Below are 72,089 nucleotides of genomic sequence, written 5' to 3'. Positions count from 1 at the left end.
CATGTAGGTCCTGGCATTTGTTGAATTCCATAATTATGTGAACCATTTGTTTTTATAATAAATCTCTACTTCTCTCCATACATCTTCTTGGCTCCTTTTCTCTAGAGAGTCTTTAATACAGATAAAGACATCATAATTTTATTCTTTCTTGTTTTATTTTGATGTAATTTCCAAAGTACTTGGAAAAGTAGGGTACTAGAAGCCCTATTTTTTGTTTATTATTTTTAAAGCTGTTGTTTTTATTCTGTGTATGAATGTTTTGTCTGTGTATATGGCTATATATCACATGCATGCAGTACCTGTAGAGACCAGAGGAGGGTATCATATCTCCCTGGAACTGGACTTACAGACAGTTGTGAGCCTCTTTGTAGGTGCTGGGAATCAAACCCAGGTCCTCTGTAAGAGCAGTTAGTGCTCTTAATCATGGACTCATCTCTCCAGCTCCTAGAGGTCCCGTTTAGATCATGTTTCTGCCTCAGGCATTCCTTGTTTGTCAGACCACACACAGAGCACAGGAATGAGATGCATTTTGGACAAGTTGACTTCAGCTCGGTGCAAGTCTGAGTCCAGAGTGTGTGTCTTAGAACACCTTCCCTGAGAGGCATCGTCCCCCCATTCAGGAATGGCTGTTTATATCATAGTCCTTTCATCTAGGCATGAGCAAGACAAGACAGGGCAGAGGATGGATGGATACCTGGTGGTAGATTCTCCTTAGCAACACCATAGGCTGTCTATTAATTGTAGTATTTTATGACTCGAAAAGTCTTCCGGAACCTTCTTTAGAACCAGGCCACATAGTTTCTGTAAATTATGTCAGTCTTATTAGCCATCATGCACCGCCTTGAAAGTCACGATGTCCTGGTATGACTTCATTTTGATCTTTGTAAAAAGAGAATTGGTTTAAAAAAAGAAAAAGAAAGACAAGCCTTCATCACCAGTCTGAACACATGTATTTACACAGAATCTTGTACAGAGAACACATGGAAAAAATTATAATTCTCCCTCTTCTAAAAATATTGACTTCATTAGTAAAATGGAGACTTTTTTTTGGTTGCAAGAAAAAAATAATCCTTTCAGCTGAAAAATGGGAAAGAATTTACTAAGTTTGAATAGCTAAAAATAACTCCTGGGTCTTATTCCTGTCCCCCATCTTTGGAGGAGTTTACCTGATAGTGCAATTACAGGACATTCCAAAAGCATGAACATTCCTGAAATTTTCATAAAATTAGGAGTTTGTGTCTTGTTTGAGACATGGGGGAACACAGTTTTGCTTTGTGTGCATGATCGTTCCTAGTAGGAACCATGACATCGGGGTCTTATGTGAAAGCTGGAGAAAGCAAGCATGTAAGAATTCATAGGAGAGTGATAGAATATACTGCCCTGCACTGCCTCTCCAGCCTGGTTAGAGCCCACTGTAAACAGCAGCTGCAGACATGAGCAATGCCTGCCTACAGTCCATGTTGTTATTCTAGGGCATCATGCTGTCCTTCATTCCAGAATGATCCATGGCTAATAGCTGTGAACTTTTATAATTGTGCGATGCCCAGACACTTTCAAACAGCTAAGTAAACATAAAGATGGGTAGGTGATACACTACTCAGGTGTCTTGGGACATCCAGGCTAAAGCTTGGCTAAGAGCACTTGGTCTCTGTTCCTCATGCATGTTGTTTATTAACTTTCATATATGGATACACTGTCCTTTGGCATGTAAGCACCACACCTATGCGGAACAAGGACCCTGAAGCCATGCCCTCGGTGTAGAGCGTTTTCAGACCACAAGTCTGAATTTCCAAGTTGACCTGCCCTTCAAGGACCCATAAAAATTCCATCTTGGTTTATAGCAAACGTTTCGACTACACAGTAAGTGAGTTTCTGGAAAGGTGAATTAGGCAGTGAAGCAAACCCTTTGCATGCCCTTTGCACACCCACAGACTCAGTTCTTAGGAGTTTTACACCATCAGCACCAAGGGTCATGCTAACCCGAAAGACACCCTGTTCATGGGAGAAGCCTGGGCCGTGTTCTTGAATGTTATTAAGCTCTGTTTCTAGGAGTGGATTGGCCACGTGAACTCATAAGGCCTGTGATATGATGGGTATCAGCTTCTTATCCCATAGCTGTGGCTCAGTGCACACTGAACAATGGCTTTGGGTTGTTGGACTGCGTGAATCATTTTGCACCAAATGAAAGCCCTTATTGAGAAATTCAGGATTGCTTTGCTAAAGTGGGTATCTACTGAATATCCCAATGCCACCCTTCCATCTGATATAGTAATCTGTTATCTGGATTTAATTATGGAAGGTGAAAGTTGCTGGGCAGCCCGATGGAAATTTTTAAGTCCTTTCACGCTGGGCTGGCTGTCTTTTCAGATCAATCTTCCTGCTAATGACAGCCAATACTTTCATATGTGATTACAGGCCCGCTCCATCTTTTCATAAGCAGAGACTCTTTGGAATCATATGTATTGATCTTTTTAATAGAAGTCAGGAAAAATAAAATTACTCTGGCTTCTTGCGGCAAAACGATGATAAATGAGAACTTAGAAACTTATGGGAGAAATTTTTTTCCTGCCCCGGATTATTTTAATCACTAAAAATGATGGTCTTTTTAATAATATTTGCTTTCCATTATGCTCATTTGCAGCCTAGCCAAAAGTGGTTTCTGTATTGCTTGTGTGACCGCACTGAGGCAGAGGCCACTGGTGTTCCCGTACCTGCTGGTGACTCAGGTACAACGGCCCCTAAAAGGAGGCAAGGAGCCAAGTTCACGGTCTCTGCCGTAATTGCAAGATGGGTTTCTGTAGAAGACCTTTGGTGCCCAGGAACGTGCTGCGCACTTCTTTCTCCATTTGCCTGAATGACCCCTGATCGCATGCTGTCTTTGAACCTGTGTTTCTTCAGCATCTCCCCTTTATTTCTCATTTGACCAAGTCTAATGACTTCCTGGTGTTTTTTTTTTTTTTTCTGCTTTACTTTAGATAAAGCATAGGTGATTCCTTCTCTGTGGCCTTGGTTACTCACTGTGTGTTCCTGGAAGCAGTAAATGGTACCTTGCTGAAAATGAGATATCAAGCATGTTGGGTTGGGTCATTGTTCTATCATCTTTCCCCCTAAAGCTATGACCCTCTTAGGTTGTCTCTTATGTTGGATGATGGGGTTCCTATTTTACATTGGATCAAGTTCCCTGTTCCCAACTGAAGGCAGTTTGTTTTTGTCTTAGGGTGGAGGCATAGAGTTCAAAAAGCACCAACGCCAGGACATAAAGTAGATCACAGAAGAAATGGAGGAGGACCAGAGCATCACAGATGTCAGGCCAAAGTGTGCTTTGCTCTGTTGGAGAATATTATTTCAAGGCTGGTGAAAGAGAGGAAATAAAGGCAAAAGCTAGATGGGATAATTTAAGTTAATAAAGCTGGCTAACAACAAGGCAAGCTAAGGCCAGACATTAATAATTAAGAATTAGCCTCTGTATGTGATTTTTGGGGGGAGCTGAGTGGTGGGCCCCCAAAAGAGCAAAAACAAACAACATTGCTCTGCCTGATCAAGGACAGTTGTCTGTGTGTAGAAAACTTGGTCCTGTAGAGATGCCATGTGAGTAGCCTCCACGGGCCAGTGGTCTTGCCTCACTGATGGAGAAAGAATCCCTCTCATGTGCTTATTCATCCTTTATTTCCTCTCTTTCACCAGCCTTTCCAAAAGGAAGAGATTGACCCATTAAGAAACAGGTCATGTTCACAAGCTCACCTTTCATCTTTGTTTAATCTGCCTCCATCCAGACTTGATGGAGGCAGTGTTAACTTAGAGGCGGTGTGAACCTAGGCTGTGTGCAGACAGTTTTCCAAACAGCATCTGTGGAAATGTCATCAAGCCAGCTACCAAACTGCATCCTAAGACTGGGGGAGGGGGACTTTTGAGCGACGCTGCTCTGGATGTTCATGGAAGGCAACAGGCAGGGTGAGGATTGAAGAGCAGGCGCAAGCCGGATGAAGATTAAAGAGGAGAGTGAGGGAAGTGCTTGTGTGGGAGCTGGAGTGTGGCACCCCAACATGTCTGACACACAGAAAGGGCCCAGAGACCAGAGTGATCACTTCATATCGTCACCCAGAGGTACAGAAAGTCTACATTTCCTTGCACTTGGGAGAATCTGGGGATTTGAAGTCATGCTTGGTGTGTCAGCTGCTGGGGGAACCTTGTGAGTGGTGCTGTCTTTGTGTTCAACTCAAGGCCCATGGGCCACATGCAGTGCAGGGTAGCTCTGGACACCTCCAGCATCACCCCATAGACTTCCTTCAAACACTGTGAGATTTCCATGCCATTTTAGCTGTGCATGGTTTTGCCGACAGGAGTGTGTCATGATATCAAAAGGTTGAACTATGCTCTTCAGCTTTGGCCACATTGTTAGATCCCAGTAAAAGTTAGTGCTTGGACAATTGTTTGACTGTTTCTAGGAAATTGACCTCAATATATCATAAGGTCGGAAGAATGCTAATACCTGAATGTTGATACCTGTATGGAAAGTGCAGGTTTTGAAAAGAACCATGGGGCTGGGGAGATGGTTCAGTGGGTAAAACATTTGCTGTGCCCAATGTGAGGGCTCAAGTTCAAGCCCCAGAACTCAGGTAAAGATGGTTGTAGTAGCACAGGTCTACAGTCCCTGGCTTCTGAAGAAGATGTGAGGAGGAGATGAGAGTCCCAGGAAGCTGCCAGACTAGCCAGCCTTGTGTGTACAGCTGTAGACAATGGGTCATGTCTCAAACTGAGTGAGAATGAGGGCGGCCACTCAGGGTTCTCCTCTGCCCTCCATACACGTACACACACACACACACACACACACACACACACACACACACACACACACACTCATTCCATCTGATGAGAGGAAAGACTGGATAGCCCTGTGGTGAACTAGACATAGACATGAATTACCTTAAAGTTGGCCAGTTGTGTGCTCATGTGTAAAAAGCAAAACATTAAGGGGAAGTGACTGACACTAAGAAGCAAATCTTTGGGCCGGGCGTTGGTGGCGCACGCCTTTAATCCCAGCACTCGGGAGGCAGAGCCAGGCGGATCTCTGTGAGTTCGAGGCCAGCCTGGGCTACCAAGTGAGCTCCAGGAAAGGTGCAAAGCTACACAGAGAAACCCTGTCTCGAAAAACCAAAAAAAAAAAAAAAGAAGCAAATCTTTGGCAAATGTGTCTAAAGTTGAGGTGAAATACACTTTTAATATGTATTTCTTTGGTTGTCCTTTCAGCATGAAGAACTTATTACAGCGTTCTCAACTCTATTTGCTGTTACAGCTCCCTCCCCGCCCCCCACTCCACACCAGAAAGATGCTTGTTTCACAGGAAAATGAAGATGTGTATTGATTTTCACTCTTTGGAAGTTTGATAATAAGAAGAGTTAGAAATTACAGATCCAACACCTGCAATATCTGTTCTGAGTTTGGGGCATTGGACGGGACAGTAGACACCGAGCAGTCAGCAGAGTCATCTGAGCTCTGTGCTGCCCTGTGAGCGTTTTTGTGGATGCCAGCAGCTCTGTGGACTTTCTCAGCCTTGGTCTAAAATTAGGAAGTGACAACAGCCTTGGTCATAGTGAACATCGCAGGCCTTTATAACAGTTTGGATAACGGGAAACAGATGGATAACACAGGACTGGCTAGAGGTGGATAGTGAGAGGAAGAAGAACAGAAGCTCTAATTCAACAGAATCAGGAATTCTGGAGATAAATTAGAGGGATGTTGTGTTTTAATTGACAAGCCAGTCTGTGGCTGCATCCTTTGCAGCTACAATAGCTGCATTAAGCTCTAGAACCTTGGATAATGTGTAAGCCTGTTTGTAGACTGAAGAACAGTAGAGTGTAGGGCTTAGTGTCTCAAGTCCCCATGTCCATAATTAATGGACAAAAATATGCACAAGGAAATGTACCTTCCCCGTTTAACACACGTTAGAGGGTTCCCCGTTTCTCAGTCTGTGTGAAATCTGATGTCAAGCTTTCTCTTTTTACCACCTGTGGGAAGAGGCTCCTATGATCATGCTGAGTGCAATTCTGTCAATGGTGTGAAGTGGTCTTTAGTGTGGAGACTCGAGCCTGCAGCAAGGCACTGTGGGTCATTTTCTTTTGTTGCCTTTGCTCACTGTTTTGGGTTCATGCTTCTGCATCTGCTTTTGCTACTCCGATCTTCTTGGGCTCCCCGAGGGCTGTGGGGCTGAACACGCTGACATAGTCCTAGTGGTGTTCACTCTCACCCCCTTCTCAGGGACTCTCATATCCAGGATGATCCCAGCCACCTATCTGGATAGCTTTCTGAAGACCTTGAGTAGAGGAAGCCTCCCCATGTGACCATGTGATGTGGGCACTGCTGGCCTGTTTATGAGGGTGTGGGCCCTGGACAATGCGCTACTTATGGAGTTGGGATGTTGTTGTACATCCCTCTAGTGGGCTACTTTGTCCTTTCTTCAGGTCCAGAGCTGCTGACACTCTACGGACTAGGGGTCCATCTAAGGGCACTATTAATTACCTGTGGGGAGCAGTTTCAAAGGCTTACCTACTAAGATGTCATCAGGCAGGCTGCCCTGGCCCTGCCCTCAAGTCAGTCACCTGTTGGGCACCAGGGCCTGGAAAGTGTCTGAGTCCTCCTTTCTGAAGCCAGAGAGCCCAGAGCTAATTATTTAGAACAACCAAACTAAAACGATCCCATGTGAGGATGTGAGGATGTACAGAACTTGCCAATTGAAGATGCTTCTGGATAAACTGAGTGTTGTCTGTGATAACACTCCTTAAGAATCCGAACTACCATGATAAAATCTTTATTCCTTCATTTATTTATCTCAGAAACATTTGCTTAGTACCGATGAGGTGCCAGGCACTAATCTGGATACTGAATCCCTTATCAGGGATCACAGGGCCCACTGGAGGACATGGGTTGCTGGCTGTGATGTGGCAGCCTGCCCTATCCTCAGGCCTGTGAAGAAGCGATGCTCCAGGGCAGGAGACAGAGGAGGTGTGCTAGTTCTGCCCGGGACTCATGAGCGGTGTGGACCGCCCCCCGCCCCCGGGGTGGGGGGACCACAGAGCCACTCTGAGAGAGGAATGAATGCTTGTGCTGAGTTGAGATGGAATTTTCCAGAGGATACAACTTTATGGAGAAAGGTGGTCAGCCCAATTCATATTTATAGAGAGCAGGATCACTCTTTTCCTTATGGTTGTTTGATATTTACTGTTTACGTTGTTGCTTAAATTCTGCATTTTAAAATTTTGACCCCCCCCCCTAAAATATCTATTAGTGGAAAATTAAGAAGGACAGTCAATTTTCATCAAAGACATTTTTTTTTTTTTAGAGAATTCATTTAATTTATATTTGGAATGGGCTGTTGAATCCACTTATGCACATAAAAGTAACTTACTTTCTATGGAGCATCCTAGATAATTTCGTATATGAACCTTATTTTAAAGTGATTCACTTTTTCCCTACTGGGTGACAGGTGTGTGCCTGCAGATGGTTGTATTTGATGATGTTGGGCACAGACGTACGAAGTACCTAGTCCTCTCACTCCTGAACCCAGGGAAAGAGGCAGAATTTGAAAGTGCAAATTGGATGCGTGGCAGCTGGCAAGAGAGGAACGAAGATCATTTGTTTGCCTTTGGAACTTGATAACTGTTAATTCTTCATGAACTTGGCCCTTGCCAAACATACATTGTACTTCTCTCTGATAGGAAATTCATATTGTTAAACTCTCTGTGAACTCAAGGTATTAATGTAGAGTGCTTACTAGCAAAAATGACTTTCAAATGTCAGATAAAATTAAATAACATGGCTTAATAAAATAAGCTTGTTTCCGAAAATATGTTTTTCATATTTGTGAAGGAGTTATCTGTCCAGTTATTCAAACCAAGATATTGCCAGCACAGGGAAAAGAGACACTCTTTTATCAATTATCAAGGGGGCCATTGATTTTACAAAGCCAATTAGAACAGATCGGGAAGGACAAATAAATATTAGTTTTAGAAGCATTTCTTTTTAAAAAGCAATTCAGTTAACTAGAGTTACTAAATGAAAATAAGACATCCTGTTCGTAACCAGAGGCACACTTTGCTATGGGGCATGCTTGGAGGAAGCTTGCTTTCAAACATTGTCAGTTAAATGACTTCACATAGACACCCTGCACATAGACACCCTGCACATAGACACCCTGCACATAGACACCCTGCACATAGACACCCTGCACATAGACACCCTGCACATAGACACCCTGCACATAGACACCCTTCACGTGATTTGCTCATAAGCTATAGGTTCAGATTTCATGGTTACTGAGACATAATTTGAAACAGGCAAACATCCCATTGTTGACTGGATATTTTGTTGACAAAGAACAAGTGACCAAAACTGCAGGTCTGAACACTAGGAGCCGCTCATGGCCCCCGTGGCTCACGTTGTTGGCGTCAAATGGGGACCATCATTTACCACAACTTCTTGCCCAACATTAAAGCCATCTGGGAGGAAGAGTTGAGAAGCCTTTCCTGATGGTCTCCAGAAGGGCAGCTTCTCCAGCAGGGAAACTCACAACAGGCTAGGAACAGGAACTGTAGGATCTGGGAACTACAGGATGGGGTGGTGGCTTCCAGAACCAGTTTGCTCCTGCTTAGAAGGTGTTTTAGGGAAAGTGTGTGAGTCTGCTTTCCGTTATTTGTAACAAAGTGCCTGAGATAATTAACAAAGGAAGAAGAAAAGTTTCCTTTGGCTCTGAGTTTTGGAGCTTCAGTTGATGGTCAGTCTGTCCTGTTGCTTTGGGCCTGTGGTGAGGCTGTCCAGCATGGTGTAAACATGCTGTGGAGCTGAGTTGCTCCCCTTCTGACTGCTGGGAAGCAAAAGAGAGGGAAGAGACCAGAGTCCCAGAACCACACTTCAGGGAACTCCCTAGTGATCTAAGACCTCTCACTAGGCCCTACTTCCTGAAGGTTCTGCCACTCTTAATAGTAACAAGCTGAGGACTGAATCTCAACACATGGGACCTTTGGGGGGAATTCCAGATCCAATCTAAAGCAGGATTCTGGATTGCTTGGTGATGGGAGGCTTGTGATTTGCTGGGGCCCTATTCCTCTTAATCAGTGCTCACTTGCCCTGTGTCACCGCAGAGGTGGTTGTTTTGGTAGGGTGGCCCTAGGGTGAATCTAACTAGGATAGAATGACAGTCCATCTATAGTGAGGAGCTGACCTAGTGTTCTGTCTTTATTTGGAACAGACACCCTCAGAACTAGGCACACTTAGACTGCTGTTGTGGGTGAAGGCCAGGGTCTGTTCTCTCGAAGGCTGTGATACCAGCTCCAGGACAAAGACCCGACTGACAAAGATCTCTCTTATCAGTGTCCCGACTGTCACCTCTGACTGACTTCCTGCCTCCCTCCCTGCCTCAGCACTGCAAATGCCATAACCTCACTCACCAGATGCACAAGACTGATGCGAGTTTTACTGATTTTCATGTTAAGATCACTGGTTTTCTTTTGCCTCATTTACAGGTATGCGAACAGAGGTATCATTCACTGGAATTTGGTAAAGAGCCAACAACAGTTGGGAAGGCAAGAGCAAACATGGATGAAACTTGATTTTCCAGTGATTTTCCCTTTCAGCAGACACTCGTCACTCGCATATATTTTCATACCCTGGTGGCATGATCACGTAAAATACGATGGTAGCGTGTCAAGCAGGGTAGCGGAGGAAAGCGTCTCTTTGAGTTCTAACTGATCTCTGTCTCCCTCCTTCTCCCCATCTCCTTCCAGAGCCCTGGCCGCTCTTATACTCCCTTGTGTAGCCGAGGAGAACCTTGAACTTTTGGGGACCCTTCCCTCCAGTGCTAGTGTTATTGGCCTACGCTGCCATGCCCAGGCTGTGTGATACTGGGGACTGAAACCAGGCCTTCAGGCCTGATAGGCAAACATATCCCTGGCCTCTGGTATTTATTTTAGGATGTTATTATCTATTCAACCTGGCATTCAAGTTTCAATGACAGGTTTGATTTTTAATTAAAAAAAATCTAATTGAACACACTTTTAAGAATAATACTTGTATATATCAATCAGAGTGTTGCATGTTGAATTTTTTAAGTGGGAAGTGGTAAAACAGAAAACCTTCCATAAGAAGCAATCCTTTGTGTTGAGACTCTGCCGTCCCGCCTTGGCTGCCACATGGAATACAGAGCGCTAAGCGCTGGAGTTCCTTTGCGTCTTACTCTTGAGGTCCTGACAGAGAACTTGGAAATGCACTTCCTGCCTCAGTGGCCTCGGTGACAGGACACGGAGGATGACCACGGACATGTCTCCACCCTAGAGCTGTCATCAGTGGACAAGAAGCTTTAGGCTTCCGTGATGGCCCCTTGCATGTGCCGTGTTTACTGGCACATTACAGGGCAGCTGGGAGCATGGGTTGGGACATGGGTGATTGATGGACACTCTGGTGACCAATCCTTTTCTCTTCTTTGGTTTTCTTCTTCTTCTCTGTGCAGTGCAGAGCTGCTCTGCCTCACTGGGGCTGGGCCACCTCCCCCCGCTCGTTAGTCATTTCTCCTCATCGTAACAAACACGGAAAGAAAGCACCAGGCTTTATTTTGGCTCACGGTTTTGGAGGTTGGACACGTGGCCAGCTGGCTCCAGTGCTGTGGGCCTGAGCCTGAGGCTGAGCACTAGGGGGCCAGAGCAGAGTGGAGGGGAACAGCCCAGTTCATAGTGGACAGGAGAGAGAGCAGGGCGGGCCGAGGAGCAAGGCCTCAGCAACTCTCTCACAGTGACCGCGTTCCTCCAATAGGCTCCTTTCTGAGAGTGCCCCTTATGTCTCTTCACCAGATTCTAAACCTGTCAGTCTATGGACATGGTAGATGGCTGAGGGTCTAATTGTCCCTCAATGGTTGGGTCACCAGCTGGGTCCCAAGCCTTTGACATGAGAGTCTTTGAGGGGCACTTCATATCCCAACCATAACAGCGATACCTCATGTTTTCACAATCTCCTCATGATTTTATAATCTTTATGCCCTAAGCTGTGTGTGCATGCCTATGTGTGTGTATGAGTGTGTATACATGAAAATGTGTGTATGTATATGTGTTGTGTATGGATATGTCTTTATATATATATATGTGCGTGTGTGTGTGTGTATTTCTATGTGTATATATGTGTGCTTGTATGTATGTCTATGTATGTATGTGGGAGTATGTGTATATATGTGTGAGTGTATAGATATATGTGTGTATATGTATGCATGTATGTGTATATGAGTGCACAAATATATTTGTGTATGTATGCACACAACATAGGTATCTACATGACAATGTAAATAAATAATTTACTATTATTAATAAGAACAAAACAGTTGCTATAACTAATTGGACACGTGTCAAGGCCATGAATATTTCATGGGATCCAACATGTGTGTTGTGAGGAGTAGACTGGACTGGAGACTTGAGGGGATGGTGTGGGACTAGGGATCAAGGAGAGAAGACAGTGAGAGAGTGGTTTGTGTGCTCCATCACCCATGCTGGTAACGTGGACGACTGACTTGATTTTCTGCCCGTAATCCACAGACACACATCAGCCAGCTTGCTTTCCTAAAGAGTTTAGGATAAGTGTGTGTCCCAAGGGCTCCTGTGTTAGGGGCTTAGCCCCCGAGTGTCACTGTCAGAGGTGTGGGCCCCCGAGTGTCACTGTCAGAGAGATGGGCCCCCGAGTGTCACTGTCAGAGAGATGGACCCCAGAGTGTCACTGTCAGAGACATGGGAATTGGCCAGGCCAATTTGGAAGAGATTAAGATAATTCTTGTGAACTTTGACTTACTTATATTTTAGCTATTTCTTAAGAGTTGTATTTTCATTTGGTGTGTGTGTGTGTCTGAGTCTGTGCAATGAGTCTGCATGCATGTGCCACTGTGCACCGGTGATGTCCACAGGACAGTCCACGGGCGCTGGATTCGGTTCCTTACTTTCATCTTGGAGGTCCCAGGGGTGGGACTTGGGATGCCAGCCTTGGTGGCAAGCATCTTTCCAAGCTGAACCATCTTGCCTGCCCTCTGACTTATTTCTTGAGAGAGACCTAGTATTACAAAAGAAACGGAGCAGCATGCCAGCCGCTTGCTTCCCTCCGGCCTCTTCTCTGGCTGTGTGATCTTTCTCAGGGTTCCTAACCGGAACAATGCCAGCTCCCTGTAAACCCCAACCAGACAGTTGTTATATCCGGATTCTCTGATTTCTGCCGAGTCTGAGACATTGCTACTTGCCTGTATCTGGTCAGAGGGAAGTCTCAATTTCATTCCTTAATGTTGTGATGTTTCCCTCCTGTCTCCCTCTCTGTAAGACTTCCAGGGACTTTCTTTGATTCTTATTCTACATTTCCTTCTAGGCTACATATATATACACACATATATATACATATATATACATATACACACACACACATATATATATATATATATATATATCTGTGTGTGTATTATACATCTATACACATATATGTGTATGTGTGTATATATTGATTGATTTAGTGTGTGAGTACTTGTGTGTGTGTGCCACGGTACACATGTGGAGGTCAGGGAACAACCTGTGGGATTTGGTTCTCTCCTACCATGTGGTATGGAGGGCTTGAATTCAGGCCTTCAGGCTTGGCAGCGCCTTTACCTGCTGAGCCAGCTCACTGCACCCAGACTACATTGCTGTTCTGTAGGACGAGAACTGGAACATGGACTCATGCTGCCTTTGCCGGTGCAGCTATTTTAATAAAATGCTGTTACTGGCATGCCAGAAATTCCTTCTGCCCCGCTGTGTCTCCCTGCCCAGCACAGCTCCCTCTTTTGCCCAGTCCTGAGCATAGTTCCATATCCCATCCATCCCCGCTCTCCATCCTGCTCTGTGAGCGTCCAGCCATGCCCCTGCCCCACTGCATCAAGCCATCCCACTCTTTGTCCGTGAACACTCTGACCCAATGTCATCTCCCTCAACCTAATGTCAGTGAGGTTTTAAAACCCAGCGCTGGATTCCTCCGCTCCCCACCACTATTCTATTTCTATTGCCTCCATAATAGGCAAAGGACGAGGCTGACTTACAGGTCCTGGATGCCTCCTTTGGCCTTGGCTGCCTCTTATCCCATCATCCTCTCCCAGGCACCTCCTCTCATCCATGCCCCATTCCTCCTCAGAGTTCCTTGTACACCACTCTCTCTCCTGGACCTGGTTGCTTTCTGTCTCAGCCAGATTCCAGGGACCACTTCGCCCCCTCATCACACACACCTGTGGCATCCTAAATGTCTACTTTGTACATATTTTCAAGTATTTCCCATCACATTGCTCACACTGCTTCCCCAGTCACAGGTTCTCGGTGGAGGGAATGGCCAGGGCTGTGCTGCTCCAGCTCTGTACTGCACAATACATGGAAGGCAGAATGTATTATTAGTTATTCACTGCCTGGATGAATTTCCTAAGCTGCTTAATTGCCCATCTCAAGTTTAATGTTCTTGGAGAATGCTGAGGAAAGTCACCTTTGAGACATAACTGTGGCGTGTCCACATTTCCTCATTCCTCGCCATGCCTGTAAATATGACTTTTGGGTCAACTTCAGCATTTCCTAAGACAGGCCGGCCTGATGTTTGTACTCCAATGATTTCCTTATGTCTCGAGTGGTTCCTTCGAGCCAAGTCTGCGCCTCCATCCTGCAGGAGCGATTTCTCATCTGCTTCTTGTCCTAGATAACACCGTATTAGTCTTGAATGAATGTGATGGATTTCTAGCCAAATCCATCATCTGAGTGGAAGGCAATGCTAAGGATTTCAATCAAATGGGGAAGAGATAAAGAGGCCACACTGGCTTTATTTATGAGTTGTGTGCTCCCTGTACAATAGCGTACAAGGGCTCAAATAAAATAATGAGGCTATCATCTCTCTCTATGTCGGAATAGATCCAGGCCTGTCTTCTCTAGACAATGGAGACAGGAAATCCAATAAGCAAAAAGGCCTTTCTTATCGGATACATCAGGAGGGAGGAATGTTCTCGTTAATGGCACCACCGGCCACTTTGGCTTGAGCCAAAAGTAGAAGTCACTCTTGATCCCCCTACCTTTTCCTCAAAATCTGTATTCAAACAATGGCCTGAACGTCTCAGCCCTGTGGAGCTGGATGAGCTTGTCTGACTCCACCTCTCGGAACACATAGCTTCCTTGGTTTCCCTCCACAGCTCTCTCGCCTCCTGAAAATGCACTAACTTCTTAAGAGCCAGAGATCTTTCAAAACTTAATCAGATCGTACCACCCTGAAACTTAAAAACTTCTAAAGTTTCCAATGACTCATAAAAAAAAGTCAGAATTTATTTTCTGGCTTGTAAGGCAAATGGTCCCTCTTGAGGGAGATCGCCACATGGTGCTCTTTGGGAAGTGATGGCCCCCACAGGGACCTCTTCCCCTGTCTCACCTCATCTCCCTTCAGAGCACTCTTTGCCACCGGACATTGTGCTAGGCACATGCTTGGTTTGTTGTTTTTCTGTTCTGCTCATTAGAACAGTAACTCCAAGTGTGGGAACTTGGCAGATCTTGCTGATGTGAGGACCGGTCCCCACAGGGTCATATGCTGGTTGCTTGGTCCCCAGATAATGGTGCTGTTTTAACAGGGGCTGGGATTTAGTAACTGGGACCTAGTTGGAGGAAATAAGACACTCAAGGCCTGTTTATGGATTTATTTTACTTTTAATTATGAGTAGATTTATGTGTGAAAGTAAGCTTGTAAGTGTAGTGCCCACAGAGGCCAGAAGAGGGCATCAAATACCCCTGGGACTGGAGTTTCAGGCAGTTGTGAGTCATCCACATGGGTGCTGGGATCTCAGGTCCTCTGCAGGAACAGTGCTTACTCTAAACCACCAAGCCATCTCTCCAGCAGCTCCCTGGGGCATGCCTTTGAAGTCTATATCTGGCCCCTGGTTAATTCTTTGTTCTCTATTTCCTGTCCACCACAGAGTGAAGAATTTCCTTCACCTGCTGCCATAATGTTCTACCCAAGTGCATGGGCCAAGCAGACGTGGACTACACCCTGTGAAACCTGGACCCAAAATAAATGTTTCTGTAAGCAACAGATTCATCATTCACTGCTGAAGATAGGACACCTGTAAGTATCTTCTATGGAGTCAGGACTTGGAAAATTGTTCATTAGATGAATGAATGCATTGAGACTATGAATGAAACCCAGCCCTCCTCATGTCCCTTCCTGGCAATTTCACTGAAAATCTCCCTAAACCAAAGGGATGTGGGATGCAACCACTGCATTCATGCGGATGCTGCATTCTTGTTGCTGCCATTGGCATTTGGAGGACCCTGAGATGAGGCTTCCCGTGTCCCGTGCTGCAAGTGTGGAAGGAGGCTGACCCCTGACCTCCACGCTAGTGTAGCTGTCATGAGAGCAGACCGGAGCTCAGGCTGCCTCCTGCTTGCCTCGACTGGAATGTTTGTCTGTCAGAGGACGCTCACTAGCACCTTGTAAACATTTCCCTGCTCCTCAGGACTGCCTCTTCAGTAAATAGTGGGGGACATTGACTCAGACCTTTGGGGACATGAGCCAAGTTTTTGCAAGTGTGCCCATTGAAAGGGTCTGCAAGAAAGGTTTTACTTTTAGTGATGAAAAATAGTGGATTTCTTTGTAGACCAAGTTACCGGGCTTCAAATGGGTGTTTGTGGGGTCTCATTTGTCTTTCTTTTTTCTTCTCATGAATTATCTTGGTGATCTAACATCAGCTTTTCCCTCCTAGTGTGCCAGCGAGGACTCTCTATTTCAGCACTCTCTAGTATATGCACAGCAAAACAGATGCAGGCCAGGCCGAGGGCACAGTTAGATGAAGCTTCCCATCTCCCCGCTAATGCGCATTTCAAGAGTTAGTTCTGCTTTTCATCCGCCTCCCACTCTCCTTCCCCCTCCCTCCTCCCCCACTCTCTTCCTTTCTCTGCTCTCCCTCTCTCCTTCTCTCTCTCCCTCCTTCCCTCCCTCCTCCCTCTCTTCTTTCTTTTTTCTCCTCTCCCTCTGTGGTGTCTCCTTTTTCTCCCCACCCTCATGTGACCCCCTTCCTTTTCCTCCTTTTCTTAGGAACGAGGCAGTCTACGAGAACAGAGCCACACAGGTGGGCAGGACAGACATGCTCCCACTCTGGCTCTGTCCCAGAGGACCTCCACTCAACACTTCTATAACTGCTGCTTCTTTGGGACCAATTTCTGCCTTCCCCTGGCACACCCGAGCATCCTGGGGTACACCCAAACTTCCTGGAGTGCACCCAAATGTCCTTTCGTTGCCTCTTCTTCTCATCAACAAAGACTTGAAGGAACTCCTGGAGCCAGAGGCATAGTAAGGGGTGGCCAGGTGGGCAATGGCCCTGGGCTTTGGGCTATGAAGTGGGTTTCAATATTTCTGTCATCAATTCAAATTTCTCTATACTGCAGACCGGTCTAGCACGTTTTAATGGAAATAGAAAATTGTACATGCCCTGTGCCCTGGTCCTATCTTGAAGCTCATTGCCAGAGGAACATGAAATTAAAGATACTGAAATTTTGAATTCAAACTGAGTTCTGCAGTGCCCACCACCAGCAGTGTTGGAGTTAATTAGTTCTGCTGTGGGATGTCTATATATATGCTGTGAATATGTGTTATTCTGATTGGTTGATAAATAAAATGCTGATTGGCCAGTAGCCAGGCAGGAAGTATAGGCAGGATGAGCAGACAAGGAGAATTCTGGGGAGAGGAAGGCTGAGTCAGGAGTCACCAGCTAGATACAGAGGAGGCAAGATATCAAGGCAGAACTGAGAAAAGTTACCAAGCCACATGGCTAAACATAGATGAGAATTATGGGTTAATTTAAATGTAAGAGCTAGTCAGTAATAAGTCTGAGCTAATGGCCGTGCAGTTATAATTAATTTAAGCTTCTGAGTGATTATTTTGTAAGCAGGCCACGGGACTGCAGGGGGTTGGCAGGACCTGGAGAAAACTTCCAGTTACGTAGTTCTTCACACCTATTTCCATCTTATGCCTTCCTGTGGGGTGTGTGCTCGGCTAGAAAGCTAAACAATGTCAGCCATCGTTTCTCTTATGTGGATACCACTCTTGACGGGGAAAGTGAGTTTTCTGTGTTCGCTTAAAAATTATAAATAAATCTTGTTGCTAATTGAAAAACCGAGCAAATATGGAAAGAATATTCTTGAGAGGAGTCAGATTACTGCCCTATCTAAAGCAGCCACGTGCCTAACAAGCCATGTCCGCTGAGGCAGCTCCACAGTGTCAGGTAAGGTGGATGGTCCCATCAGGGGAGACTGTTTTGACTTCAGATGTCTCCAGTAGCAGGGATGCTATGGTTTGGATCCTAGGTGTCTCTCAAGGGCTGGGCATCCAAGGTTGGCACTCAGCGTATGGCACTCTTCAGAAGCAGTAGAACCTGCAGGGGGTGAGGTCTAGTAGAGTTATGTCACTGACAGTAGTATGCCTTGAAGGAGATGTGGGGACCATGGTCTCTTCCTCTTGGCTTCTTGGACGCGTTTTCCACCATGTCCCCAAAGCAGCAGCGTCAGTGTCCTTGTACTGAACACTGAAACTGTGAGCCAGGGCCTTCATAGATGGTTTGTCATGGAACTGGAAAGCTGACTCAGCATCCAGTGATGGCAAGGTTAAGCTGCGCTAGTGTGAAGTTTCTGAAAGCCTTTGGCACCTGACAAGCAGACAATGGTGTGAACCACTGCGGATTACCCTCCCCAGGGCTTTGCTCTCTGGGGTTTCACTTACCCATGCTCCATGGTGATCTGAAAACATTAAATGGAAAAATAGGCAATTCATAAGTTTCAAGTAACTTTATTATGCTATATTGCCATGGTTATTCTGCCTTACCCTCGTCATTTATCATACACAGTGCTTAATATAGAGATTAAACTAATTTATAGGCATGTTAATCTAGGAACATTTAAAGCTTACAAAGGGTTTGGTACTGTCCATAGCCTCAGGTATCTCCTGAAGATTTTGTAATATGTCTGGGTGAATTTGGACTATGACTTCAGGCTAGTACATTTTTCTGTATGAAGAAAAGCCATTATAAAGACCCTCCATGTACTCAAGGGACTGGGTTTCAGTGGACAGATCATGGCAACTTGATTGATCTTCAAGTTTCTCTTATGATATATCAAAATTCGTCCTTGTGCTGAACAAGAAGATGGTGTAGAGGGGACTGGCGAATAACCCTTAGTGATCCTTCTCTGGCTCTCAGGGCATGGTGTGCTTTACCAGCTTAGATGCACAGTATTACCAGGAGAATTACAGGTTATCCCCAAACTCATAAATCCTTGTGCTTCACTGTCCGGGATGGATTTTTGTTATCTTGTCACAAGCTAGAGTTATCCAGGAAGAGGAACCTCAACTGAGAAAATTCCTGCATCCGATTGTTCCATAGGCATGCCTGTAGGGCATTGTCTTGATTGATGATGGATGTAGGGGGCCCAGCTCACTGTAGGTGGTGCCACCCCTGGGTAGGTGGTCCTGGGTGGAATAAAAAAGCAGCTGAGCAAGTCATGAGGGGAAAGCCAGTAATCAGGGTTCCGCCCTGGCTTCTGCTCCAGTTCCTGCCTCCAGGTTCTTGCCTTGACTTCCCTTCCCGACTTCCCTCAATGATGGGCTGTAAACTGTAACCTGAGATAGACCCATTCCTTGCTTTTGGTCATGGTGTTCATCCCAGCAATAGAAAACAAACTAAGATATCCACACCTTGCAGAAGGTGGAGTTGCCCAGGGGAAATCACACCCACCAGTCACATGCCTGCCTTTGTGTGTGACGTTGGTGTCCTGCCCATTTGTGAGTCTTGCTCTTCTCAACCCCTTCTGTGCAGCGTGAGTCCACGTGACCCATGTCTCTTGATCATCGGCATGAAAGCTCCCAGGAAGCATCATGGCTCCCAGTCTTGGAGGTGGTCCAGACTGAGCCTCCTCCTTCTGTGGATTTTACACATATCAGTTATGTATATTGCGGTGGTAGCAAATTTCACAAGCGTAGTGGTTTAAAACAACACAATTTAATATCCATTTAAAAAATGTGCACATGGGTGTGTATGTTCTTGTGTATTTGTGTGTGTGCATCTGCATATGCATCTGTGCACATGTATGTGGAGGTTAGAGGTCAACCTCAGATGTCGTTCTTCAGGACACATCCATCCTGTATTTGAGACAGGCTCTCTTACTGGGGTCTGGGTCATGGCTGTTGCCCTGGGATCCTCTTGTCTCCATCTCTAAGGTGCTGAGATTGTAATTATACATCATCATATGGCCTTTAATCTTAATTTACTTATTTAATTTTGAGACAGGGTCTCACAGTGTAGCTCTGGCTGTCCTGAAACTTATCATCATGTAGACAGGCTGGCCTCTAATTCACAGAAGTCTGCCTGCCTCAGCTTCCTCACACTTGACTTGAGGTCCAGGAACTGACCTCAGATCCCCATTTTTGTTTGGCAAGTACTTTTCTGCCTGAGCTCTCTCCTTTACCCCCATATTTTATATCTTAACCGTTCTATAGGTTATAAGTTCCTTATTAGTCTCATTGGAATAAAACCAAGACATCCTCAGAGCTATAGAGAGGATGTCTTGCTGGAGGCTGCAGAGAAGAGAGCACTTCCATGCCTCTTCCAGCTTCTAAGGGACAGCTACACTCCTGGGCTCGTGTTCCCTTCCTTTAGCTTCAGGCCAACCATGTTGCTGTCTGTGTTCTTCCACATTTCCCCACACTGTGAATACTAGGAAGGAGTCTCTGCTTTTAATGAAACCTACTAGTAACTCAGACAATCTGTGATAACAGTCTATCTCCTTCAAGGTCCTTAGCGGAATCATATCTGTAAAGTTGCTTTCATCATAAAGCGTCACATGGTTTGAAGTTCTGTGGTCTAGGACAGGGGAATCTGGGGGATGGTGACTTTTGAAGCCACAGTATTGGTCTTTCTCCTCTGGGGAAACCATGGGTTGGGTCAACTCAGAGAGAAGCCTTTGGCACGAAGGATCCTCACAAGAGGATTACAATCCTTGGATTGTAAATAACACCCGTGGGGGAAGCAGTGATCGGAGCAGAATGTGGGGCACAGCCTCCAGCAGCCCACAGGGGTCAACCTTCATTCTTTACTCCTGGAGCAGAGATGGCCAGGCCTGGAAGTCTCTGTCTGATGAACCAGGAGGCGCACGCCACAGGCTGTGGAGACCTTCCTGCAGGCGCCTGTAGGCAGCTGCTCAGGAGTACACACAGCCAGTCCTTTACGGAAGGGGCCTCCCTGGAGCAACATGGCCATGTCCACCACAAACAGGCAGCTGCACTTCTCACAGTGCCTCAAGGAGACAGAAACTTTTATTGATTTGTAGAGACGAGAGTGGAGCCATTTATTGAATGTGTAGCACGTGCCTTGTTAAATACTTCCTTCCTACAGACATCAGTCTTTCAACAACCAGCTGTTGAAAGAGGAGGAAGCAGCTGCCTTTCCCCAGAGCAGTTAGGAAACTTTGTATGGTATCTCAGTAAAGGGTGGAGTTGGTATTAATTATTAATTCCCATGTTGTTTTAATATAAAACTTGTGCTCTTATTTTAAACCTCTTTTTCTTCCTTTCTTTCTTTCTTTCTTTCTTTCTTTCTTTCTTTCTTTCTTTCTTTCTTTCTTTCTTTCTTTCTTTCTTTCTTTCTTTCTTTCGTGTGTATGTGTGTATGAGTGTGTGTGTGTTTACCTGTATGTGGGCACATGTGTATAAGTGTATACATGTTAGTGTGTAGGTGTATATGTGTGTGTGCATAGGTGTGTGTATGTACACGTGTATGCACATGTGTATGAGCGTGAGTGAGTGAGTGTGTGTGTGTGTGCATAGGTGTGTGTATGTACACGTGTATGCACATGTGTGTGAGTGTGAGTGAGTGTGTGTGTGTGTGTGTGTGTGTGTAGGCCTGAGAGTGATGTCAAGAATCTTCTTTGTTTTCCACCTTATTTGGGACAATCATGGTCTCTCAGTCAAATGCAGAATTCACTGATGGGGCTTGTCTTTACTGGCCACCTTGGTGTGGGAATCACTGTCTCTGGCTTCTAAGGCTGGCTTTGCACAGGGCTGCCATGCCCACCCAGCATGGTTTTGAGGATCCAAACTCAGATCCTCTTTCTTGACAAACACTCTGACCTCTGAGCATCTCCTTAGGCCAGAATCTAGTTTCTTATCCATTGCACCCAAATGTTGCTAGTCTCCAGGGCAGGGTTTGATGAACTCTTTTTGTAAAGGCCAAACCATAAATATTTTTGGCTTAATGGGAAGAGCTGGTTAGTTTTCTTGTTGACTTGATACAACCTCAACTTGTCTGGGAAGAGGGAACCTCAGCTGAAGAACACCCTTCATCAGACTGGCCCATGACCTTGTCTGTGAGGAATGACCTTGGTTGATGATTGATGAGGGTGGGTCAGACTTCTATATCCTAGGCAGATGGGTCAGCACTGTATAAGATGGCCAGCAGAGTAAGCCAGAATACTCCTTTCTTCCATGTTTTCCACTTCAGTCCCTGTTTGAATTTCTGCCCTGACTTCCCGAGATGATGGAGTGTGACCCATCAGGGCAAGATGAAGTCAACTGTTTCCTCCCTGTGCTATTGGTTATGGTGTGTGTCAATCACAGCAACAGAAGAGGAAAGCAGAACAGTGGGTCATGTGGCCTCGGTCCCGATTTCTCAGCTCTGCCATCATGAAGCAGAGGAAGTCTTAACCTGCCAGCAAATGGGACTGCTGGACTCCCGATTGGGACTTCATACATACACGTGTCTGGTTGGACTGGGCCCATATACTACCCTAGGAAGTTAAGTTGAGAAACTGGAGTTGTCTCTCTGTCTTCTGTTGAATTCTAAGTCCCCTGTGCTCTGGAGGGAAGTTGCTGTGCCCTTTCCTCCAGAATGCAGCCATTGTCTTTAAAATGTCAATATCTCTAATGAAGAGACACTTGAGGTAGGGCAGGAGGGGCACTTGTGAGTGTTGGAACTGAGAACCAGGTGCTGATTTATTGACCATGGACAGACTTTTTCCTGTCAAAGCTGCAATTTTCTTATTTGTTAAAAAGAGAGCAGTGTTTATCGTTTCACAGTTTGTTATCAAAACAACACGAAGTGTGATGCGATAATGCATCCACAACACTCTTCCTGTGTTTGAACAGATACGTGTTTGGGCTAATTGGTTCATTAAACATGCTCCCCGTGGGACGGCGGGAGAAAGCAGTGTCTACAGAAAGAGACGTTGTGTGGGTGAGGAGGGCACAAGCAGGTGGGCCCTTCCTGGAATAAAGTGCTTGCTTTTTCTGTTGTTTAGTACGTAGTATGTCTCATCAGTCCGGACCAGCTCTTGCTAAAGACCAAGATGTCTCAGTTAGCTTTTGCTATGTAACAGGCAGCTTCACGATTCAACAACTTAAACGGATTCTCAAGTGTTTATCTCACGGTCCCGTTAGGTTTGGTCTGCTGTGGGATTGGTTAATGTTAACTCTCTGCTCTTGAGTACGTGATCATTTGGTGGGTGGCCCTAGTGCCGTCAGGCGATGGATCCTCTCATCCATACGATTGGCGAGGTGGTTGGCGGAGACCACCTCCGGTCCCCAGTTTGGATCTTGTTCCCCCTCCTTCAAGAACAGAGTGGGCAGGCAGCGTGGAGTCCAGACCGGCGGTGCTCCGCTGTCACTGAGGGCTGATGGCATTCAAGGGAGCAAAACAACGACACAGATGGTGGATTTTAATGAGATAGGTTTGAACGCTCAGCGATGCCTAATGCTCTCCCAGAGCCCAGAAGGCTCAAGAAGCATTGCAGCTCAAAGGTCTGGGGGAGTGTCGGGATGCCAAGACATCAGAACAGGCTTGTAGCCCTGAGAGGTGTCCCAGCTGTCACAGACTTTGTGAGCAGCATGTCTGTAGTGGGCAGCCATTCCAGCTTTGGTCTGGAAGTTCCAACCCCCATTGAGGCTTCAGTAATGGTCACACCTACAAGGTGGGGCTGAGAGAGGACCCCTGAAGACCCAAGATCAGGATGGGCCGGCTCTCTTGGTTCCTGGACCCTGGATGCTGGAGGTAGACTGAGCAGAGTTCTCCAGAGAACACCGCCGGACTGTGCCACACCTTTCCCAGACCCCGTGACCTACCTATCCCTTCACGAGTAAGTTACCCCACAAAATAAGCCTCCCTTTTAACTACGTGGAGTGGCCTTAATAGTTTCACCAATACATATCTCTGGCCTGGTAGGTGCTCTTCACATCTGGAGACTGAAAAATGCTGGACAGTGAATTTTTGCCCACAGCCAAAATGTTAGTGTCAGAGGCAGAGACAAGGGTCGGTCCCCTTGGCCTATAGTCCCTGGTGGAGTAAGTCCCCAGCCTGAGGCAGAAGCCTCACACCCAAGGGCCTCCCATCTTCAGTGACTTCATCTTCACAGAGTCTTGGAGGAAGTTGTCTCTCCCTCTTCTGTTATAATTCTAATGTCCCCTGTGTTCTGACGTCCAAATTTATATGGGGCCAGATAACTGACCAAATGTGGACATGCAAATAGGGTGAAAAATAAGACCACTGAGGGATGAGTGGACAATCCTGGCTGGAAAGATGAAGAACCCTAGGCTCACCCAAACTTACTAAATGCTCACAGTCCACCTCTGCAGATAGCCGACACTGAAATGTTTTTGTCAGTCCCCTGGCTCTGCCTGTGTTCAGTCCAGGAACATCTGTCTCTCTTCTGGCTGCTGCACAGGAAGTTACCAGCAATCTGCTTCTGGGGGAATCAAGCCTGCCAGCTGTCAGAAAACTATCAGAGAGCCCCACTGAGGCCCCACATTCCCCTAAACATGGGGTGGCTGTAACAAAGGTGTCTCATTGCCAGTTGGCTGGGGTGTGTGTGTTTGCATGATGACAAGATTCTTAAAGCAGCAAGTGGAAGTTTACAAGATCTCTGAAGGACTACAACACCCATAAACAAATTCCCCAATCCAAACCCTATTTTCCACTAGTTCCTGCTGCTCCCATCACAGCGTGCTCTGTGGCCACCTCTGGGGAGATGTAGAGCTCAATGGGAATTCTGCAGCACGCTGGTCATTCCCAACAGTATGGAGAAGGTGTGCCAGGAAAAACACCCCTTCTCTTTCCCGTTTAAAAGGCAGCCCATCCACGGTTAGCGTAGCTCTCACCCTTCACCAAAGGAGCTCCTGCAGCAGACAGAGACCAGTACAGAAAGCTACATCTGGTCAGAATACAGAGAAAAGGTGACTGTGTGGTACCCAGCCCCAACTGATGTGTCTACAATACAACCCTTATACTTCAGGCTTAGAAACCATTGCAGAAAAGGGGACAAATGGATTGTAAGAGCCAAAGGACCAGATGTCTGCTGGGAGACTGTGCCTTCCATATATAACAGAGAAGCTGCACCCATAAAAATGGTCTTAAAACAAGACCTGAATAATGGTAACACCAGTTGATATGCCATTATGTATGGGGAAAATCTCAAAAGACACCCCCCCTACCCTTAGATGAAGAGCTACAGGCAATAAATGACTTCTGAGGGAGGGAGAATTAATTTCCCTGGGGATGAGACCCCCAAATTAGTTATCCAACTTTAAGTGGTCAGCCCTAAAAACATACACATATAAGTAACACTAAATGAACTCATTGGGTTGTATGTATATATGTATGTATGTACTTGTGTATGTATCTTAGTTAAGGTTTCTATTGCTGTGAAGAGACACCATGACCACAGCAACTCTTATAAGGAAAACATTTAGTTGGGGTGGCTCACTTACAATTTCAGAGTTTGAGTCCATTATCATCATAGCAGAGAGCATGGCGGCATGCAGGCAGACATGGTGCTGGAGAAGTAGCTGAGAGTCCTACATCTTGCAAGCAACAGGAAGTTAATTGAGACACTGGGTGGTATCCTGAGCTTAGGAAACCTCAAAACCCACCCCTACAGGGACATACTTCCTCCAACAAGGCCATACCCACTCAAAGTCACACCTTATAATAGTGCCACTCCCTATGAGATCATGGGGGTCAATTACATTCAAACTACCACAGTATGTATGTATGTATGTAACAAAATAATTAAAGAAAAAGAGGTCAGGAATGTGAGAGGGAATGGGAGGAGTTGGAAGAGGAGGGGGAAATGATATAAGTAGAGTACACATATATGAAATTAAAAAATTATTTAAAAGATGCAACAGTATCCCTCAAGGCATTTTGAGGATGTGTTCACTCAACTGCTTGCTTAGCTTTTACTCAGGCACATCTACTTTACCTACTAAATGGGTGACGACATTTCCCTCGGTGGAAAGTGTATTAGGTAATAATATTTATCCTATGTCCTTGTCAACAACAGTGTCCCCGTCCAAGAAGTGGCCACGAGTCCTCTCCTGCTCTGCTTGCCACTTTGAGTGGACTCGGGCTCCTGAAACCGCTCTTTGTATTGCTGGGGGACTGTTAGCCGTATGTGACAAGGAGAATGTTTTCCACATCCTGGTAAGGAAATCCTCTGTCAGGCGCAGCAGACTTTCCCTGCTCTCCTCCACCTTGGCTCTTGCCAGGAAGGTCTAAATAGGCCCTCTGTAGTCGGTTTCTCTTCAGTATTCCACACCACAGCTCGGTTATAGACCCTGAGCCAGAAAAGCTAGCTTCTGCCCAGAGACCACAGGACCCACAGAACAGAGAGCTGCTTAAGGATGGGGTGTCCAGGCTCAGCCTCCTGCAGACATTTGGTGTCTAGGGGAATGTCCCAGTCCTCTTTCCTCTTCTGTTGCTGGAATAGCTGTGCGTGTATATATTGACTCAAATATTCAACTCCACTTTCCTGTGCCAATGACCTTCTGAGGCAAGAGATTTAACCACTGTGCTGAAATTTACACGTAATCCATTACATGCTACCAAAGTGATGTTTGGAAGCCATGGCCTTATCCGAACTAACTCCCTGTCCAAGATAAATCTTTTCGTCACCATAAATCGATGCCCTTGCCCTGGGGAGTGGGCGGGGGAACCCTGTCCTGTTGCTGCTGTTAGGTGATGGCTTGTCACTCAGTAAACACACAGCATGTAAGATGATGGGAGGCGTCTATGTGTCCTCATGAGTTGCCATTTCCGTTCACTTCTGCTCCTTCGGTGCCTTCCATTTGGGGCTTCTCTGCTTCTTCAGCCGCATCCTCGATGCTACCTTTCTGTTTGGTGATGATGATGGTGGGGGTGTGATGGGTTAGGAGAGGTTGCGGCAGACACTGTTGTCTCTCAGGACCTAGACTTCCGCACAGCGGCTCTCTCTGACTCTAGCTTCCCGGGAGGGTTTCAGTTCTTTGGCACCCTTATGAGATGTGCTTCTGTAGTTCGAATCTGCCTGAAGCGCTGAGTGGGATTGTTCCAGTTGACCTGAATCTGCTCAGGAGGTAAGTTTGACCTCCACATCAGTGGTGTCATGAAGCCCTAGGGTCTCATGGAGCGGCCCTTTAGACTTGGCACAGGCTATTGACAGAGTCCTGAGACAAGGAAGGTCTGGGGCTGTTCTCAATGCTGCCATCTTCAAGTTCACTTGATGTGTTTCTCTGGGGCACACAGTGAGTGATTCCAAGCTGTTGTCCTGGGCTACCTATGGGCATACATGAGCATGTATGACCAGAAAAGAAAACCAGGCCTTTGAAGGTTGCCTCATGTTTCCCTGGAAAATAAATCCTAAGCCAATGGGACGTAGAATTTAAGACTGGAAGAGAAGAAACAGGAAGTGGCATTGTGGTACGCCTCTGTACTTTCTCTACAGTAGGATCTGGCTGGACGGCCTGAAGTCAAGAGGTCTCCCAGACTGCTTCCACATTGGTTTAAGATTTATTTTTAATTATATGTGTCTTGGGGGAGTGTGTAGACTGTAGGGGCCAGAAGTGTCAGATCCTCTGTAGCAGGAATCTTAAAAGTTCTTATTAATAAAATCAAACCTGAGGCCAGTTATTGGGGTGAACACTGGAAAATCAAAGAGCCAGAACAAGCCACAGCTACCTCACCTTGCCAGATCCTCAGCTGATCTTGTTTCCTCAGACTGGAGGCCTCTGAGTCCTCATCCAGAATGGGTCTCAACTGAATTGCTGCTCAAAAGCCTGAATGCTTAACCAGGCCAAATGCTTAACCAGGCCAAATGCTTACCCAGCCAAATGCTTCTAGTTTCTGGTCCTCACGCCTTATATACCTTTCTGCTTTCTGCCTCACTCCCTGGGATTAAAGGCGTGAGTTACTATGCTTGGCTGTATCCTTGAACACATGGATTTCTGCCTCTGGAATGCTAGGATTAAAGGCATGTGCTACCACTGCCTATCCTCTATGTTTAATATTGTGGCTGTTCTGTCTCTGACCCCAGATAAGTTTATTAGGGTGCATAATATTCCGGGGAACACAATACCACCACAATCCTCCTTGTGCTGGAGTTACAGGCAGTTGAGAGGTATCTGATGTGGGTGCTGGGAACTGAACTCAGGTTCTCTGCAAGAGCAGTGCACACTCTTAATATCTGAACTGCCTTTGCAGCCCATTCGTGTCTGTTAGATGTAGGATTTGCACACATGCACACCTGTATGCACACGTAACTCATGGCTGCTGTGGTTATTGAATGCATCCATCCTTGCAATGCCCACAACTACCTTTGGAGCATCATGGCATTACTCTGAGTTCTAGCTTAGGCAGTTGCTTAGGTGGTTGGAGCACATTTCTAGGAGCCCCATTCCCACCATGCTGTCTCCTCTTCAGTTTGCTATTTTATTAAGGTCTGAAGAGCAAGAGAAAGAGTGTTGAGAAGTTTGCAGACCCCGGGTTGTATTCCCTGACCTGTTTCAGTGGCCATGGCCATGATGCAGAGCTCACAGTGGGAGGATCAAGGGACCTGTCATCTCTCTGTCACCCTTCATTTTCTCCTGGGACCTTCCAAGACAACTAATACTGGTCTGCCATGGTACAAACGCCTGTGCTGACACTGAGGATCCCTTAGTAACCTCTTGCCTGCTCCTGCTCTGCCTCCTCTGTCTAGGTCCCCCAGGACATGCGGCCTTTTCTTGTTTTCCTGCATATCTCTGTTTGCTTTGATTCTTCCCGTTTGCAGCACCACACCTGAGCACAGGTGACAGTCACTTTCTAAATTAGCTTACTCTTCTCTGGAGCGATCTGTCTTCTCAGTCAGTGAGAGCTGTGCCTTTGTATACAGTATTCTGTCTGCATGTGTCCCTGCAGGCCAGAAGAGGGCGCCAGATCTCATTACAGATGGTCGTGAGCCACCATGTGGTTGCTGGGAATTGAACTCAGGACCTTTGGAAGAGCAGCCAGTGCTCCTAACTGCTGAGCCATCTCTGCAGAGCTTTGAAACCCCATGTCACAGAGACCACATCACTCATTTGACACACTTATGCTACACAGACACATCCATGCAACCATATGTTTGTTGTTGATGTAAGAAACCCAGCTCCCACCCCAAAGTGGAGAAGAGATAGTTTATTCTAGAGCCAAATATGAGCAACCATGGCTGGGGAACACATCAGGTTCACGCCAATGTTGTGACACGGCGGCAGTTCCGTGAAGTTTTAATAGTGTCAGAATGAAGAACGTCATGTTTTAGACACATTGGTGGGACCATCAAGTAGGTGGGTTACAGTACAGCAGGGGAATGTTTACTATAGACACTGAAAACTTTCTCAGCTCTTGGGTTGGTGGAAGCTGGACATCTGTTCATGCATTCTAAAGGATTTACCTAATAGTCACAAGGATGTTCTCCCACACACAGTGGTGAGCAAAAAATGGCTACTGGGTGAAGGGTAAAGAGAACTCAAGATAGTCTGGCCCTAGATCTGCAGCATTCTAACCATTACACATCACTGAAATTCTAATCTGTCAGTCAACTCCTGTTTATTGTCATAGCTTCTTCCCAGAAGCTCCCATTCACAGTATGTGTGTATGTTTCTATATGTATCTTCTCCATAAATCCTGACTCTTGTGTGATTTTTGTATTTAGAGTATAGCCCAGGAAAATAGCTCAAGAACACATTCACAACCATTTCTTCATTTAGAAAGACTCAAAGCATCCTGTTCCCCTGGAGGAATTCTGTTTGCCACAGCTCAGGACACGACCTTTGTTGGGAAGACTCCAAAAGAGAGGATTTGCTGATGTAGCCTTGAGAGGGATAATGAAAGAAAACATACCTGACCTGGAAGAGTAGACGGTTTGGTACTAATCTTCTGACTGCTAAAATTGAGGCTCCCTAAGGGCAGAGATTTTGTATGGAATCTGACCTAGAACAAATGCACTGTATGTATTGGTTGGAAGAATGAGTGACAGACAGTGGGTGGGTTATGGGGTAGGCGTGGACTAGAGTTCTGAGTAGAGAAAAAAGATGATTGTAGGTTTTGCTATGCATGGTGAACACACCCTTCCTGGTAGTTTTAGATGTAAAGAAAAATCTGAAAGGCTTTGAGCTGTTTTATTGAACAGGGTAGCATCCTGTGGGCCCCTCAGAGGGCTGCCTTGCATGTTTTCCATTCTGTGTTATTGGATAACTGGTGCTCTTTCACACACACACACACACACACACACACACACACACCCTGATGAAATGGAGCACACACTGGAAATCGGTTTTCCTTGACTTTGGTGTCATTTTATTCCAGCCATGCATGTGGGGCTCAAGTGTTTGCATTTAGATTACAAGAGAAACTTGCTGTGATTCTGTATATGGGAATTGTAAGTGGTGGTAATTCAACTTAATGCAATTTAGGCAAAGAAGGAATGTGTTAAACAGATGCTGGGCTGCTTCATGCTCCAAAAGCCAGGAGTAGGGTTGAGCCTCAGAAGTGGCTCTTGGCATGATCTTGTCCTTCACATTGTTTTGTCCTCCTGTTCCCGCTTCCTTGGACTGGATCCTTCTCAGAGGTACCAATTCAGGAAGCAAGAGAGAGAGGGTGCTCTTCCTTTGTTTCAAATTTCCTGGGAGTGATTCTAAACATCCAGGACTGTGGCTGTGGACAGCATCATATTGTATTTAATGGAGTGGAGAAGGGAGGAGATTCCCTGAGAGCAGAGGCCAGGCCCCATGGGGAGGTGCTGCGCAGACACAGCAGGTAGAGTCCATGTCCATGCAGACATTCACTGTCACAGTGGGATATTTCTGCACTTGCTCATCATGGGGACTTGGAGGGTTGTCTTCCTAGAGGAAAGGAAGGCTGAGGTATTGTGGATGTTTGCTTATTTTGGATATTGACTCTTGATGGTTCCTCTGAGAACAACGGCTGTTCTGATTGGAATAAATGAATGCAGAGTGACAGAGGTTGCAGTTAACACCTTGTAGGTATTCTAGAAGGCAAGAGAACGTTACCAGGAAAAACTCAAGGTCTGTGATTTGTGAAACTGTGATGTGTGAGGGCAGAATAGCTTTGTTCTTCGGTTTAGGTGAAGGGATCAGAATGAAGATGCTGAAACTACTTTAGAGGTTGAAGCAGTTGTTTGAGTGAAACGTGGTTAGAGTGCCCAGTGAGTGTAGTCAGAAGTTTTCCTATGTCCCGCCCAGTCCTGCAGCTACTCAAACCCAGGTAAACACATAGAAGCTTATATTAGTTACATACTAAATGGTCTATGGCTCAAGCTTCTTGCTAGAAAGCTCTTATATCTTAAATTAACCCATTTCTATTAATCTATGTTTTGCTACGTTCCTTGGCTTTACTGGTCTGCTGGCCTGTTGTTCCTTGAGTGGCAGCTTGGCATCTCTTCTCTGTCTCTCCTTTCTTCTTCCTGTCTATCTGCTTGAGTTTCTTGCCTGCCTCTAAGCTACCTTGCCACAGGTCAATACAGCTTTATTTATCAACCAATCAGAGCAACACATGTTCACAGCATACAGAAAGACATCCCACAGCAAGTGAGAACTCCTCTTCAGATGAGAGATAACCTGTCCTTTATCTCTTACTCACGTTTTCTCTTTGGAGGTTTGTAGTGCTTTCTGGCCACACTACAGTGGTTGACAGTGTTGTCAATGTGCTGAGATTTAGAATTTAGATCTCTGAGAATGTCTGTCTGTGAGAAACTCCCTAGTTAGGTTAATTAAGGTGGAAAAGATGCACCCTGAATCTACCATAGATCTTTCAGTGAGAGTCTGTATAAGTTTTAGATATTATTTTAAAATAAAATAAAGTTGTCTTTCTTTGTCTCCAACATTAGTGAAGAGGCAGTAAGTGCCACAAAATGTGTGCTTACTTGGTACCATGGTCACACTCATGATAGCCTACAAACCCACATATAAGGAACTCAAGGTGGCTAAGCAAGCAGCCTGCGGTGGCAGCCAAGCCCATGCCAGGGTGGATTCCTTGTTTCAGCTCTTCACACATATACAGACTCTAAGTCTCTTTCCTCTCCTTTTGTTCATCTTAAATTCTCTACAATCTTTTGAATAAATCCCATGTAGCTTATGTTGCTATTTATTTCAATATCAACTTAAATGGTGAGAAATTTAAGAAATTCAATGGGAAAACAAGTCACATATTCTAATAAATACATAGTAGATAATTGTGTGTAATTATAAAAATTTAACAGAAGATGATGATCACACGTCTTGGCCATTGTGGTACATAGGCATAGCACTGAGTTACCAATACGTTTGCCAATACTTCACTTTTAACTCTTTGAGAATTTTATAAATGTATACAAAGTACTTTGATCATATCCACCGTCCTCTTCCCGCTCCAACCACTCCCAGATCCTACCCCAAGACCTGCCTCTAACTTCATGTCTTTCTTTTTTACAATCCACTCAGTCCCAAGTTAGTTCTCTGCTCAGCTGTGTGTAGGTGTATCTACTGGAGCATGGTTAACCTGCCAGAGGGCACAGCCCCAGAGAAAAGTGATTTCCCCTCCTCTAGCAGCCATCAACTGCCTGTAGCTCCTTAGTTAGGGGTTGGGGCCTCTCAAGCCCCTCCCCCACCATGCTGGGATGTTTACTGGCTTGATCTCCATCAGCGAGTCCATGGGTACAATCGTCCTGTTGTATCTAGAAGTCTCCTTGATCACTGGCTGTTGCAATCTTCCTACTTACCCCCGCCCCACACCGTGTTCCTTGAGACTTGGGAGCAAAGGGTGTGATATAGAAACCCCATTTATGGACTAGCATTTCACAGACACTCCTTCTCTGTATTTCCACCAGTTGTCTATCTCTGTATCAACTGCTGTCTACTGCGGAAAGAGGCTTCTCTGATGAGGACCAAGACCTGGTCTAATCTATGGGTAGAGAGATAAGTATTTAGGAGGCAGTTTGATACTCGGTCTATTTATAAAGTAATAGTAATGGGTTCTCCTCTAGAGACTCTGAGTCCCTAGCCACACTTTTTGATGCAAAGGGTCCTTCTGGATCCTTACAAGGCAATGGTTGAGAACAACACATGGAGAAACTACCAGTGTTCCATTGTGGCCATTCTCCCTTTCTTCTGTTCAGCAATAGGAGCCCTACCATTCGGAGGAGCAATGCCTGCTTAGCCAGACACCACACGTCTCAGTCTCCTCTGCAACTATGTCTAAAGACTATGGTCAGAGCATTGGGATATGGGAGTAAGAGGTGCCTGGGTTCCTGTGTGTACTTAAACAGAAGTTTTCAGTTAGTTGTTATTGTCCCTCTGTTATCTCTGACATTTTAGGACATTGTAGGAGAACTCTGACCTCTCACTGACCCTGGGGAGGGAGCAACACATACATGTGTCCATGTCACCTCCCTCCTGCTACTACAAGAGTCTTCATGTCTGCCAGGCCCCACGGGAGTTCACTGAAAAATCTGAGTCGTATTTACCTCTCCTGCACAGAGAAGCAGTCAGTATTCCTGGCAGAGTACAGGGTATTACAGATGTTTACAGAAGAGATGGAGGAATTTCAAACACCCTAGAGATGACCTCAGATTTCCAGGTTGAGTAGTGTGAACTCTAAGGTGTTGCAAAGAACACAGGAAGTGTCAACATTGTTGATAGCAATTGAGAATAAACACGTTTTCGTGACCTAGCACCCCAACAGAGCCCAACTATCTAAGCCCAAATGACACCTCCTGTAATGGCCCCTTCGTGTGTTGGCCCACTGTACAGGTACAGGTGGTGTTTACATTACGAAAGTACACGACAGCTCTAGAGAGTTCTATGGCCATCTTGTTGGGAATGTAGCCTTGGAAGAGAGGCTTCTTGTACATATTCCTTTGTGACTGGGGAGAAAATGTAATATTTACGATGGGGGCCTTGTATGTGGAATTGTTGTAATAGGAGAGTAGCATTTTAGAGCATTTCTGGGTAGCACAGCATGTCCAAGCTGCATCAGACACTGCAGGGAGCCCTGGATCCACCAGGAACATTCTGGATCGGTCTGCTTCTGTTTATTTGGCTGTTGGGCTCTGCAGACCTTCTCAGACATTCTCCATCAATTGCTGTTTGTATGATAGATATAGACACAGGAAAGTTGCTTCAGCTCTCCTGGGCTGGACAGAGAGAAGAAAGGAAATTCTTGCGTGAGAGTGTCACCAGGAGCTGTGGTCACTCCCGTGATGGAAATACACTTTACATCTTTTCCTTCCCCCATGTGCCTTCTATATAAACAACAAAACACACTGAATCAATTTTTCAAATAAACTTTACAAAACCCGAGAACACAGTCAACCTTTAACTGTGGGTAGCGTGAATTATTGGGGGCTACAAAGAAGGTTTTAACTATTGGAACACGCTGGCAACCTGAAAAATGAGCTTCCCTCCTTCCAAACGGTTAAAAATAGCTTTTATAAACTCTTAACTCCCTGTGATGGTGAGCTCAGCATTAATCACCTTTATGACATCTTATATTTAGTCCATAGATAAATCCACGGGCCCTAATCAACCACTTTCCTGAGGAAATTGGCCAAATCCCACCTGGAGGGAGGGGATGAATCACAACAGCCTTGCCATTCAGACAAATCTCTTTTCAAGTACCCTTAAAGCTTTTCTCATACTCCAGCGAAGACAGCCGCACAGGAAACAATAATAGTTTAATCTCTTGAAAAATTTCCTTCCTGCATTGCAGCCTTCAGACAGGTAGTGAGAACGAGCCAAGGAAAATGAAGAGAGGCCCTGCCAAGAGCTGGCTGCTGCTTGGCGTCTCTTTCCTGGTCTCACATAGGAGCCGCCACGCTCTCCCAGAGATGCTCTGCCCGTGGCCCCAGTGACTTTTCTGCTGCCCTGCCCTGGCTCTCACTGACCCTGGGAAAGAAAGAGCAGAGAAAGGAAGCAGCATTGTTGACTCATTGTGTGACTGGGTGTCTCAAAGCCACCCTCCATTCTGCTGGCGCTTTCTAGGGCTTCCTTCTATGGGGAAGACACATTTTATCTGGAAAAACACATGCAGCTCTCAGGGAAGTGCAGAGCCTGTGGGGTGTATTCTCTGGAAACTGTGTCTGGGCTTGCTCAAAGGACTATGCTGCCTCAGTGCTGAGCAATGCTTCCCAAGGCTGCTGGGAGTGTAATAAGGCTCCAAGGAACCTGAGCAATTTTGAGATTTGTGGGCTAGACAGGACCCATATTCAGTAAGTCCACTGGCTTTACCTTGGCCAGCCAGCTCAGAATGCCAGCCTGTAGTGACGTTCAGTAACCCACAGAGGATTTTGTTAGGCCCATTATGTATAATAACTCTTAAGGATTAGTTTGCAATTCTCATGGATGGCTCAAGCTGTGTGTAATCTACTTCAAAAGAGCTGTTTCCAACCAGCAAGATCACCAGAATGGGCACATTGGCCCTTAGCCCTTCCTCATCTGTGTTCTTTGTGGTGTGTGTGTGTGTGTGTGTGTGTGTGTGTGTGTATACACATGGAAACTAGAGATGATATGGATGATGTCCTCTTGATCCCCACCTACTTTTTTTTGGGAGACAGAGGCTCTCACAGAACCTAGATTTCCCTGATTTCTCTAGACTGGCTGGTCAGGAAGGCCCAGGAAGCCTCCTGTGTCTGCCTCTTGTTGGTACACAGGTCCCTATGTTTGTGTGGCAGGCACCTCCTTAGCCTATTGTGAGTCCTTGATTCACTGGCTGTAGATTTTTCTCTTTGTGCTCCCCAGGGAGCACCTCTGTCTAGCACACTCCAGATCCTGGCTCCCAGTTGCTCCACTTTTACTCAGTTTTATTTCTGGTTTTCCTCTTGGCTTGGCCACTTCAGGAGCCACTTGCAGGTTCTGGGCCAAACGAACTGCATTTTTATCTCATGTCTATTTCCCCCACCTATATTTGTGACTTGGAATTTAAAAAACAAAACGCTCTCATTATAGAGAATGGAACATTGTCTAATCTCCCGAATAAATAGAGAGGAGGTAGAAGGGTTCATTAGCCAAACTGCTGGTTGGCACTAGGAAAGGGAGCAAATTTAGTTATCATAAAAATAGCCTCCTCAAGCCACCCACCGTGTCTAGGAATTCTTTGGATCCATTCCCACGTTTTCAGGCCAAGCAAGAAGTACACGAAATAGAACCTGTTTTCAACTCATTTTCTCTTCATTATTGAGGATAACTGAAGGCAAATTCCGTAAGATTCTCCTTAGACCAGTGTCTCGGCCAGCCAAGGGCTGTTATGTCAACTGTCAAGTAAGAAACTCAGTAGTCTGTAGGAATGCAGTAGCCGAGGAAAGACCTATGTAGTGAGGATTAGTAAAGACCAAAAGACAAGGATAAGACGACCATCATAATGATATTTACCATAGCAACAAATTTTGAGTGACATTTTGCCAGAAATGTGGGGGTGTTCAACATTAGTGTCACCCTCATGATGTACAGTTCTCAGAGGTGTGCAAACTCATGTTTCCAAAAACAAGCAAACAAACGAACAAAGGGCCAGCTCCCAAATAATGACAGAGAGACTTGTTATTAATTGTGGAAGCTCAGCCTTAGCCTAGGCTTGTCTCACTAGCTCTTATAACTTAAATTAACCCATTTATGTTAATCTACATTCTACCACATGGCATTATCTCTCTTTCATCTTGTACCTCTTGTTTCCTCTCTGTCTGGATGGTGACTCTGCCCTTCTTCTTCCCAGAGTCCTCTCTGTCCTTGGAAGTCCTGCCTAACCTCTTCCTAACTATTGAGCAATCAGCTTTTATTATACCAATCACAGCAATACATTTCACAGTGCACAAATATCCCACAACATTCTTAGTCTGTATTAGTTGAAAATTATTGAGTGTAGTATGCTTTTCTCCAATTTACCTGTTTATTACAGACAAGCAAAAGTATATTTCTGATTACTGGAACAGAGTGATTTAATTCCATTTTTATAACTTTTTATAATATCTAAGATGTCCTTAATACATTTTGGTGATGTAAACATCTCAGACAGAGTGACTACAAGCAGTTTTATGTTTTTAGGTGTTGAGTTCCTTGTGATTATTTCTGCCATGTTTGTATCAGTCAGGGTTCTAAGTGACAGAAGCAACCTAGAGAATATAATATGAAGAGAGACTCACTGGACAGGCTTCCAAGATGCAGTCTGAGTAGGCCAGTAAGGCTGTCTTCACAACAGAGAATAGAGATCTCACTAGATGCCCAGTCTGTGAGTCTGGGGCCTCAGCAGGCCCTGGAAGATTCCAGAAGATCTTCCGGTGGAAACTTGAAGGAGCTGGGCTGTGACACCAGTGAAGGATGGCTGGAGTATTCACAGCAGGGTAGACAAAGGTGAACCAGAAATGACCTTGTGAGGGTGACATGGATGCAGAAGGTCCCTTTATGGGACCTGCCACTGGAAGACGCTGCTTACATTTGCAAGAAAATCCCTCACAGCTGTGCCTAGAGGCTTGCCAAGAGGTTGATTCCAGATGTTGTCAGGCTGGTGACCCAGACAGACTATCACAGTGTCTTTGCTCCTTGGAGTCTATGTAACTACTTCAGTGACTTTGGAAAACATGGGTTTTCTGTCTGGCGGCAAATCTTCGAGGTTCTTTCTGTGGATATGTCCGCGTCTCCAGCACTCCTCTCTTCCAGGGCGCCCTGCTTCATCAGAACATGGCTCTGGGAGCATTTCCTGTGACATCCGTGTTCAGAGAGAGGGAGCCGCTGCAGAGGTGAGGGGGCAGTCCTCGCTCAGGCCTCTCTACCTCTGTCTGCAGATGGCAGGTCCCTGTACCCGCCTGTTGTGTGGCTCTGACTCAGGTGAGGACGGACCCTTCTACACCCCCCCTTTAGTCTATCCACGGACTTCTGTTACCCAGTGAACTTCCCTTCCACTCAGCAGCGTTTGCTTCTTTACCGCCAACTTCCAACCCTGCCCACTCCTGGCCTCTTGTGGCGGCTACCTCTCACAGGTCCTAGATTCTGCCTTTGTCCCCAAGACACCACCGAGGGCCCGCCCTCTGCTCTGCTCTTTCTCTGCGTCCTTGGCCACCACATTTACACCTGACAAGGGAACCTTCATCTCATGCTTTCTGTCCCCCCAGGGCACAGGTCTCTTCTGATTGGCCACCGTGTGACGTGGCCCCTCCTCTTAGTGCTAACAAGGACGGAACTGAAGCATGCGAGTTTTAGGTTCTATTCTTGAGCTGCCAAGCTGGTTTATTTTCATCACAGTGGAATTCCTCCTATGATTATGCCCTCATCAATTTTGATGATCTTATTTAACTCTAGACATTAAAAACCCACCTTTACTTTATTTGTTCGGCACACCTGGGCCATGGGATTCTGGATGGCCCTTTCTGGTTAGTTTCTCTATGTCTGCCAGGCCACGTGGAGCAGATGATTCCCAGGTAGAGCAGCACAGGCATTGTACTGCATGGATTGTTCTAGCTTAGGAAGTTGCCACCTTCTTGATTATTATGTGAAATCTCCATAGAGGAGGAAGGCAGAGAGTAGGTAGGCATTAAAAGGGGAGAGAAGGAATTGTGGGAAAGAGAGCAAGGGAGAAATATTTGGCTATATTCTTTAAAAAATTTTGTGCTACTTATTTGCAGTGAATGCTTTTATTTATTTATTTTTCTGGGAAAACAATTTATATTTGTAACTTGACAAAGAAGGAATCAGTGTTTGGAGGGAGAGTGTGTCTACTGTAAGAAAAATGAAAATCCCATTGACTTGGCTTCTGCTGGTGGGTTCTGATTAGGAAAAGACGCCACTGAGACACAAACAGGTTTGGAATAAGCTGTGGATTTCGGAAGAGATACTGAACTGATGATGTGCCCCGGAAAACCGCTGTGAATGGCAGTGTCTTCAAACAGAAAAGGGCTGAAAGGAATTTCCTCAGAGACTGACTGACTGAGGAGCCACCTAAAACCTGAAATCCACGGGGGGGACATGATTGGCTGTCGAGGAAGGAGGAGTCAGTGCTGTGGGGCACCTGCCTCTCGGCCCCTCTCTTCCTTAGCCCCTCTAGCCAGGGTCAGATAAGTCCTGTTATGCCCGGCTGAACTTCAGGAAGGTTCCGTGACCTCGTGAACAAACAAGGTGTGGTGGGAACCAGAACTCGACTCCACAGGGGTGAGACCCACCTTAGCACTCAGAAGCCGGCTCATATTACAGGACAGCCGGCCCAGGTCAGGACCTTGTGGTGTGTCAGGGCTGGGTTTGTTTCAGGGCAAAGTATGAGTGACTCAGGGGAAATTCACACACCTTGTGGCCATCACCCCGACTTACTTCCCTGGTTTAGTTATCGAAGTGGGGGGCTGGCTTGGCAGCGCCAGGTGGCTGACTGTTCCTGGGAACTGAGGCATCTTAGTCTAATTTGTGCTGGTGTCGGTTGGCCTGGGGCAGGATGGGGAGCGTGTGGCCGCCCTGGACAGGTGGGCACGGACCTCCATCCTCTTGATTCCCTGCCTCCCACCTGATGCAGGCTTCTGTGCATGTGTTCATCAAGCCAGTTTTCTCTCAGTCACAGGAGACATTGTACTTTCCAGGATCTCATCCCCCACCAGCAGGGTGTATACTCCAAAGAGAGCTCCAGGGGACCAGATGATGGTGGAGCAGCCAGGAAGGGACCAAACGTTCCTAGACCAACTATGTGGAATGCTTCTGTCTGCTGAGCGTGTGATCTGACGGAAGTGGGGCCTCGACCCTAGATCTGCAGGGGAGGCAGCGGGATTCGGTCTGTTGGCGGTAGGAGTGACAGTGATCACAACGAAGCCACCGACTCACGATGCACATCAAGGCCTTATGATTATTGTAATTTTTCTGCCTTCGCTTCCTCTGGCGTCAAATGATGTTGCTGGAACATGGGCCATAGGGGGATCAGAGTGAGCCAATCATCCAGAATCGCGCCCGGGGTCAGTGAAGTGTTGGTTCTTGCTAACGTTTCTGGCACTGCACTGTAATGGCGGGGACAGCCACAGCAGCTGTGTTTTTATTGATTGATTTTGTTCTTTATCAATTTCATACATGGATATGATGCATTCTGATCACCCCCCCCCCCTCCCGTTCTCCCTTATCTCCTTACAGTCCATATCCATGTCCCTTCCCACCCTACCTCCCCCGTCCCAGAAGCATGACTGCAGGTTTTACTTGTGACCCCTTTAGTTTAAGCAGGGCCATCTGTTGAGGACTGGGCTGGAACTATCCATGAGAGCCTGGCAGGGTCACCAGTGGGCACACAACCGAAGCAATGGCTCCTTGAGTCCATCAGTAAGCAGGCCTCTTCAGTCATGCGTGGGCCCCTGGGTGCTTTTTCTCATGCTTACTTCTAACAGGTCTGTTCTGAAGACCGAGTGCAGGCCTCTGAGGCTGCTCTCTCTCTCTCTCTCTCTCTCTCTCTCTCTCTCTCTCTCTCTCTCTCTCTCTCTCTCTCTCTGTGTGTGTCATGGCTGTCTTTTGACTAGAAGATTTCCTCTCACAGGCCTGCTTCCTATCTTCTTCTGGCCCTTACACTCTTTCTGCCTCCCTTTCTGGAGTGTTTCTCAAGCCTTACAGGGAATGGTACAGATGTATTGTTCAGGACTATGAGATAACTATTATCTGTTTCTACTGTGAGACCACCCCTGGTAACACTCTAGGGTTTTCTTTGAGAAGGAAGACACCCATAAGAGAAGTGGCTGCTTATTCTAAGAAATACTACATTGATCATCTGCTCCATAAAAAGGGAAATGGAGTTCTGTTTTTTTTTTCTTTTTGAGATAGGGTCTTGATCTACTGTCTATGCTGGCCTAAAAATCTGGATTTTTCTTGACTCAGTTTCCCGACTACCTGGGCCTATAGGTGTGTGTCGCTGCACCCAGAAAGTTTCTTGATTAGAACCCAGGGGAAGTCCCAGCGAAACCCACAGAACCAGTCTGTGACCCTGCCACGGTGATTGTGTGCAAGGAAGCAGGACATTTCCTATTGTTCTGGGAGCCGGATGCCATTATTCACAGTGGATTTAGAGGAGAGGGATCATCTCAGGTTGTGAGGAAATTTTTGAAGATCTAATCTTTCCATCACACTTGGGAGGAGTCTTGACAAGTGAAAAGAACAAAGGAAGGGAGGACCAGCCATCAGCGTTCGGTAGTGGCCACAGGGCCGCGCTGACACCTTTGTGGGGGTTTCCTCTGCCAGACTGAGGTGTGAGAGTCGGAGTAAAAACTCCAAAGACGACATTGGTAATGACGTCTAAGCTAAGGAATCGGGACAATTAGAATCATCTTAACGAGCATTTAGAGACAGGGGTCCAGGTCCTAGCAGGGTGCTGGTTGATATGGTGACCAGGGGTGACAGGGTGTCGGGTTCAGACTGCCAGGGCCCAGATCCAGCAGCTGATGTGTGATTGAGTGACCAGACACCGAATGTTTTTATTTGTTCTGTGGAAGTGTGCGGGTGTGTGTGTGTTGGGGGGCAGCCGGGGGAGACATGGTCTTCCAAGGTTAACATGGCTTCATCAAATCCATGGTGAAGATAAGGCTGGCTGATGATAGTGGGGTCTGGAAATAGAGAGAATGGAGAGATGGGTGACTCTAGGGGGGCCATGTGTATCTCTCTCTCTGTGTATGTGTGTGTGTATATGTATGTGTATATGTGTGTGTATAGGTGTGTATGTGTGTATATGTGTGCATATGTGTGTGTATGTATGTGTGTATGTATGTATGTGTGTGTGTGTGTGTGTGTGTGTATGGGTGTGTACGTATGTGTGTGTGTGTATGGTGGGGTGGTTCCTCCATGATCTTTCAGGGTTTTTCTTGAATCCATTCTCAGTTAATCTATAAATGAGTAGAAATATGATAAGGAACACTCACACTCACACACATATTCCCGGGGGGCAGGGGGGGGGAGACGACAGTCAGCTGTTTGTTTTCCTCTTCTGAAGGAGTGGAGCCCATGGTCACACACCCTGGCAGGGAACACACTTCTGAGAATTAGGACAAAGAAAAACAACAGGAAACTGAACTGGGGGTTGGAACCTTGATCAAGGTACAGACTCTGAAAAATAGGAGAATTCTGGAAGCACACGTCCTAGGGAGACAGGACTTGATGAGAAGGGTGGACTTGGCTGATGGGTGTGGGTAAGGAGGAGGCCATGCTGGGGACAGGGAGCTATGATGGAGCATGCTCAGTCTCCCTAAGGTGCTGAGAATCCAAGTCCCTTCACCACAGAGTTTAAGTCTGTGGGGCCAGTGTGGCTGAGACTGTCTCCTAGGTCATGAACTCATTTTATCAGAAGGAAGCAGGGGCTCCTGGAAAACCTGTCACTGTTTATAGGTGGATTCAGCTCAAGACTGTTGGGTGTTGGCCTGCCCCCCAGTGCGGCTCCACGCGAGGGCTCACAGAACCATCAGTTGAGCAGACATTCCCTGGGTCAGCTCCAACCTCTTGTGGCAGTCAGGCCTGACACAGACTCAGCCAACCACGACCATCAAACTGTCCTTCCTCTGCAGCTTCTGCAGTTTTCTCAGGTTATGTTGTAGACCAGCTTGATGTGAAATTGGTACCTGGAATGCAGGTCCACATTTTCCTTAATGCACAGGATAAGCGAGGTTAAAGATGAGACTTTAAGTGGTCCTAGAAGCCACCGGAGATGAGGCACCCTCTGAACAATGATGTCTAATCACCTCTAAAACCTTTCATTCCGTCTACATGCCAGGCAGAACCCCGAGCCAACGATGAGCAAAGTCGAGCAGGAAATGCGGTGCCTGACGCGTCCATCCATTTCTGGAACAGCAACTCCTTTTTCTCAACCTTAATAATTCACGAAGGAGGAAAAGGTGCGGCTCCTGCCAGGACAGGTGCAGTGGGCCTTTATCAGCTCATCGGTTTGCTTTCCTGCTGTGACTCAGTGGTAACAGCGAAACTGCCTTAGTTTCGTAAAGTACCATCTAGTGTTTAGGTAATCATGGCAGCCTTGACCTTTCCCATTAGGACTTTAGAACAAATGGTACACATATCAGTAAGCGCAAGTTAAAGTACAAATTATTCATTTGCTGATCCACAATGATCCGTGTATGCATTATTATAAAATTGACACTTTAGGTAAAAATTGGTTATATAGGACTAATTTCATATTCCAAAGCTTGAAACACCTACAACACGATTGCATTCCCCCTCATCAAACAGCAATAATGCACTATTGTATCCTTTGTGTGTCCACATCCAGGGTGGACATCCCCTGTTCACCTAAACCTTTCAGAAGACATGATACAGACACACCCAGAGATGTGTTTCATGGTGACTCTGAACCCTGTCTAGTTGGCAGGGAAGACTTCCCATCAGGACACCACCAGTGTTGACTAATGAAAATGCAGCCTAGGCCAGACCTTTGACAACATCATGTGCTACTTTGGGAGTGCAATTCAGCTTCTGTTGTTATCTGAATAACTCCGTTGTATGGAATCTACTGGAAAACACCCCCAGCCTTCAGTGTATGTATTTTGGCAGAGAGCAGGAAAAACTAGAGCATGAGAAACCAAGACTCTGGGTTGTCCCAAATCCACCTGTCCAGCCCAGTTCTCAGCACAGGTTTACAGTGCAGGCACTAGAGAGGTAATGAATGATTTTAGCTCATGGAGCTCCGATAAAAGCTCCATTAGAGGAGAGAAAATGCCGTGTGATGCCATTCAAGTGTGGCGTTGGAGAGGAAATGATAGGGACAGTGAGATGGCCTAGGTGATTTCATGTAACCCTTCAGCAGGGTCTGCTATGACTCAAATGATGTGAGGGACCTAAGATGGTTCTCATGTTTGCATGGCTCCCCTGCAGAAAAGAAGCAAAGTATTTGGCCTCAGGTAGTCGTGTGTGTGTGTGTGTGTGTGTGTGTGTGTGTGTGTGTGTGTGTGTGTGTTCCACTCAAGATTATAAGAATCTACATTAATTTTCTCCCTCAAGATTAATCAGTGACGTGGTCTGGAGAGACAGATGGCTATGTGGAACAAATGCTTGTCACTCAAGCATGGGGACTTTAGTTCGGATGCCCAGAACTTGTGTAAATGCCTGGTGGGTAGGTGTGGTAGCCTGCCTGTGATTCCAGAGCCTAGGCAGAAGAGTCAGGGACTCCTCAGAGCAAGCTGGTTAGCTAGACCAACCATACTGATTAGCTCTGGGTTCAATGGAGAGACCCTGCCTCAAAGAATAAGGTATATCGAGGTCAGGGAAGACTCCCAACATCAATGCCTGGCCTCCACATATGTGTTCCCATGTGCATATACACTTGCACACATATGTGCATGTCCATGAATACACAAAGAGAGCTGCACACACAGAGACTAATCAGTTGTACAATGTGAGAAAGAGTTTGGGGAGGGGGTCATGCAGACTAGACGTTCACTCAAACACTTAGAAATATGTCAACTAAATTTTGGGGGTTCCAAGAGCAGGAATTAAAGTTGTGTTTGCAAAGCTTTTATTTTCAACTGCACAATGAATTCTGTTTAATAAAATGATATTTGTCACAAAGCACAGCACCCAAGTTGGCTTTAACTGTAAAGTTGACGCAGGCTACAGTTGCCTGAGAAGGAAATCTTAGTGAGGGATTGCTTAGCTCAGGTTGGCTTCTGGGCATGTCTGTGTGTGGGGGGTGGGTGGGGATGGGGGTGGGGGTGGGGGCCGTCTTAATTGTTAATTGGTATAGGGGGGTTTAAGCCACAGTAAGCGTCCCCCCTTCCCTGGACCTTCAAGCCTGGTTTTAGTGCTGCCTTTTTGAAGTGTGAGCCTATTAACGTTCCCTGATAGGTTCCTGAGTAAATGAATTCATACCGCAGTATGAATTAGGCCATTGCAGAGCATGCAGTCTCTCATTCAGTGCATGTGTGTTCACATGTGCGTATTAGCGTGTGTAGAGGTATATGTGTGTATAAGTGTGTGTGTGTGTGTGTGTGTGTGTGTGTGTGTGTATGTGTGTGCACATGTGTATGTGTGTGCATGTGGAGGCCAGAGGTCAGTGTTGGGTATAGTTCCTCAGGCTCTGTTCACTCTTTTTGGAAACAGGGTCTCACACGGGCCTGGGGCTTGCTAATGTGGCTGGCCAGTGACCCCAAGAATCTGCCTATCTCTACTTCTCTATGTGGGTTCCAGGGACAGAACTCAGGTCCTCTGGCTTGCTTGGCAAGACTCACTGTCTGCCCAGCCTCACCAAACACACTCTGCTTACCCCTTTCCCACTGCAGCTGGTGCTCTGGCGTCTTACTGTGTCAGAAGGCACAAGGATCCACGAAGCCTCCTCTGAAGACACCCGAGTCACGTACAGACACCATCCTTCCCCACCTTCCCATGTGAGGCGAAGGCTATTAATTACAGTGAGTGACAAAGACTCTCCGTGCTGTATGACTGACACAGGATGAATCTTTGTTACTGACTGCAAATAATAGAACTGTGGTGCTCAGATAGAGCCAGGTGGGGAGGAGGTGCCCGCAACCATGCAGCAGGCATGCAGCGGGCATGCAACGGGCATGCATCGGGCATGCAGCGAGCATGCAGCGGGCACGCAGTGGGCAAGCAGTATCTTCCCCGGCCTCTGCCCAAGAGGCAGCTGGAGACAGAACAGGCATTATCTTGCTACATTCCTTCCTTAAAAACAGCCTCTGTCCTACTCTGCTTGTTCAGTCCTGGCACAGGGACAACCTGTCTCTTTCTATTAGTTTAGTTCTGTAAAGAAACAGTCATTTAGAAGGAAATAGTCAGGAAATTCGGGCAAGGATCCATTTTTAAAGTCGCAACTGAATGATTGCTTTCTTATTGTGCGGTGTCGGGCTGCAAAACCCATCCATTTCGGTACACACATGTTTCTCTTTTCCGTTCTTAGCTTTGTGTTTTCATACTGCTTAAGACATACATCTGCGCCAGAATGAAAACAGTTTCAGAGGGCAGGTTTTCAAGGACTCCTAAAAATAGGACCTATTGCCAAATACACAGCCCCCCGATATGTAAATGGCCAAAAGGGGGTGCAATGAGAACCACATGTTACTCACAGTTCCCTTAGAAAAACAGGAGTTGGAGGCTTGGCCTCCTGGCCCTGGCGCTCTCAAAGCTGTGGTTTCTATTTCAGCCTTATCCCAAGTCTGCAACTCACTCTCCGCATAGTTCACGTCTATCTTTTAATCAAGGCTGTAAAAAGCTACCAGGAATAGTTTTATTCTCCAAATGGGAATGAGCTATTTCATCACACCAGTCTGGGCTTTGACATGAACCTTTCAAACAATTATCGAGGCTCAAAGGGATCAAGCACCCACAGTGCTGGGTCCTGTGTGGCTGCCTCGCAGGCCCAGGGCAAAGGAGTAGGCTGCACAGGGAGTCCAGGGCGGCTGAAATAGGAAGATATTTATTGTGTGCCTTCTGTGGCAATGAGAAATCACCTTCCTAGAAAAGAAACAGAGGGCATACGTACATTCGTGAAATCCAAAGTGCTCAATAGTGGTGAGTTTTCACCTAGAATTCCTTCCATGGCTGGCCCAGTATGGAGCATTTTGTCTAGTCTTACAATTTAGAAAAAGCATCCTTCAGGAAAACCCCACGATTTGCTAGTCTCTCAAATGCCTCCTTTTATTTTCTGAAGAAGAGCTTTCTTGATTAACAAGGATCCAGCTCTTTGGCTTATATTATTGTATTCACCATCTTGTCAGAGGTCCACAAACCTGGATGAGTGAGTGTGTCCCTGTGCAGGGGAGCTCCGTGGGGCTGAAGTCCCGGTCCCTGGAGACCTCTCCTCGTCCAGCAGGTTGTGGAACTGAGCTGCTCCCCGAGTGAGAGGGGACGTCTAGTCTTTCAGCTGTGGAGTTATCTTGCTTTCCCAGCTCTGGTTAAATTTTGTCTTCTGTATCTTAATATTTCCACGATAGGCCATGGAAAAAGAAACTTGGAGAATGTTTCGCCTTTGCTGTTAAAAGTTGTGACCTTTGCTCACATTTGCCAGAGAAAGTGCTTATAGCACCAATTAACATGAATTATTAACTCCCAGATTAATAATTGATTAGAGAGCTCAAGGCCCTGGGCACTGCCACATCACACTATTGAGAGAAGAACGAAGGAAACAATTTAGATACAATTAGAACAGTTCAGGCAGGGCTGGGTAAGTAATGACATTTTGGCTTTTTAAAGGATTGCTTATTTCTCCTCTCCTGCCATGTGGCTGGAGAGTCAAAAGTCACGAATAATTCATAGACTGACTCATGTGGATGTTGGCTTTAAATTTTTCATTTAACAAATATTTATGGGCCTCTTTCTCTGTATTCACTTCTATTTGCAACAGTTACTCGTATGGGTTCTTTATCATCCTCCTCCTCATCATCATCATCTTAATCATTCGTGTGTGTGTGTGTGTGTGTGTGTGTGTGTGTGTGTGTACCAGCAGTCAATCTCAGTGTTCCTCAAGAGCCATGCAGCTTGTTTTATAAAGACAAGGTCTATCATTGGCCTGGAGCTCACTAAGTAAGGTAATCTAGCGGCAAACCTCAGAGATCTCTCTGCCTCTGCCTCCCCAGCACTGGGGGACAAGCACAGGCCACCATGCCCAGGCTTTTGACATGGGTCCTCATGCCTGAAGGGAAAGTGCTTTACCGACTAAGCCGTATGAACTGAGTCTACAGAGTCTATGAAGGAATTCTTTTCATGAATCTTAACAACCTCTTATGTTAGACACCGTCATTGTCACCCACCAGGAATGGACAAGGTCAGGAGAGGCAGGGGAGCCACACGGCAAGATGCTTGGGGACCAGTCATCCCACTAAGCCACAAGCGCTTGAAGAAACTGCCATTAACTTTTTCTTACAGCTGGAGGCGGAAGTCTAAGCTCAGGCCAGGTGTGGTGGCAGATGCCTGTCATCCTAGTGCTTGTGAGATAGAGGTGGGAGATCAGGAGGTCAAGATCAAACTCAGCTGTATAGTGAGCTTGATGTTAGGCTGGGATACAGAAAACACTGTGTCACACACACAGAAAACAAACTCACAAACTCACAAACATGCACATACACAAATGTACCCCACACAAAGTCTCTCTCTGTCTCTGTCTCTGTCTCTGTCTCTCTCTCTCTTTCTCTCACACACACATACACACACACACACACACACACACACACACACACACACACACACACACACACAGAGTTAGTCAGGGTTTCAGCTGCACTGGTTCTTCTTAAGGATTGGGAGGAGGAACCTGTTCCAGGCTTGACTCCTGGGTTCTGGTGTAGCTGGCCGTCTCACACAGGGCTTGGTTTGTAGACATATTATTATAACATCTCCCTTAATCCTCACATGGTCATCTCCTCATAGGAGAGCCTGGGTCTGAGCTTCCTCCTTTTAAAGGAAAGCTAGTCATATCGGATTAAGACTCACCCCAGGGACCTTACTGAAATGTGATCAGCACTTTGAAGACCTTGTCTGAGGCACTGGAGTGAGGATGGAGATGGAGGGTGGCATACAACCCACAAAACGGATAGAACCAAGTCTCTAGTAGGACGTAAAGCCTGAGTCGCTCTTGTCACCACCAAGCTGCACGGTCTCCATCTGTGGTCCTTTTGAATATATAAAGCTTATTAGGATGAGTTCCAATTAAAAAAAAAGGGCTAAGGAGCTAAACAGAGAATTCACAAAAGAAGAATCACAAATGACCAAAAGGCATTTAAAGAAATGCTCAACATCCTTAATCATCAGAGAAATGCAAATCAAAATGACTCTGAGATACCACCTTACACCTGTCAGAATGGCTACGATCAAAAACACCAATGACAGTCAATGTTGGAGAGGATGTGGAGCAAAGGGAACACTCCTCCACTGTTGGTGGGAATGAAAGCTTGTACAACCACTGTGGGAATCAGTATGGCGGTGTAGTGGGTAGCCATTCCAGCTTTGGTCTAGGAGTTCCAAGCCCCATTAAGGCTTTGGTAACTATCACGCCTACAAGGCAGGGTCAAGGGGGGGCCCTGAAGACCCGAGATCTGGATGCGCCGCACTCTCTCTGTTTCTGGACCCTGGACGGTGGAAGTTGACCGAGCAGAGTTCTCGTGAGAACACCGCCAGACTGCGACACACCTTCCCCAGACCCTGCGACCTACCTATCCCTTCATTTGTAAGTTATGCCACTAATAAACTTTCCTTTTAACTACGTGGAGTGGCCTTAATAATTTCACCAATATGACCGTTTCTCAGAAAATTGGGAATCGAACTACCTCAAGACCCAGCCATTCCACTTGGGCATATACCCAAGGAATGCTCAATCATACCACAAAGATACAACTATGTTCATAGCAGCACTATTTGTAACAACCAGAACCTAGAAACAACCTAGATGCCTGTCAACTGAAGAATGGATTAAGAAAATGTGGTACATCTACACAATGGAGTACTACTCAGCAGAGAAAAACAATGACATCATGAAATTTGCAGGCAAATGGATGGAACTAGAAAAAATCATCCTGAGTAAGGTAACCCAAACCCAGAAGGACAAATATGGTACGTACTCACTCATAAGTGGATTCTAGATATAAAGCAAAGAACAATCAGACTGCAACCCACAGAACCAGGGAGGCTACACAGCAGGGGGGACCCTAGGATGACTGTGGCTTATAATAAGTTTGGTTTTACTCAATTACTGAGCAAACCTCAATGAAACATTTCACTATTAAGATAAGAATTTATACTGTATCAAGCTGATAATAGAAAAATAAATAAATAAATTTTTAAAAAAAAGAAAAAGAAAATGCCCTACAGCCCAGTCTTATAAAGGCATTTTCTCAACTGGGGTTCCCTCCTCTCAGATGACTCTAGCCTGTCTCAAGCTGATATAAAATTATCCTGCACAGTTATAAAAAGTGAAACTGCTGGCAATCATTCTTTGTATATGTTTACATAATAATTAAAGAATTATTGCAAGTTTTTATTATAAAGAAAAAAGGATGAGTTCAATAAAGCACCTTACCAATTGGTACCCAAGAACTGTCCTTACCTTGTGTGCACCCTGGAGACAGTGTCTGGATGACATTGACCTTCTAGTCAGGCTTTGCTTTCTTAGGAGGAGGAGGGGGCTGGTTATAGCTGGAAGGCCTCTGAAAACACTTCTGAGCAGGGACTGCAGTTTGGGAATCTAAATGTTTCTTTAGCTCCTTTTGCCTGATTTCTGTTTCCCTAAATCCATAGTTTGATGGTGTTTTAGGAGAAAGAGAGAGGGAGAGAGAGAGAGGGAAGGAAGGAGAGAGAGAGAGAGAGAGAGAGAGAGAGAGAGAGAGAGAGATTGTTTTCCCCTTCTAGATTCTTGGAAGCATAATTAGGGAATGTCACATTCCTCGGGTACTTTGTAAACCTACCTGGCATCATATATACATAGAATATTTGAAACAGGGTCCCACACTGTCTCCCAAGTTTACCTGGAACTCCAGAAGATACTCCCGTCTCTGCTTCCGAGTCCCACAACTGCAGGCATGCCCATCACACCTGGCTTCCCTGGTATCCTAAAGAGGAAATGCCGACTCTGGCATTTTAACTTGAAGCGGGATCCCTGCTAGAGACTCCTTAGCCCTTCCCGGGGGAAAAAGGAAAACAAAAGAGTGGAAATGTAGGAAGACCGAGAAGGGGCTCATCATCACCCATCACTGCTTTGCAAGCCAAAGCTTAGGATTTAGGAGAGCATGCCTTGCTTCATTAAATGCCACCTTTGAAGAAGTGTGACAGCACATGGGATGCTGACCACGCTAAGGACGACGCAAGTGGAGGCTCATGGGCTCCATGTTTTACTTCTCCATCCACTTTACCATGGAGTTCATGGTGACAGATGCCTGGTGTCCATTGCCCACGTTAGGTTCTCCGAGCTATGTGCTACCTTTGGGTCTCTACCTTAATGTATTTGTAGGAATTTTTCTTTCTTTCTTTTCTTTCTCTGTGTGCATAATCTTTGTAGTATTTCTGTGAAGTTTGTGTATCAGAGGAAATTCCTCATATTTCTTCCCCTTTGAAGCAAAGAACGTGGTAACATCTACACTAGGAGAGTGCCAGGTGGGCAGCAGGATCCTCCTCTGTTTGAATGGATTGTCGGTTGGGTCAGGGTTCTGCCTGTTTAGAGACTTGCTCAGTTCTGAAAGCAGATGTCCCAGAGTCCTTTCTAGATGGACTCTCGTGGTCAGAGGACACACAGAGCTCCCTCCCTTAGAGGACCTGCATACAGGAAAGTCCAGATGGACAAATCAGAACCTGCCTTGCTCCTCTCTTTAAAGATGGAAGACGAAGCCATGAGCCAAGGCATGCTGGGGCAGGCATTTGGCACTGACAGGCAGCTGGGGCTTCTGAGTCCAGTGAGTGAGGCCTGTGATGGACGCACCAGCTCAGCATCTGTCCCCCCAGGTTGTCCCTGGTATTGCCACTGTCAGCCATGGTTTCTGACAAGTCCTCTACTCTTGTGGGTCTGGGACTGACTGGGAACGGGAGAGAATAAGGGGTGGATCCTGGAGGACTTGGGAGAGGGGGGTGAATATGATCAAAACACATCCTATGAGATTCTCTAAGAACTAATACAAATTAAAGAAAATATTCTAAAGATGATTGAAAGATCCTGAGAGAGAGCATGAGAGGATCCCGAGAGGTCCGTAGCTGATCCCTCCCTCACAGCCCAGAAATAATCGGGTGTACTTCTGGCCTCCAGAGCCGTGAAGAAATGTGAGGAGTGTAATCCACTTGGTGCGTACTCCTGGGGTACATCCAGCAAAGTACAAGCTGAGGGTTCTGGAATTTCTGCCATGTCCTGACAGGTGTGCTCCTGTGTTGTAAAGGCTGACTGAGAAGGTGAGCCTCTCTGGTCCCCTTTCTGTCTGGGGTGGAGGTTAAGTGTCTAGGCTACCACTTTCGTTAATTGTTCCTGTGATGCCAGGGCCCGAGGGGATAGTGAAACCCAGCAGCCCCACCCGGGGATGAAGGTCATTGAGGAGCCATTTATTACAGTGTGGACTTTCTGAGAAGAGGAATTAAGCTCCCCTAATCTCATTTCCTCCAATGACAAGTCATGATCACAGGGCCCCAACTTCTGGAAAGCGCGATGCATCTGTGTGTTTCTGCAGAGATAAATAAAGTTAAGGAAGAGGTTATAAATGGGGTCTGTGCCTGGAGAGCATGACTCAGTGACTCTGGCTGTGTCCCCAGCCCTCCTGGGGATGATTCTGCCTCAGCAGCTCTGGAAGGCGGAAGGTATAAGGCAGGGATTTCCTCCCATTTTGTCCTGATGTTTTGTAGGAAGCTGTAGTTAATGGGAACAAAAAAACCTTTCAAAATGCACTCTTGGGCAGCAGCATGGCTCCGTGGGGGAATGCTTGCTTAGCACAGGAAGGCCCTGGGTTTGAGTCTTAGTGCCAAAAAAAAGAAAGAAAGAAAGAAAAATCACTCTTAAGTGTTTACAAGTGATGTGTTACTTCCTTAGAAGAAAGGTTTTGTCTTTATTTCTGGCATCTTCCATTGATGTCTGATGTTGACCTGGCCTATGGAGCTTGGCCTGTGACAACTGAGTGCTGAATTTCACTGTGACCTGTGCTTAGGGAAAGTTATTCTCTGTAAAATGTTGAGGAGTTTGTTTCCATTCGTAAAGGTCCCTGGGCATCTCCTGTTGCCTCCTTTCCTGTGAGGGTGAATACTTCAGCTCAAGGCTGAACACATCTTCATAAGAAGGACCCTAGGCGATTCTAGTAGATAATTGTGGGGACCCTAGGTTGGACTAGATAGGAATGAGGTGAAAGGCCACACATTTGAGAGAGGTAGAAACCACTATCCTCTAGTGGACTTATAGTATACAAGGGTAATAAGTACAAGGCAAGACAAACTCTTCTAAATACCATGTCCTAAGAAAAGTAAGGTCACAGTGAATAGGAAGGGCCAGTCACTGTCAAGGTTAAGGTTAGACAGCTGGTGCTGGGGGGGGGGGGCATAGGAAGCCGTTTGCAAAGCACACGGCTTAGGCTCCTCTCTGCAGCTGATGATATAAAGAGACTCAAGGAATCCGGGTCCCTAAGGTGTATCTGCAGTTTAGGGTCACACGTTTAGAGTGTTAAAGTCACAGGCTTCTTCTATGCAAGAGTTGTTTTGGGTGATGGGAACCTTAGATGGAGATGTTGCTGATGGAGTTGAGTGCAGATCTTCTTGGTTGGTCTAGGGAAGGCTAACTGTGGAAGGAGGAAGAGTCTGGAATTCTGCTGTGTGTGAGGAGGGTGCTCCATCCATGCCCCTGAATTTACTCAGTGGCTACAGGGTCTTGGGAAGTCACCCTCCCCAGTGTACCTCGGTCTACTCATGTTTAGAACAGGAGATGGTGATTGTATGCTCAGGGTAAATATGATCAGCAAACTGTGTGATGGTTTACAGGTGACTTTAAAAAATTATTATTATTATTATTATTTTGGTATTTTAAAAGGAAGGAGACACCAACATGGACCCCAGCTGCAGTAGGACCATGGACCCAGACATGGCCCTTGGCAGCATCACGGAACTAGAAATCACCATGGCTTCAGGTGGCAGGGCCAAAAACCACGTGCAAGTCCATGATCCATGCTCCCGCTGACTGTAAAGGGCAAGGAAGCCACTTTGGCAGTGGAACTGATGACTGCGGCGACTCACAGTTGAGAAGGCTTCTGTGACAACCCTACTGTCACCCGCCCCAAGTAACAGCCGACACCAAAGCCATTGAAGAGAACTCTTAAAAATTGTGATAGGGATCATGAAGTGTAGCTCTCCACAACTGAGGGCTTATGTTGGGGGTTGGGGGGAAGGACTCAGTTTTCTTTAAGGGGCTGCTCCAGGAGGTTGACCGTGCTCAGTGAGTACATGGGCAACACAAACCGGACTTGTTTTCTCCTTCTTTTTTCTCCTTTTCCTATAATGGGGGGGTCCCAAGGGTGGGAAGAGAGAACCTGGGGGGGACTGGGAAGTGAGTGTGCTTGGGGTTCGTGATGTGAAATTCCCAAATAATAAAATATTATGAAAAATAATACAAATGTACAAATGTCTAATAAATACTTGAATATATATATATATATAAAGGAAGGAGACAGGAAGTGGGGAGAAACAGTCAAGACCACTTCAACATCATCTTAAACATCATCCTGTTCCCTGCTGAGAGTTCTGGGTTAGTTCAGGAAAAGTCCACTTCTACTCTGTGATTTTTAATTAATTTGGTGAATTTTGGGTACTCTAGAAAACCACAAGGTAGTATTTGTTTTTTTTTTTAATGACACTTATCTTTATTCTGTGTGTGTATATGTGTTTGTGTATGTGTGTGTGTGTGTGTTTGTGTATGTGTGTGTGTATGTGTGTGTGTGTGTGTGTGTTTGTGTGTGTGTGTGTGCAACATGCCTTCCTGTGCTTGTGGAAGTCAAAAGATGGCTTCAGATATCCCGGAACTTGAGTTACAGATGGTTGTGAGCTACCAATATGGATGTTGGGAATCGAACCTAGGTCCTTAGGAGGAGCAGCCAGCACTCTTGACTGAAGAGTCAGCTCTCCAGCACTCGTAGGTAGGTAGTAGTTCTTCAAATCCGTTTCTTAGATCTGGAGGCTAGAGACACACTGAACACACAGTCACCGAGTGAGTTTACATTCTCTGGACCACACAGATTCCAGTCTCGGGAACCCTAAGTCTTGCTGTTGGCAGCAGCCCCCCTCACACTAGCAAGAATCGCTTTAAAACTGCACAACTGTGCAATATGCTTTAACCACGGGGTCCAAAACCACAAAACCCATCACAGCGGCGGGCAGAGCAGATGCTCCGGGAGAGGATGTCTTTGAAAGACCAAGACAGACATTAAATTAATCAACCGATGCTCTGGGGGGGAAATGGTCACTAATTTCAAATCTTTCATCTCTGGAAAAATCAATTATTATTATGTTTATTGATGTTGTATTTGTTACTGTTTTCAGCCATTTCCCCCGATGACATGGCTTAAAATAAGAACATTGTTATAAAAGAGATTAGGCATGTTCAATTCTGCCTCTGGACTTTCCACCTTGCAAGTACCTGGGGTGTGGGAGGCAGATTAACTGCTGTGGGGGCAAAGGCTCCGCTTGCCTTTCTCTGCTCTTCTGTCTGGTGACTGCTTCGGCCTCTGTAAGATTCCGAATATTTAGTTAAGTACCAGTTAATGCCTGTTAGTCTCTGGGCAGGATTTTGGAGGTGTGTATATGAAGTGAATACTCCTTTGCAGCAAGCTAGGGCTTGGAATTTCTTTCCTGACCCCTAAAAGATCCTCAGAACCATTGCTTTACTCTGAGGTGAAGCTCTCTCAGATCGGAGAGGGGCTTCCGGCTGATGCGTGTAATCCGGTAAGTGGCCTTGACTCACAGGAACCACTCAAAGCTGTGTACGCACATTGTTCCAAATCTAATTCCCCACTCCCCGTTCGACGATGACTCGCGTCCTTTGGAAACACTTGGTGATTTGGGGTTCCCACAGCAGCGATGCAGACACGTTTGGCAATAGTAGCACCACACAGGTCATTCTCTCATTGGGTTACATGCATATTTGCATGCATATATAATATATGCAAAATTTAGTAAAATATAGGCCTAGCTACAGCATTAGATAAATTATTGGAAAGTCATGGTCATCATTCCATTATGTTCATTAACTGGGGAAATTGTATTTAAAATATATTTGTAAAATCACTAACATGTGTATTAAGCAAGGCATTCTGGGAAAATGCAAAGGTGAGTTTATTATACACCGCATTCTGTAAGTATGCCACATAGCAAGTACACTGCATTGTGAAACGTTTACTGTGTCACAAAGAAATGATTGCTAAAGAAGCCCTCAGATGATACATGTATTTATGAATCCTTACTTGATTTATTTACCAAGTCAAAACTCCTTACTGTCATGCTTGTAAAACAATATCGAAATCAAGATAATCCCCCCATGCTCCCTCTGTTGACTTCACGGGTGGACCCCGGTTTTAAGTGTCTGGTGAGTTCTTGCCCCAAGGTTTTGTTGCCTGCACAGCATGCAAACAAGGCCCATGTGTTAGCCGCTAGAGGGGGCCAGGGCCATTTCAATGCTGAGACACACCCCAGTGCTTGCTCCCTCCAGGTAGGTCCCACCACTAGAAGCTTCTAGAACTTCCCGTAGTAGCAGCACCAAGTAGGGCCCAGGCATTGAGCACGTGAGGCTGTGAGACCCTCTTGTCTTCGCACCATCACAGCATATAAACATAGTGGACAGCCTCTTGCATCATTGTCTTATTCCTTTAAATGATTTCTAGTGTCCTGTATCATGAATGCGTTTGAATCTATTGGCCATTCATTGGCTGGCAGCATCTTACGTGATTGTGAGTTTGTTGAGTGTTCATTCTTATTCTCTAAACAGATTCTGAACGGGCTAGAATTTGTGTCAGTTCTCCTTGGAAGTGAAGTTCTATGACTGGCCATTTGGAGCTCTCAATAGAAGGGTGTCAAGGCAGGGCCTGGCTTGGACTGCAATGAGCTTCATTACCATCTAGAGGAGAGATGCTGAATTTTGACGACCATCACGTGTTAGATTTCACCTTACAAAGACAAAGGTTTGTTTTGACTTCTGATTTTGGAGATAATAGGTGGATGCATTGGCTCTGTGGAATCCCACCATGGTTTTAGAGTGAGGTCCAGTGAACCTGTTCATAATGTGGCCAGGGAGCAGATGAGAGGAAGAGGAAGAGACAGAGGTCACTGTTTTCTCAACATCTGTCCCCAGTAACCTATAGACCTCCTAGGAAGTCCCACCTCTTAAAGACTCCTCCCCTTTTTAATAGTGCCTGGCTGGGGACCAAGGCCTTTAGTGTTATTATATGTGCTACTTTGGTAGACAGTTAAGATCCACAACTCCAGCAGGTAAGAAGCCAGGAAAAAGAGATTCTAGAATTATATTCCATTGTCCATTAAGTAGGGCTGAATTGGTAGTAAAGAAGATATTAATTTCTAATTACAATTAAAGCTGTGGTCGACTCTTGGTTTTTCGGTGGGGGCGCAGCCTGGCCAGGGACAGGACAGAGCTGCGAAGTGCTCACTGGCTGATGAATGCTGACTGTTCAGTTTAGGGACAGGTGGCATCTTGGGAATAAATCCCACTTGGAGTGGAGGCAGGGGATTGAGAAGCAGGATTCTGATCTCTGCCTCCATCCAAGGCAACTTTGCTTCATCCTGAGGCCTCCTCACTTCTTTGTGAGGCAGTCAGGAGGTGAGGGCATGAAGACTTTCCAGCTCCCTGCACAGCCTTTACCTCGGCAATCGACTGCTTTTAGGAAATAGAATTGATAAGGGCTAGAAAGAATCAATATAGAAATGTAGGAGGCACAGGAGTAATAGATGAATGGTGTCTGTCAGTGGTGAAGTCCCAGACCAGGGCCAGCCTGGTGCAAGTCTCCCTGGGAAATGCACTGTCTTTGACTAGGGTTGGACTGGGGAAGGTAGACCAAGGAGAATGAAGTAGAGGGAACACAAGAACACAGATTGGTAGCGGGGGGGGGGGGGGGTGTCCCCTTCTGTTTTCACCTTCTCTTCTAATCTACATTGCAGGCCCCTTCTTCCTTCCTACAGTCAGTAAAGAACACTAGCCTCACACTGAGCTTCAAAAGGATTGTACACGATGGTGATGCAATGTTCCTCCCCTGGCTGAAGGTACCTCCCTGTGACCCTGTCTGCGCTGGGCTTTGCTTCTGTCAATTGATAACAACATGGACAAGCTGGATCACCTACGTGCCTAGCAATTGGTAGACCGTTCAATTTAATACATGCACTAACCCATCCATACTATGATGCTCCCCACTTCTTTGTAGAAAATAAAAAAGATACAGAAAGGGTCAATCACGGAGGCCACCGCAGGAAGAGGACACATTCAAGTTCAGCCTGAACTGCATAACAAGTGGTGGGCCTAAAACTGTGATGTCATCCAGTGGCAGAATGCTTGCTTATCTTGAAAAGTGGGGCCCCAAAACTGGTCTCCAGCATCACAACAAATGGCCAATCATTTGGTCCAACGTACCAGGGACACCAGCAACATGCCACAGCCGGGCAGACTTAGAGTGGGAAAACCACACTCCCCTTTTCTGTAAATTGCAGAATATCGCAAAGATTGCATAAAGCAGGCTCTGTTAAGCCAGGGGTACGAGGTTCAGTGTCCAAGGTGTGAGACTTCTCCAGGTGTGTCTGACAGATGTTCGGAGGGGTTTAGAGAAGTTGTTAGCTGGCCTGACTACAGTTCTGACCTCGGTGTTACGTACACAGGAGGGTGGGTCAGCTCTCTGTAATTAACCAGCAATATTGTACATGTCTAAAACCCCAAAACCTCGGTTTGTGATTCATCTTTTCATCAGCAGAACAAAGAGAAGCCTTGTTGGATCATGTTGTGAACTTACTACATCTTGAAGCCATTTCAGAATTTACCAAGCAATTAGAACACGTTTTTAAAGGTTGATCAAACTCACAAATAAAGTGTCTTTCTTTATACGGGACTCAGTTTCAACTTTTCTTAATGGGCTCAAAGCATGTGTGTCTTAGTTATTTTGGTACCACGGGATTCACTGAGAGCAATAAATTATGTTTGATTTCTGAGCTGTCAGAATGGGGGCTGTCTGGTAACTGATGGTTGTTCTGGCAGGATTTCGCTTTGCAGCCCAGGCTCGCCTTGGATGTGCAATCCTGCCTCTTCCTTCAGTTGGCATTACCCAAATGACCACTCGGGAGAGTTAGTTGACTTTTTGGAGGCTTGGGGCAGGGGGTACTGAGAGATCTTAGACAAGGCATTGATGTTATAAACAGATGTAACGAATTCACAGCAGCTGTAGTTACCTGCACAAGATACCTACGAGATCATAAGAGTTAAAAATTCCAGCACTGTGCAGAGACAAGCTCCAAGTGCCTCACCTGTAGCAGTGGCACTAATGAGAGTTGGTGGTCACCAAGGGAGGGAGAGTCACTTTGCTTTGAGGAGGTGGCCACTGGTATGTCACCCACGCCTCCGAGGATGACCCCTCCCACATACACAAATGCACATGGGCAACATTAACAGGACCCAGTAAGTTATTGAAAGACATGAAGCTGGGAGGGAGATAGGGGATGTTGTTGTGGGGGAGGTGTGGGGAGGGAACTGGAAGGAGGGGATAGGGAGATGAATATGATCAAGATACATTGTACACATGTATGAAAAAAATCCCCTTCCCCACTAAATAGACAGATCTACAAAGACTTCATAGATTTGCTCTACAACCTGGGTCTTTTTGCTTATTTCACTAAATGGCTGTCCAGAAGGCTTAGGTCAGTTTTCATGAATGTGTACGCTGGTAAGGTCATGTTACCCCTCCATTGCTAGCCTTTCCAACCAGCCTTGTTCCTACAGGAGAGGATTATGGAAATTCTGCGTTTGAGGAGTCCAGAGTTAAGAAGCGAGAGTGCTCCAGTCATAATAGATTTATCTCCTGTAAGTTTATTATTTTGGGGACAGTGACACTATCTGAAGATTGACAGTCCTCTGATTCCATTTGTTCCGTAGCTGCACGTTGGTGACCAGCCAGCTTGGCAGTGAGTTGGCAATGTTTAATAAGATTGTCCTCCATGATGGAAACAAATGGCTCTTCCTTTGTCATCAGAAATGGAACCCCTATGCATTTGTTTTAGTAATACAAGACCTGACATCATTAATAATCCAGGCTTGCGACTTGCGATTGTTGAATACAATAGATGAATGAAAAATTTAATTTTTTAGTAGATCATAAGAGATGTGCCAATATATCAAAATTAATTTAGGCTGACTGCCTTTGAGGTGGGAGACATTCCATTGTCTCTGCTTCGGTCAGGCTGGCTCACGTGGGCATGCTGACTTCATCCCTGGGGAAGCAGCCGTAGTGTGGTGAGCAGTGGCTTTTCCAGCTGCTCCCCTCTCTCTGACTTCCAAGTGAATCTGCATCAGCCCCTTAAAGACGAATTGCAAACCCCACCTTCGTGTTCTTCTGATCATCCACAATCGTCTCTTCCCAGGGCTGTAGTTGCACCTCGCTGTGGGGATGTTTCTCAGGTTCCTCTCTCAGACCCAGCGCTTCAATCTCGGGTTCCTAGCAGCTCGCGTTTTACTGGTTCCCTTTCTGCATGGCACCACTAAGAAGTTCATCTGTCCTTGACCTTGGACAGAAAATCACCTTCGCAAGGTCAGAGACCATCTTTGAACACTCTGCCCGTTGGTCCTCATCAGTCAATGCAGCTGGAGTTCACAGATATGTTTAACTTTTAATTGTCATGCAGTACTATTGTACTTGTGCATGGGGTACGGTGTGGTAATACCGTCCTGGCATACAATGTGTCATGATTGTGTTAGGGTAATTAGCATTGGTTCGTGCTGAGAACTTCCGACCTTGTCTGTTCTGGTTGTTTCAGATATGCATTTTCCTGTTTCAGGTCTGTAACAACTGTCTTATTTATGTTCCCACAAATGCCAGTCAAGGACTCGGTAGGCAAAGGACAGACCACACCTCAAAGGCCCCCTGCCGGCCTTCTTACAGCCTTCCTCTCTATATCTGAAGAGCTCTGGTTATGCCACTATGTCTTTCCTCGGTCATAAAGTTTCATTTCTTTTCTAGGCATTTATCTCTGCTTGGGGCATTTAATTACACTTTATATAAAGACCCTGCTTGCGGGGTTTATTTCTGCTGGTGACAGGAGTGATGTTTGAGAGGTGGTGATATACCTGTGCCCCCTCGAAAGCACAGAAAGGCTTGTCCAGGCTGGGTGGGTCTGGTGAGTGAGCTTTACCAGCCCATCATTGTGCACAGGGAGAGGAAGCTTGGCAGTGGGCCCACTGAATTGAAGCTTCAGCTGACCTCGACTTCCCGGGATGTCTCCTTCAGTGAGGGACATATGGGAGTGCCCTACAGGCCATGACCTTCTGTTATGGAGTTGTGTCTGGAAGGAGAGAACAGTGCTAGATGCGGCACTGGGGACACGGTGTAAGGAAATGCTGGAAGCCCATACACAGGTGTTGGTATAAAAGGAAAACTAGAAAATGCATTTAAAAGACAGACGCCTTTGTCCATGTGCCTGGAGAGCAGATGTTCCAAGGTCAAGAGGACAATGCACATGAACACACGAACAGCCATTAAGTCACGACAGCAGGAGCGGCCAAACGTCATCACAGTGTCTGTTCATTATCCTCGGCTGAAATTTATTTTTTTCCTTAGAAAATGTATTCCACCCCCCCACCCCGAAATTTATAGTGTGGAATTTCACCATCTCTACACAGAACACCCACAGCATGGTCTAATGATGTTTTCCATTTTCCCTCTTCAAGGAGAACTTGCTGGAGGTTGCCAGCACGGCTAAGAAGGGGTTTGAGGCCCAGACCCGTCTCAGGCGGTGACGTCAGAACGTCGGTCACACACCGTTCTCTCCCGAGTGTCGCCCTTGCTCCCGGAGGGCCAGCAGCTAGTCTGGAGGCTGACGATGGGTCCTTGGGCTTTGTGTCACCGTGTGGCTAGGCAAGTCACTCAGGGTCTGTCTCTGCTCGGAGTTTGCCTGGCTGTGGGCCAAGGGAGTAGGGCTTGCCTCAAGGGAGGCCGAGAGAAGCAGGACTGTCAGGCAAACACTTTAAATCAGGGTGCCCGATGTAGAGCATTGCTGATCACGCCCAAAGGACCCAAGCGCTTAAAAACAAAGACAGGAAACTTCATAATTCAGGAGGAACATGTGGGTGTAACCAGCGCTCTTAAGCCAGGAGGTCGGGAAATGGGGGCTGGGGGGGCCTTTGTGGATACTCTGTTCTTTGCCTGAGGTGGTCTTGACTGACATAAATGAGGTCTTTATAGACCTGAAACAGGATGGGATGGAGGCGGGGGCAAGATGAAGTAGTCCAAGGATCTCTGAGATAGAAGAGCAGGCCAGATGGGATCAGGAGATAAAGGACACGGAGGATAGTCCAGGATGACGTGTACCTGTGAGGGCTGAGCTCAGGTATAGTTCAGCCATCTCACATCAATGGCCGAGCAGAGCCCCGCCCTCTGAGTGGGCGGGGCGAGGGGGCTACGGTGAGCAGGGGGTGAACATTCCCACTTGCTGAATGGGTACGTGTTGTGTCGTCGTCCACTGACCGCAAATGATAGGGCTTTAGAAAAGAGGATAATCCTCCCATGACCAGGTCTGCAGGGGACACGGGCCTCAGGGACTCAGATATCTCAGTCCCGAGTCCTGCAGGGTGGAAGGAAGTGGACTCTGGAAGGGAGGCTTCCTGGTTGAAGACTTGGGTAGGGAGAAGGATGGGGCAGAGAAGCCATTAGCAGTTTTTCCCAGCTGTCAACTTTTCAACCTCTCCTAATGACCTGTCAGTCAAGATGTCCAAATGGATATAACAACGGCAGGACAATTCATGTTTTATTATGTTTATATCATATGGCATCATATATTATATATGTGTATAATATAATTACATAGTGGGAGTAGCCAACTGATTTCTGATTGGATTTGAGGCCTGATCAAGAAGAGGGGTCCCATGCCTGATACTGTAAACTTGACCAAGAACTCATGGTTAGGGACATTATAGGCCTTAGTAGGGGACCTGTTATTATTATTATTATTATTATTATTATTATTATTATTGCAAAATGGATACTTCCAAAGCAGCAAGGTACTTCTTTCCCGTTGGCCAGAAGGGCAGATGGATGATAAAGCGACCAGTGTGATGCGGGGACAGGCCTACAGTGGCAACCGTGTGACTGACAGTCTCTTAAGGGACAGAGGCTCTCTTCTTGGTTTTAAAATAAGCAAGTACACAAGTGTTTCAGATATTCTTTCTGGAAGTTCTTCCTATTATCCCTCCATCCACATGAACGACCTGGGTGGGCGGGAGCCCTGGGAATCTCTAGGCTGCACCTGTATACTCAGACCATTTATTTCTCACTACAGTGAGAAGTACATTGATTCCCACCACCCTCCCAGAGCCATACAATTTAATACAGTTTAAAATGCTGAGTAACCAATGTTTCAGCTCTTGGGTCTAAGTTCAAATCTTAATTCCATTGCTTGAGTTTCCAAATGTCTTGGGTATTTCCAAGCACAAACCAATTAGTGTCAACATGAGGGGGAAAAAGGCAGGGTCCTGCTCTGTGCAGAGTCTGAAGGCTGCTTGGGTTTTCTCCTTCAGTCGTGTGGAGGTGGTGGGCTTCCTTCCTCGATGTTTCAGAGAATCAAGCTGTGTGCAGATGTTTTTTTTTTTTAAGTCATAACTGTCTTTGTGGGTGAAGAGAGGCCACCCCTCTCTTAGGAAGTCAAACTGTATGGTGGGTGGCTGTGGTGACCAATCTTAGCAGACAGCTGGTCACTTGTGGGGTCAAACACAGCCTGCACGTTGGGTCTACTCCAGATGAAGGCTTTGTGCCTGTGGGTTACCAAGCAATAACTTTCGAGGACACTGGAGTAATTTAGAATGATAACTTCATTTGGCATGCTTTAAAGTAACTGAGTGACAGCTCTTGAATTAAATGTTTGTTGAAATTATCTGAGTCCTGTGTCCTGTGTCTGTAGCAGTGTGTATTCAAACACTGGCTGTGTTATTGATTTTCGATAAGCCTAGAAGGCTACCCCTGCACACATGAACATGCTGTGAAGTCAAGAGAGGTTGACACTTGTGGAGGATCTTCTCCAGGGAGGACTCTTACAAACTCCAGGTCAGGGAGAGACCAGAGCAGCTGCAGCTTTCTGGGCACGCACAGATGGCCAGGGTGCTGAGCAAATAGTAGTGTGGGAAGAATAGGACCGAGGCATGTACAGAGGGACAGCTTCACCATAGATCAGAGACCAAGGCAAGATGGCCAGAAGAGGAATTCTCCTGGTAGAGGCTTAAAGGATGACTTAAAATTAGCTCCATGGACAGGGATCACTGTAGGAGCATGGCATTCTGGAAGGACAGGTAGTTTAGCTTGCACAATCAGACAAGTAGTGAATGAGAGACAAGGAATGAGCAGGTTTTGGTGGCTGGTGTTACAGTCTGGGCCTCATTCCGGGGAGGCCATAAAGCCTCCCATAGATAAAGGAGACACGATAGGATTTTAGTGAGGCAAAGACAAAATGTGTGTAGGGGTGGGTAAAGAATAAATGAGAGGCAGATAAGGGGATGCATCGAAGTATAAAAGCCTGAACTAAAGTCAGGTTCATGGGAAGAGAGGGCTGGGGAAGGGGCATAGTAGAAAAATATTTCTGAGATATACTAGCAGGTCTTGATCCACAGTGAGAATACCCCAGAGTATCAGCAGGGTCAACAGGACAGGTCAGCCACATCTCCGAGAGGGAGGGAAGTGCATGGGGGATGTGGAAGGTCTGCCTGGTTGGCCACCTTGAAGGCCTTTAGTCGAGGTGTGCTATGGAATACTCATTTACAATGTGTGAAGGTGTGTCACTGTGGTTGGTTTAATAAAAAACTAAATGGCCAATAGCTAGGCAAGAGGTATAGGCGGGACTTCTGGACAGAGAGAGCTCTGGTAGGAAGAAAGGCGGAGTCGCCAGCCAGACATGGAATAACCAGGATGGGCAGAATGGTGATAGGCAACAAGCACACAGAAGAATGTAGATTAAAAAATATGGGTTAATTTAAGTTAGAAGAGCTGTCATAAACAAACCTAAGCTAAGGCTGAGCTTCCATCATGAGTCTCCATGTTATTATTATTATTATTATTATTATTATTATTATTATTATTATTATTATTTTGTGAACCGGGGGCCCAAAAAGAAAAATCTGTTTACGGAGGTGGCCAGGGTTGGAGGATTCAGGGACTGACAGATGGGCAGGGGATTCAAGGATCATAGCACTACCAGCAGTGTGGCAAGGTCACTGTGCACTGTGATTGCACCATAATGTCCAAGACGCAGAAAGATGTCATGAACTTAGCCTTTTAAAAGCACTTGAGACAGTGTTCAGTTAATAGAAAGTAGAACAATCTTATTTGTTGATAAAAGAAAATGCATCAGGTCTGAACTACACAACGTTGTATTTAGTATGTGGGTTGAGAGCATTCTAGTGGTATGCATGTCAGGCTCAGCGTCTGGCATGTGTGTGTACATATATATTTATGTATATATGTGTAGGTATATATACACATGCATGTATACATGGGGCCAGTGGGATGCCTGGGGTAAGGGTGCTTGCTGCCAAGCCTGACAACCTAAGTTCCGTTCCTAAGACCCACAGGGTGGAAGAAAGAACTGACTCCTACAGGCTGTCCACATGTGCACCACACCATGATACACACCACTCCCTCCCTACCCCATAAATAAAAAAATATATAAATATATATATAATTTTAAATATAAAAACCAATATCTGTAATTTGTATCTTTGCATGTAATTACCTATCTCTACTTAATAGCTTCAGTTTTCATGAAAATAGGAAAAAATTATCTTGAAATGTGCATTACAGGTTGATGGTCAGATAAAGCTGTATTCTTTTGAGAACTATCATTTTAAAGTAAAAGTTTGGGAAGAAGTTTATTTGCAAGCCATTATACGTAATCACTTAGCCAGAATTTTGTTTTACCTGAACCTCTAAGACTATGTTATTATGCAAAGACCTTGAAAGACCAAGAAATGACATCAAATTGATGACATAATTTCCTAAATGACCAGCCATCACTTCTCTAAGAAATGCTATCTTCATTTGTAACTCTCAGGATACTCTGAAATTTATAATACAAATAAGATTTCTGTGGTATCGAGTCCGCAACCCACACATAACAGCTCAGTATATCTTCATTAACGAGAAACATTCCTATTGATTTCATTTTGCGATGTTTCATATTACACATAACAAATATGTATGGTCACCTAAACGAATTATTGCAATCCAATTTGGAATGATTGCAGGGCGTTATTGTGTTATCTCGAGGGTGCTTTAGTCTCTGGGTGTCAAAACTGTTTTTATTTAATGGGATAACATGGCAAAGTTAATCAGAGTAGGTGAACCTCCGCAGAGCTGAAGGTCACATGCATTTACTCTCGCTTGGAAATGGGGGCGCTTTGGGTTCTGAACCCTGGCTGGGGGCGGGTGGAGGGTGGAGGAGGGACCAGCCTGCAGATTTAATGACTGTGTTTCCTCCGGTCTCATCAGTATCACTTGGCTCATGGGCTTTTCAATAACTGGATTTTTGATTAAAAAATTTCCTGCAAGGAAAATAAAATTAAACAGGCAATACAAATGTAATCAGAAATCGATAGTGCAGTTAACATTTCTATTGTGTGTTATTGAGCGGCTCGACTTTGGCCTGCTCAGCTTTGCATACGGACATGCACATGCCCAGAGTTCCTGAGCATGCATGGGGTGAGCGTGAGGAACTGTGAAGGCAGGGTCTTCTCTGCAAAATTGTGTTTCCAAGAAAAACAGTACTTCTCATAAAGTGAACCCCATCCCTGCGGGGCAGGATGCAGCGGCAGCGACGTCTCTTTGGCTGAACTGACTCGTTTGTTTTTGATGCCACACAAAAGATGCGATGTGGGGAGTGGAGTTCCAAACTCACTATTCAAGAGTGCTTCCCTGTTGTGGCTGCTTCTGGGGGGTTAGGCTGGTGGTGCCTTGCAGAATATGTTGAGGGATTTAGTTGAGAGGAAAGTGTTGGCCGTGAATGAATTCCTCTAAGCTTCCAAGATTCTTTTTGGAACTTTTGGTCAAGATGACAAAGTGAGATCATTGGAAAGCCTCTTCTATTATTTGAAGTTTTGGAAATGGAGAAAATCCACACATGAGTTCAAGTGCAGGGAAGGAAGAGATCGAGGGGCCAGAGGCAAGAGTTCAGAGTTGCGTCATAACCAGAGCCTAGGAATTAAGGAATCTGTCATGAATTCGGGATACACGGAGCAGTAGGAGAGTGTCCAGCCAAACGGTCAGAGGGAGGGTTTGAGGAGACCTTGAACCCCAGAAATAAGGGCTATTCTGTCATTGGGATGGTGATCAGAAGTCCACTGAGTTCCAGATGTAGGTTTCACACTCAACCTTAGGTAGGAAAGAGTTAATGCGCAGGCCTGTACCGTCTGCAGTTATGACATCAAATGTACCAGCCAGGATCAAACAAGCCCTGCCCCCATCAAACAGCAGCCTAGTATAAAAACAAAACAAACAAACAAACAAAAACAACGCAGAGCTGGTGGACTCTGTGGGGTCAGGGTCAGTGCCGAATCAAGGGCACAGGGGTCAGGTTTCTTCATGAGCTAACATGCCAGAGACAGGCTCACATCTCCGTCGCTGGGCCGTCATACAGGCTTGTTTTAAATACGGGAGGACATCGTACTCCTTGAAAGAGAAAGTCAAGTCCTACAACAGGTAGGAAAAATCCAAGCGGAAGTCCAAAGTGACAAAATGTGCGATACACTTCGCTATGCAACGGGAAGGAGAAACAAGTGGGAATGGACAAGTTGTCACCACAGCTTGGGAAAGACAAACTTGAAGATAAAGCTGAGAGTCCCACTGAGGATGTAGCTCAGAGGGATAAAAAGGTAACAGATGGACCTCTAAAACATGTGGCCAGTGGGAGTTCCAGAAGGGCACTGTGGGAAAAATAGGAGTACAAAAATATTTTAAAAAATATTACTGATGAACTTTCATGATTGAAATATCAGCTTCAGTTTAGCCTTAAACCCAGACAGGCACACAGACCTTCATCCACTGACACAATCCTGGGAAGCCATGGCATGAGAAAGACAAGTATTTTTTAAAAAATAATTTAGTATTTTTTATTTTTACCTATGTGCACATGAATGTATGTATGTGTGGGTAAGTGTATGCACATGAGAATGTAGATACCCACAGAGTCCAGAGGAGGGCATTAGATCCCCTGCAGCTGGTGTTACAGGCAGATGAACCACCTGATGTAGGTGCTGAGAATCAAACTCAGGTCCTCTGGAAGAGAAGCATTTGCTTTTAACCCCTGAGATTTCTCTCCAGCCTGTAATGATCTTAAAAACAAAAGAACAGAAGTAAACTTTGACTATTATTACTGTGTGCATGAACAGGCTCAGAGGACGGCTTCCCGAGGCTGATTCTTTCCTTCCTTCTTCATGCTGGTTCCTAGGATAGAAGTCCAGTCTCTAGTCTTGCATGGCAAGTGCCTTTACCCACTTAGCCACTGAGCCAGTCTGGAGCAAGAATCTTTACAGAGTGTAAAATGAAGCAGCACTCAGATGGACTGGGTCTTCTCACATTGATTAACTTAACTAAGACAATCCCTTGCCAGACATGGCCACAGGTCAACCCCATGTTCACGGTCTGTCATTGACACTCCCTTCCCAGGTGATTCCAAGTTGTGTCAAGTTGACATTTTTTTCTCAGTTTTATTAAATAATTAATTAATTTATTTATTTACTTATTTACTTATTTATTTAATGACAGTAAGATCCAGAATTAGTTTTATAGCCACGCCTAGCCCTTCTGCCTCTGGCACATTTGAACTTCTGGCCCTTGGAGTGGACATAGGGTTTGGTATGGCTGTGTGGGGTTCCTGCAGCCTTGCCAAAATGCCAGTACACCTCAAGGACCAGACAGGAGCACAATGCCACGGCCCTTGGGAGACTCCAAAGCCAGCTGGTCGAAGGTGAGGATCTTACTTCCAGCCTTGAGGATGGGACTTTGGGTCTGGCTGCTCACCCGCAGTTCAGAGTTTGGGCACTTTGAGAATCCACACATCATCTGTGACCATCTCTGTGCCCACAACCACGGCTGTCTAATTCTCTCATCCTAAAAGTGTAGTGGTATTTGCTCCACCCATGACCTTGGGCTATAGGACCCGAAGGAGGTGGTACTTCTTGCCATTGTATGTAACCTCTTAGGATATAAGTAAGTAAGTAAGTAAGTAAGTAAGTAAGTAAGTAAATAAATAAATAAATAAATAAATAAATAAATAAATAAATAAAAGGAAGAAGGGACCTTGTGACCCCTCCCCCTTTTCTTTTAAGAGGTCACTACAATGGCAGGAAGCACTGCCTCTTTTGGGCTGCATAGCCTAAGGTCATGGGCAGAGTAAATACCACTACAAGGAAGCTTTATCTTTTGGGTCACCATCCAGAACAGGGACAGAGGTGGCCGGTTAGTGCGACTCATTAATAACCTTTTCAACACAATCTGACTTGGCCAGAAACCTGTACAGTTTGGCTGGAGGCTGCCGGTAGATGTCCTGGCTCTTGGGCTCCTTTCCCTGATCCTTTTGGTCCTTGTTGTGGCAAATGTCAATGCCCGTTGTGGCAAATGTCAACGCCTGTTGTGGCAAATGTCAACGCCCGTTGTGGCATCTCCTGCTTGCCCAGGTCCAGAAAGACAGAACTGCCTCAAGTTGACATTTAAAGGTGACTGTCACGTGAACCTTGGGAGCCTTTCTTCTTCCCACCATGAATGAATATTTCAATCCCTAAGAACCAGCTGTATAACATATACGAGGGGAAAACAATACTTTAAGATATACAAAGACTGTATCTGAGCAATCAAGTGAAATAATGCGAATTGAAAGAAGAAAAAGGAAGCTGGACCGTTTCCGTGGGAAGCAAGAAGCCATGGCAAGCTAAGAAACAAGTTTACTGAAAGAACAATATCAAATTTGAGGGGGCTTTTTAAAATAAAAAGAAAGTACTGGACAGCAATTTCATGGGTGACAGCAAAGCAAAATTTGTGAGAAAGAGGGGTCAAAGGTCCCTAAATTACATGGAGGTTAGAGATACTGGATATACCAGGATGGGAAAAATGTTAGTAATGACCCTTTTTATGATGATGCGGTGTTAACTATGCATCATAGTAGATTGGTGAGGGCATATAATTTCAAAAGAACACTAAGAAAAAAGGAACAAAAAGAAAAAACTTACAACAGAAGGTTGAAAAAAGAAAGAAAAAAATCAGAAGCATAACAGCAAAATTTGATCCAAATATATAACCTGAAATAAAAATAAATGTAAATGGATTAAACTATTTTTTAAATAGCAGGCTCAGCCTGGGCAAATTCTCGATCCCTGGGGCATTCTGAGATACCCTTGTGGTTTCCTTTATTTCTCTGTTGATGTAGGCAGAGGTCACATTTCGAGGCAAGAGCAATTACATGCATCTAGTCTGGAGGTGGGGTATTATCTGGCATATCTTCATGTCTCTGATCAGATTCTGGAATTAACTTCTCCTCTTCTGTTATGTTGCTTTGCTTCCAGGGACAGCAGTGGGAGAGTTGTCTCCCACGGATTTACTGAAATCTAGAAAACTAGGCATGATGAAGATGTAGTGGGTCAGTTCCTATGCAGAGTGGTTGAAGAGATGGCAAACCACAGGCTGGAAGGTTAGATGATTCATGTAGTTGGGTGGCTTTATTAAAAGCGCAGATAACTCAGTCAATGGCCACATACAGAGAGGCTGCTAGTGAGGAAAGGCTTTGGGGTTTTAATCAAGTTTTGGCTCCACCAGATATGGCTGCTGGATCAGCCACTGATTTTAGAAAGCAATAATGGAGGTAGACCAGAAGTCCAGATGGCACTGCTCCTCTCCACTGGCTTCTATTAGATCACCACTTAAAGAATGCATGTGTATGTGCATGTCAGCATGTATGTGTTTGGGTATATACATGAATCATGTATATATGTCAGTTCACGTGTTAGTGTGAGTGTCCATCAGCATGCATGTTGTTTGGGTGTGTACATAAATCATGTATAGAGGTCAGTTCCTATATTACTATGTGTGCACATCAGCATGTGTGTGCTTGGGTGTGTACATATCATCGCGTGCGCATGTCAGTACATGTGTTAGTGTATGTGTGTGTATCAGTTCCTGGAGGACACTGTGCTGGAAGAGCTGTAGTTAGAGTCTATTCCGCTGGACAGCAGATGGTTGGTTGAGGGATGCAGGTGGACAGCTACACCTTCCCGTTGCCGCTCTGGACTCTGCACTGGGCTTGGCTTCCTGAACTCAGAGAGGTCCTGTAAGCTTGAACATTGCTAGAGCAATGATGTCAGAGCTTCCCTCTGAGCTTGCAGTTATTCTTTCCCTTCTGGATCAGTGATGGTTTTACAGCCTTTCCCAGACGGCAGAGCCTGGCCTCTCTCCCTCCTTTAAGGTCTTGCTTGGCATAGACATGGTGGCTGTTTCCAGACAGTGGAGACCACAGGGGTGTATTCCTAGGGGGCTGAGATACATTCCCGACAGCTGCTGTGGATGCAGTGTGGACACAGGATGCAAACTCGACACACACTGAAGGGATACGGCCCTCTTGGTGTGTGCAGTCCTGGCATCCGTCTCAGTGCTGGCTTCCAGTCAGGCAGTTGAGTTGGGGGTCACTGAAGTAGGGGCAGAAGCTCTCAAGCAGCTACTACTGCCTGTTGTTGACAGCAGCGGACAGGGGAGCCCTCTGCCCCACAGTCAGCTTTAGGGGGAAGAGCAGAGATGAGATTCTGTCCCTGGACACAGCGCCCACCATGCCTCTGGAATTGGAGAAGGAAGAATTGGACTCAGGTCACTGTCACAGCAGAAAGTATTTCCATTGACCCAAAGGCCTGATGGGATTCCAGTCCAGGTCCCAGAGTCCACGTGCTGCATGTTGACTCCCTCTAGGGACAGGTGCTGTGTCCTGAACAGCAAAGGCCAGGCAAGGTCATTAATATTACAAAAAGGTAAACAGAGATGACGTCCTGGGTGACGCATCACTTCTCCAAGGCAACTGTGACGAGGCTGGAGGGGTCACCGGGGCTCCTCAGGAGGTTCCCACGGCATGACTGCTGCTAGCTGCTCCCATTCTGCTGTGAAAATTCTGTTTTCTCACCTTGCCTTCTCTGAGCAGGTTCCCTTCTCCTCTGTGGCCTTGCAGCTCATTCGGACACTGTGAAACAAGATATGCTGGACTTCTCTCTCCAGTCACCACCCTGTCTTCTGGACTACTAGACTTTATCAACGGAAGATATCCTTCATCAGGGCTGCTCCAACTGCCAGGAAGTTGACTGAACTCCATTCTGTACTCCTGCATGAACGTGTCCTTAGGGGATGGTTGCTAGCTTTGGAAGGCTCATCACTTATGTGGGAGATCGGAGAGTTCCCACAGGACAGCAGCAGCCAGCCAGGCTATCAAATGACCACCATACAGAGCCCAGGACTGAGATGCATGTGGGCGTGTCGGGGGCTGCTGTCGTGAAGACTCAAGAAGGTTCCAGGGAAGATCTCGAAGGATGATCTGAGGGACTGCTTTAGAGTTGTCACAGAGGCCGAGAGGGCTGGAACAGACACACACTGTACACTGTGGGGAACATAGTGAGCATTTCTGGTCCTGGTAGATATCCAAGGGCATCACGGGCATGGATGCTGGGCGCTGGAGAGATGGTGCAGTGGTGAAGAGCCTGCACTAATCTTTCAGATGGCTGGAGTTTGGTTCCCAATACCCACACTGGGCTGTTCACAGCTGCCTGTAACTCCAGCTCCAGGGGGCCAGGTGCTGTCTTCTGGAGACTGTATAAACATTGCACTCGTGTGCACAAACCCCCACAAGAGACACCCATAAACACATAATTAAAAAATAATAATGAAAAGAACACAGGGGCTGGTTCTGTTTGCACCAGTGCTGGATCCTCTGTGCTTCAGTTTCTGTGTCTGTGAAATGGGGATAAGGAGAGTACCTTTGTCCTGGACACTGACAGGCTCGGTAATCCAAGCCTGCCAGCATGGTTTCAAAGGGGAGCCTCTGTGGCTGTCACCACCAGTGACTGATTGTGTAACCCCACCGGGGGATCGAAGAGG

At 46.0% G+C, this 72,089-nt stretch overlaps 1 long non-coding RNA gene and 1 pseudogene across 1 annotated transcript; both read right to left on the bottom strand.

Annotated features, from left to right (window-relative positions):
- Positions 1–41,069: 41,069 nt before the first annotated feature.
- Positions 41,070–46,282, bottom strand: LOC143268169 (uncharacterized). Its single transcript, XR_013043881.1, has 2 exons — positions 46,029–46,282; positions 41,070–45,753 (listed from the first exon to the last, which is right to left on the bottom strand). It is a non-coding gene; the product is annotated as an uncharacterized LOC143268169 (long non-coding RNA).
- Positions 46,283–67,723: 21,441 nt separating this feature from the next.
- The window catches only part of LOC102918070 (large ribosomal subunit protein eL18-like), a 6,360-nt pseudogene continuing 1,994 nt past the window's right edge, over positions 67,724–72,089 (bottom strand).

Source organism: Peromyscus maniculatus, chromosome 12 (genome assembly GCF_049852395.1).
Source record: "Peromyscus maniculatus bairdii isolate BWxNUB_F1_BW_parent chromosome 12, HU_Pman_BW_mat_3.1, whole genome shotgun sequence".
Classification (NCBI taxonomy): Eukaryota; Metazoa; Chordata; class Mammalia; order Rodentia; family Cricetidae; genus Peromyscus; species Peromyscus maniculatus.
The sequence above is the reverse complement of the archived record's forward strand: the minus strand, read 5'-3'. Positions and strand labels throughout refer to the sequence as shown.